This window comes from Phyllostomus discolor, chromosome 2, assembly GCF_004126475.2.
Source record: "Phyllostomus discolor isolate MPI-MPIP mPhyDis1 chromosome 2, mPhyDis1.pri.v3, whole genome shotgun sequence".
NCBI lineage: Eukaryota > Metazoa > Chordata > Mammalia > Chiroptera > Phyllostomidae > Phyllostomus > Phyllostomus discolor.
This window is the reverse complement of record NC_040904.2, coordinates 68,199,363-68,271,451: the sequence shown is the minus strand read 5'-3', so window position 1 is coordinate 68,271,451 and position 72,089 is coordinate 68,199,363. Positions and strand designations below refer to the sequence as shown.

The 72,089-nt window shown below is 35.6% G+C and overlaps 1 pseudogene; it reads left to right on the top strand.

The window, feature by feature from the left end:
• The first annotated feature begins 29,161 nt into the window (after positions 1-29,161).
• On the top strand, positions 29,162-51,266 carry LOC114488234 (annotated as a pseudogene).
• Positions 51,267-72,089: the final 20,823 nt, after the last annotated feature.

Here is a 72,089-nt window from a genome sequence, read left to right as displayed (position 1 = left end):
ATTGTTTACCATTTATTTTTATTGTTACTGAACAATATCTTTCAGTTTCTTTTGTTGTGTTTGTATATGAATGAGAAGAGTGAATGTGAAATGAATGTACATATTCAACTCAGGGCCTAATTTTTCTTTCAGAGTTCTTAATATCCATTCTGCCACTCACATAAGAAGTGGTAACCTGTGGGGGACACACTCATCATACTCTTTGGTTGTTTTAATGTAAGGAATATCTTTTTCTCTTTTTATCCTTGATGAAGTCATAAAGGTAATGTGGTATTATGTATCTAGCACATGGTAGTAACTTATTGTTACTACCAGATGAAAAGTTTGCTAGCTCTGTGACAAAAGTCACAGAGCTTGCTTGTGACAGAATCCACACATACAAGAAACTAAGCCCCTGGTTATCAAGGCATGCAAACTCTTTCTGTGAAGTCAGAAGGTGGAAAGACAAGTGTGGTATTAGTGAGCAAATGCCATACAAGTCATCCCAATATTTAGAAACTTGTAACGATAAGCATTTAGTAAGATCATGATTTTAGAGTTTGGCAATTTAGGTGAGGCTTAGCAAGGCAGTTCTGCTCTTGGCTGTGCTCTGTCACCCATCTGTGTTTTTCTCTGGTCTTGTAGCAGCTTTACTAATTTCAGCTGGGCTCCCTCATCTGTGGGCCTCAGCTTTGACAATTATGTTGACTTGGGACCATTATTCTGCCTACCACAGATGATTAGCAGTCTGACATTTCCTGTAAAATGTTGGCATTTTCCCACTCCCCATCCCTCACAATCAGGGCATGCTGCTTGTCTTGTTTAGCTTTGTGAGTGAAAAAAAAAAAGCTTTGAATGATAGGAACGATATAGGCAGAACAGACTGGAGGTGGAAGAGGTAACAAGCTGTAGGTGCATGCCATGTCCCCTTGGCTTACTCCAGACGTCACCTGCAAACAGAACAAGACCTAAAGTACATTTTGTGAGTGGGGCTTCAGGAGCAAGAAGCTTGGTTTAACATGTGTTTCTGGAGCATACCTCTGAAACAAGAGCTGGGAGGCATTTAGAGCAGTGCTCACAGAGGTGGTATAAGCAGACCCAGCAGGCACAAACTGATCTTAGAGTAGGTGTGTGTGTTGGAAAGCAGTCATGATAGGCATGAAGAGGCTTTAGTGTTTGTTGGAGTGATGGGGAAGAAGATTTTCAAGACTGACCGTTCAAGTGTGTGGGCATGGAAGGAACTGTTCTCCAGGTAAAAGGAGATCTAGGTAGGTTTAATCAATAAAACAAAAAGTTAACCATAGAACCTCCATTCATATGAATATGGAAGCACTATTTGGATCCCTCATTTATCCTCTATTAGGCTGAATTTGTTTTCCTGCAAGTTTTCAATGTCCGTCTGTGGTTGTAGTACAGCTGGAGATATAGAATGTTCTGGCACAGAGTTTCTTTCATTGTTACCCGTGGCTTAAAAATCATTTCAGTAGCACTGAAGTAAGTGCCTGTTTCTTCCTGGCAATTTATGACTGGGATGAATGGTTTGTTTTGGATAATTTCTTCACTGTTTAGTTGTAATTGCAGATTGGTCCCGGGCGGAGGTTAGTGTGGCTTTCACTCACTCCTCCGCCATCTTCCTTTATTCTGGAATGAATGGTTTGTAAGAAGCCTAAAATCCTTTGTTATACTAATAGATGTATTCCACCTCCTGTATATTTACCTGTGGAATACCTTTTAATTTTTCAAATTATGTGCATATTTCAATTATATGCTGTTTCTATACTGAGATCAAAACAGCACATAACTGCTGAGAGAAAGACAAGCTGAATTGAAACTGTTGTTTGAGAGCAAATGAAACCTTAAATATTGGAAAAGGAAAAACTTGGAATTTGATTAAAAAGTGGAGGGCTTTAAGTGACACTCTAGTGCCTTGGGCTGGGGTTTCAAAGAGTTGGCAGGGGAATTGAGTCTCCCAGTACTCAGGCTTAAGACGGCAAGAATAAAGCTATTTTTATCCTCTAGGCAACAGCTTTCCTCTGCCAAATTTCCCAAGACTCATACAATGAGAGCATCCATCCCAAAATGATTAATGCAAATTTAGTAATTGTTCACATGGATCATTTCTCTGTCACCCATTTTATCCATAAAACCTGCCTTTCTCTCCATGTATGAATTACTCATGTTTTGTGCCACTCACCTGTTGCTGGGGGCATGGAACAAATTACCTCTTTGTGTGAGGCTGCAGGAAGAAGAAATTATCACGTTGTGGCTGGCCCCCACTATTAAGCCTAGCATGTAATTATCTGACTCAGAATGATTATAGTCACAGAGTCAGAATTTCCCTGGATATCAGAAGGATAGCAGATGAGGTCAGATTCACAGCTGGACAGTCTTCTGAAGGGAAGGTAGGTGGGAGGATAGAAGCTTCTGTTAAAGAAGATAAATTTTTGGCAGCAAAGGCACATTTCAGTACAAGCCAATGAGGCCTCAGGGGTTCCGGCTTTTATAAAATTTTAAGTGAAATGAGTGCAAGGATTTGAGTTGAGAGCCTTGGGGAAGTTAATCAAAAAAAGAACTATTGTGTTGCCAGTCTCACAGTGTGGGCTCCCCAAAAGCACTTTATGTAAGACCCTCAAACTTAATCAACCAATACTGCTCAGTGGAGTAAATGAGATAGCCCTTCAGGCTTGTGTTATCTCTTTCAAGTTTCCAGGGAGCATGGATGCTTGCTTAATAGGCCCTTTCTGGAAACTACTAGATCCTATTCAGAGGGCACCAATCAACCCAAGGCTGTGTTCCATCAGGGCTTTAGTTGACAGTGTAAGTAATATAGCATAGCCATAGTAAGGGAAGGGCCTCCTCCAAGAAGCTGTTTGGTGGTTAAACATCCCACTGCTTTCTGACACTCCCATTTAGCAACCCCAGAGGCTCTGTGTTCCCTCTACACCCTACTGTCGTGCTACACGAATTTTTCTTACACACCACAGGCTGTCAAGCAGATTTCCTAAAGCACATGTGATCTTTTAGGTTCCAGTGAATGGTGGTAGGTTAAAACAAACACATTTTCTATATTGAGAATGGGAAGGAAATAGTATAAATAGCATATGGCTACTTAGAAGTGCCACCCCAAGGATGTTATCCACAGAGAATACAGTGACCTAATACTTCTCTTTCTCAAATGCTTGGAAACTACACTTTTTGAAAAACAGTTAATCTGAATCCTTGCTTTTAAGGAAGCTTGACTGTCTTCTCTTCTTACTTTAGGATAAATTGGAAAAATAAAAACAGTAACTACAACAAAACATAACATACAAAAATAGAAGGTTTCTATCGATAAGATTGTAGGGCAAAACTGTCAAAAGCATTCAAATGGACAAAGAACAATAGTTACTGAGTGTCCTGGGTGGCATACTTTTTCTGGTTTTCTGATTCTATTTGGTCCTGCTCTTTTCATCCTCTTTGAGGTATTTACTAATCCAATAATTCTTACCCGCAGATATTAAAGTAAACTTTGTCCAGTAGGATGCAACCAATTATTACCCTATGGACATTATTTAAATTCACATCTATTTGCCCATTTATTTCAGCATTCGTGATTGCCTTTGCATGTGTAAGTTGTTTGAATTACCCTTTGAACCAGTTGTAACATCTTACTGGCTCTCCTCATTAATAAATGAGTTAAATGAAGTGTTTGGCACATATTCATATTATATTTCTACATGAGTTAAGAGATTCACTTTAAAATATATCATTTATTAGCATCAATTAAGGAGGTTTTAAAAAAATATTATTTTAACTTTTTAAATTATAATTAACATACAATATCGTATTGAATTCAGGTATAAAACACTGTGATTAGACATTTTTATAACTTACAAAGTAATACCTTTTCTACTATCTATCTGTTAATATATAGCTATTATTGACTGTATTCTGACTATATATATTACTGACTATATTCCCTATGTTGCACTTTGCACCCTCATGACTCTTCTGTAACTACCAATTCATACTTCTAAATCCAGGGGATTGTTTTTTTGAAAAGTAGTACTGAGGGGATCAATGTGTAATGTTGTTCCCCCCCAAAAAAAACCCACAATAGTTGCCCAATCCAGAGAAGAAAATGGACAGCAAGAAACTTTAGAGACTGACTTGAAAATAACATGCCCATTAATACAATGAAACTACCAAGGTGCCTTAATAGAAAAAAAACATATTGCAGTTGTCAAATGAACTTTCAATAACTATAACCTTGGTTTTTCTCATGTTATTCATTGTTTTTATAGTGATTCAAATAGAAATCTGTGCTGAATCTCGTTCAAAGCCATTTTAGAATGAAGGCACAGGTGCTGAGGTGACGTTTAAAACCACTGGGTAGCAAATATATGGTATCAAGTTTTTTTTCTCCTTACTCCTTCAGGATGTAAGGAGTAGCTCAGTCAGGAATGTCCATGATTGCTCCTCTTCAAGTAGTTGTATGTTTTGATGCAACTTCACTGTTATGAATATAGTAATAGAAGAAAAAAGAAAAACAACTGAATTTAGGATCGTTGAATGGGCTCTAGAATGGCTGCGGTTTCTGGTAGTTTCCATATCCTCTGGTAGCTATTTTTGACTTAAGAGCCATAGGAAGACCAGATTCAGCTAATGCAAATTAGATCACATTTTTGAAGTGTATATTGTAACAAAATATTCACTTTAGTGAGGTTTACATGAGGGCTTTAATTCATAAATCAAAAGTGTTTGGGAACCTGGCTGCCCCCTAAGGCTTCTCTCCTTTTCTCTTGTTTTTTTTTTTCTTCCTTTTTATCCTTATCCATCTAATATAGTATCCCTTAATAAACTGTAATGTATCCTTCCTAAAACAAAAGTATAAGCCCTTCAATTTCTTTCTTTCTTCCTTCTTTCTTTAAATGTAATTAGTAATTTGGGAATAAGAAAGAAGAAGAGAAACTAACATTCTGATATGAAAAGTAATGTGATGACTTGAACTTCCATTGCAACACCTGATCCTAACTTCAAAACCTCATTTTCTGAGATGTTTGATAAAACTTGTGTTAAAGGTAATACATTTCCCCCCACATCATTGGCTTTATAAGGAAATACACCAGAATATAACATATTATTGGATACTTGACTTTGGTATTCTTTCTAGCTTTGTATTGATATGTAATGAGAAAGTGAGGGAAATAAAAGAAAGATCACTAGTTAGAGTTGTATCTCTACAAGAAGCTTATAATCAGTATTTGCCTGTTATCTATGCTATCGTCTCATTTTCAAAGATAAATTTTTCTTGTCCAAAGGTAAGGAAAGCTCTCTTTAATTTAACTGTAGCATTCAAGACTTCCTAAGTAACAGCCTAAAGTTAATTTACAAACTTCTGTACTTTCAAATCTTTATACATACTGTACTTCAAGGAAACTAGACTATATTTTGATCCCAGAACATGTAATCCTCTGCTTTGTGAAAACCTTAGAATGCTCTCTATGTTTATGTAGAAATATTATCTATTTTGTAATACAGTGCTTCTTAACCATTTTGTGGTGATGGGCTAGTTTTTTGTTTAAAAGTTCTTATTCATAGTCTCACACTATAATGTAAAAAAATAAATTGTTAGAAATATAAGATAAATATAAAGTGGCTTATAGAATCCAAGTCCTGATTCATTACTATTATTATATTCAACACATTTTTAAATGGCTATAAACATTCCTCAACCCCTTGAATGCCTGTCCTTACATCTTCCCAGGTCAGTGACAATCATTTTAGTGATTCAAGGCACTGCCATTTACCGACATCTGTTGGGTACATAGCAGAGCACCACAAATTCCTCTCAAATGCTGTCTGCTCTAATTATTGTTCTGTATATCTCTAAATAAAAGTGATCTAACTTTCATTTTAAAGAATAGTTTTAAATTATTACTTTTCCTACAATAATTGACTTAATTTCTATTGTATTCGAGTTCTTCCATAATTGTATTTCCTTTTGAGAAAAATTCCATCCCAAACACTAGCACTACATGTTCAAGTAAACATTTGTTGTAGGAATCTTTGAAATGCCTTCTACAAGAATGATTTCAAGTAAATCAAACATAAGAATTTGAACATGCACCATGACTGAACATCTACTATTACTGAACTTCTTTAACAGCCCTGCAGTGCCTCCACATTTACTTCAAGCTTAGGTAGACATGTCTTTAATTTATCAAATGTTTGTTTTACATTTGCCCCACCATCTAAGTTTGCCAAACACAAAGGTTCATAGCTTTTCTTGACCTCCCCCTAAGCTCATTGCCCATATTCAATAAGTTATCCATCAATATGGATTTAATTTCTGAGAATTTCTTACATTTGCCCCTTCCTTTTATCTTCATTGACCATATCGTGGTTCTGAGTATTATGTAGACTTAGAGGGGTACAATAGCTTTTATCTATTTTTTATCATTGTATAACATGTATGTATGTAAAGGTTTTGCTTTTATTTGAAGGACTTTTTGCCAAATTTTTTAAAAATCACTTTTGAATTTTGAAATAAACTCAAAAGTAATAACATCCAAAAGTCAAAATGAATTGTAGAGACTAGGTAGAATTATTCAAGCATAAAAAGATTCCACCTGCTTTACCAGCCCATTAATGGAAGGTTTCCTATTTCATTTTTTTAAGAAATGGAAAATTTCTCACAATTATGTAAGTTTATTGTTAAAATGACAAAATAAGAATAGAGATGTTCATATAAAGACTCTCTGGAAAAAATTTAGTTGTAGAAGCCTCTATAAGTAAACTCATTATAAATGTAAGCTTAATTGTAGTGATGATCTATCTAATAGTGAGTTTTAGAATCAGCAATTTCTGTTTCTAAAGTTTGCTGAAAACTCTGATATTACTGTACAAAAGAACTTTCAGGATAGAAAATAGTTCATCTTGCCATGACTGGTGTGGCTCATTGGGTTGGATGTCATCCCTCAGACTGAAAGGTCATGGGTTCTATTCCAGGTTGGGTCCCAGTTGGGGGCATGCGACAAGCAGTCAATCAATGTTTCTTTTCCTTTATTTCTCCTTCCCATCCCCTTTCTCTAAAATATATGAATAAATAAAATGAAAATTAAAAAAAATTCCATCTGACTGAGGTGTTCAACTTTTTTGCATTTCTGCACCACACTGGTGTTGTGTCTTGGTTCACACAAATATATTGCAACACATAATCACAAAAGTCTCATGATGTTTTAAGTAATTATATGATTTTGTGTTGGCATACATTGACAGCTATATTGGTCTTCATAAAGCCTGGGGGCTGCAAATTGGATACCCCTGTAAGAATTAGATAGAAGTAAATGACACCATACTAATTTTGATAGTGACACTAGTTAGAAAGACTTGTGTACTACCTGAATATTAAGTTGATACACAAGTCATGTAAGTTTCCTACAAATTAAGAATTTCACAGATGTGTAGACCATAGTTATTAGAAACTTTTAAAAATTATGAATACCTTCTTTGAATCCAGCTAGCCTGCTTACACTATGTTTTATGGAAATTGTTGGAGTAATACTGGAAGGTGCCAAAGGTTATGTTACTGACAGCTATCAGTAAGATATGTTAGTCTGAGGGTGATGTTTTTCTTTCAAGAATGTAGTAAAGCTAACCAGATACCAAAGTACATTATCTGATGAGAAGTAAACAAACGACAATATCATAGTTGTCAAAATAAAATATAGTCCTGTGAGAGGATTGTCTAGGAAAATGAAGAAAAATGAATATCAAAAAAAATCACTGAAATGAAATTTTCAAAAAAACCCAAGTATTTCCTTTAGACATGATAGTTTAGGTTTTTACATAGTTGTATGAAGAACAATTTGGGAGTTAAAGTATAGGAGTGTGAAAAAAATCAACTGGCAAGTTACTATGCCTTTCTAAAATGAAAGTGTCACATACTATAAAATATGCACACTGTATAAATACATAATGGGATCAACACTTTCATCATCTTGATTTATTATTTAATTGTTTCTTTGAACTTAAACTTTAAAAGTTTAAACTATGTTTAAAACACGATATGTTGTCTTTGTTGGGCCAATCTGCTGTAAAAAGATTTAAAAATGCAAGAGCTCACACAAAAAATAGTTATTTATTCCTCTTTCAGGAAACAGCTCCAATGGGTGAAGAAGATAAAAAGTAGAGAGCTCAGCTCTATAAAAAAGTAGATGCTCAGTTCAGCTTTATAATGTGCTGTCACCTAGATGTGTACTCATCTTAATGGCCAAACCTGGATAAAGTAGCTTTTTAGGAAAAAAAAAAAGATCAAGAGATACAAAACAAGCAATTTTGTTAAAAGGAAACACCCAGGCAATTTCATGCCTGATTTCACTTTTTTCTTTGCAAGATCTTAAGCACCACATATCCTACTTAGCTGCAAGAGATGCTGGGAAATGTAGTTGTTAGCTGGTCCTCTATGAACCTTTTTAGAACTGAGTAAAGAAGCAGGCAGAGGAGAAAGTAAATACCAGAAAACAATAATGAGTTTTTGCATCATTTGTAGATGATTAAAATTAAATATGAGTTTATTTTAAAGAATATATTCTCTACTCCCACTGCTACTGCTAATTTTTTTGCATGCTTTTCAGATACTTTTATCAGGAAGGGGTTTAGAACATACTACCCCACAATATACCTGATGGTCTATTGATTATTTTCAGCTGCAGGCATTTGAGAGCAGATCTCTCTGACCTCCTTTTTCTACATAAAAGCAAGCCATAAAATTTCCCAAAGTTTCCCTCTATGTCTCAGGAAGAGAAAAATATTCATATTGCCAGAGACTGGAAGTTGACACCAAGATAAATCTGTACACACAAACCTGTTAAAATAACACTTGTCTTTCATTAGTTTTCCCCATAAATTTTATAGTCATTGTCCCACAATTTATTCTCCCTAGTCCAAGCCCTTTTTTCCTTGTCACATCCCATAACTTATTGTTCTTTGTATCAAAAACTATTTAAGCTTTTGGTCTTGATGGCTTCTTCTGGTCTTCATTTTCCTTTTAAAGACTTCTATATGCACATAACAATATTAAATAATATCATTTTCTCCTATTAATCTGTTTTATGTCAATTTAATTCTAGACTTGACTAGGAAATCTAAAGAAGAAATTGTCTCCTCCCTACAATATTCCTGAAAGAAAAAGATGATAATATTTCTCCCATTTGTAGAATATACCTTACTATATGTATAGTTATGTGGTTTATTTTTTAATGCATCTTAGAAATATTTGTATATAGACACATACATATGTCTTTTTACTCTCCTTAATAGCTATACAGTGTCCAGTTGTATAAATAAATCATAACTTATTCAACTTCTTGCTGTTTGATATTTTGGTATCATAAAGGTATTTCCTTCTCTCTTACAACCAATGAACTTCCTTATAGATACATCTTTGCATAGGTATATAAATATAACTGTACACATTTATTTTATTAATATTTTATTAATATTTTAGTTAAATATGTTTAGACTTTTTCATATTTAAAATACTTAACAGGTTTCATAATTATTTTCCATTCATTACTATTATAAAAATGTCATGATTGAGATCTTTGTAAATGTAATACTTTAAAATTTCCAGATTATTATCTTAAAATTACTTTCTGATTCATGTTGATAGCAGTATCTGTTAAGCTTTATCTGATGTTAAAAGCATCAAATACCAAATATGATTGTTAGTGGCCTACAGAGGATCCAGGTCTTATAATAATATTGAAGTGCCCATCCCCAGTACATGTCTAAATTTACCAATAAAGTTTGAGGGAAGAAAAAACAGGTACCCACCCCTGTGCACATGTACAAAAGCCCATGCATATATCCATGCACCTAAAAAACCTTTATGATTAACTGAAAATTCGATTATTTTACTTATTTCTTTTTCTTTTAGAAAAAATAGTCAGACTATTTAAATCTACTCCTGGTTAACCATAGCTAACGGAACATGACATGAGTGAAACCTGAGACAAGCCCCTTGGGCGAGAAGCTACAGATATGTGGAACACCAAGAAGCTAAGTCACTTCTTGGTCAGGGGCAATTACAGTGACACCTAAGGAAAATAGCATTAGAGTTGCTTGACAGTTGGAATTGAGTAAAAGATTATCAAAAATGCTATATGTCAGGTTCATGCCTAAGGCGGATGACCTGGTTGACAAGCTTGCCCCAGCTAACTAGATTAATTCTTCAGATCAGTTTAAGAGGAACCAGCAGCAATTTTCCTTAACTAATCATCTTAAAGTTATTGACAGATTTCACATTTGCTCTCCTGCTGTGTAACTATTCATCATCAGTGGGGTGAAGAGAAAAGTTATATAGATTAACTTGAATATGTGCCTCCCCCTTTGGCACTAAGAATATGAGAGCTTTTCTTTCTTTCTTCCTTCTTTTCTTTCTTGTTTTCAAAGTTTCTGGTTGTTTCTCCAGCAAGTAAAATTATCTTCAAACAGCTATTTTTTTCTTTATTTACAGAAAAAAAAAACTGCATGATGTGCCTGTCAGTTCTGAATATTGTGTTATGCAAGTTGTAAGCTCCCTTTCTGGGTCACATACTTCTCTTAGGAAAGCGTATGATTCAAAATTTGAAGAGTCAAGTGCTATTTAATGTGCTCAAAATGAAAGTAAATTCTTAATCAATAATTAAGCCTTGAGGTTTAACATTGCAACTATTAATTAAGTTTATGTTTGACATCGATTAGGTACCTCTTTTTCTCTATGGCAATGTATTTCAATCGCATTTGTTCCTGAGAGTAATTGGATTTTTGAATAATCTCCAAACTGCCTCTCAAGCTGGTTTTCAAATCTCCAAACCATGTTTGTGTATGATTTTGCTATGTTCATGCCTGGCTTCATTTCCTCATTTTTTAGGGAAACAATAATTGTGTACTTTTGAATATAAAAATGATATTCTCATTGAGTCAACCGACATAGAAATAAAATTAGAAGTATCTTTGATGAAATCTGTTAGTATCTGCACCACATTTGTCTTTGAACAGGACTTAGATTGGCTTTTATGAAAACATCAAAGCTTGCTTAAGTCTAAACTTGATTGTCATTTTTTATCTATCTCAACATTGGAGATAACTTTATGTTTGAATAATTATCTCCTTCTCTTGTGAACAGGAAGTTACTCTATCCACTATGCAGTTGCTACTGCAAACTTTCTAGCTGGGTTCTGTAAATGCAAAATACAAGATGTAACTTGACTGTCCCTAAATACATGAAGAGTTACTGTTTTGCTATTTTTTTATTCACTAGGTGACATAATCCATGCAGCTTTTCAGTATCTGTTAAGGTGTAGGTGCCTGTGTATCATGCTTCATAATGTTTAATACTCTTAGTTATTTTTTAATAGACCATTATGTGCTAGTATGCTGGTAGAGTAATGGTTTCCAGGGGTTTGTTCATAACTGCTCGCTTTAGTGTTTACATTTTGAGTGCTGGAACTTGAATGGAAACATAATGATTGATCAAGAAAATACTAATTTTCTTTTCACTCTACAATTTAACAGTGATTTCAATGAGAAAAATAATAAGAAAAACACAACTGATATTGATTTTAAAATGTGTTATTTGAATGTGAATAATCTGCTTTGCCAAATTTGGTTGAAACATAAAGGCAAAAATGTCAAAAGACCAGTAAATGTTAACACAAGTTCAATCAGGGTTTGCTTGGGAATGGGATTTAAATCACTCAATTTCTTGCTCCCCATAAAGTTCATTCTTTAAGATCAATGCAATATGATTGCAATAAAACTTGTTACTCTTTAATATCACTTTTTATTTTTACTGTAGTTCAATAAGGTTATGATTTAAAGCCATTTTAAAAAGGTCAGATCTTGAAATAACTGGAAAACACTTATGTCTTTTTCCTAACTTATTACATAGAAGTTCACAAGTGAGAAATGTAAGAAAAAAAAAGGTAACAAATCATACCCCCAACATATTACAAAAAGTTTTCTATGTTATCTGGTAGTCTTTATATTCAACTCTCTTTTATTGATAGAATATGGCCAAGTTCAATTTTTCATGACTTTCATACTCCAGTCAAGTTTCTTCTGAGGTCAGTTCTGAATCAGCACATAACAGGGAAATATAAACCTTTTTTTAAGGGGTGGAGTCAATCTCATGTACACATTAACTTATTTATTTTCACAAGAAGATGCTCCAGGGTTAATATCCATGTAACCATGACATATTCATATGCTGATGCTCTCCTAGAAATGTTATTTTCTATTTCTACATCTCTTCTAAGCCTTCTATATTCTGTGACATGACCTTAATTATGAGGATAGTAGCACATTTTAATCAGACTTTACACTGTGGTTTCCAGTAGTTACTAACTGTTATGGTAATTATGAATAAAAATTATTTGCCCATTAAGCAGAATCCTAAATAATAATAATAGTAGTAGTAAATATTTATTAAAGGCTTAACTTAGTGTTGGGTCCAGTATAAATATCTGAGAATGTTATTTGTAGCAATGCCCTGAGGTATTGCTAAATACCCTGAGGTATTGCTAAATAATTGTTAAATACAATTATTATACTGTTTTTATTAATTCCCATAATTAATATGATGTATATCTTCACCCTGGAGTTATCCCCTGAGCTCCAAATTTCTGTATTCATCTTCATACTAGATGTTTTAGATGTTTAGTGAGCATCTTAAAACCTGGCCTGAGCACATACAAGAATTAACCAATGGATGCATAAATAAGTGGACAAGAAATCAATCTCTCTCTCTCTCTTTCTCTCTCTCTACCTTCCTCTTTCTCTCTAAAAATCAATCAATAAAAATAAATATTCAAAATAAAATTTATATATTCATACCAGAATCCTTACCTTTCCTGCAAAATCAGGTCTTCTCTTGATTTTCCATCTTAATTAATGCAACTCCATTTTTCTGTGGTCCAGGACAACAATATTGGGGTCATCCTTGATTCTGCTTTTTTTCTGACACCCCACATACAATCATCAATAAATCTCATAGACATTACCTTTAAAGCCTAACAGTTATTCATGTCTCATGATCATCTCTCATCCAACTCATTGGTTTTCTTGTCTTTTCCCTGTTAAGACATGTCAGGTATGTAAAATCTATCTGCTCAGAATTCTCCAATGGCTTCCCAATTTACTCATATTAAAAGTCAAAGTCCTTAAAATGGTCAAGGTTCTAAACCATCAGTTTCATTCTTCAAACCATATCCTTATCTTACTTCTTCCCCTAGTATGATTATCCTTAATTGCTCAGTCTAGTCATACTAACTTTCTTACTTTTCCTGAATCAAGCTAGGTACCAGTAATCCACTGCCCCCTAATGACTCCCAGGCACTGCTCTCTTACCTCCTGCAAAACTTTTACTCACCTAATATTCACAGAGAGTAATTCCTTGACTACCTCAAGTTTAAATTGAAACCTGATACCCATACCTCCATTGTTCTAATCATCCTTATCTACCCTCCTCAGTTATTTTATTTCAATGGTACATACTAGCATCTAATGAAATATGTCTCACCTGCTTACTTAACTTACTACCTATCCCTTCCCACTTGAATGTAAGGCATGAAAACTTATATTTTTGTATCTATTCATAAGTATGGGAGTAGTGCCCAGCACATTATAGGCTCTCAATAAATATTCAATGATTGAGTGAATAGATGAGTAATTTTATAATAGAGATGCTGAAGCTAAAATTATCCTGTTAATTTGTTTTCTTATAAATTATCTATTCTCTATTCCCATGAATGAAGCAATGTAAGAGCAGGATTGTTCTTGTACATTCTCTGTTACATACCCAGAATGTAAAGAACACCTGGCACATAGGAGCTGAATAAATGACACATAACACTTTTTCAATGAGGAGACGAAAAGATTGCAAAAATCATTTTCAAATATCTAAAATTATTTTTATATAACTAGAGTCTATTTTAAGAAAAAACATGTATTTGCTTGTGATTCTCTTGGAGATTAGAGTGTGTCAGAGGAGGGATTTAAGCATTTTATCCTATTGTTTCCAGAATGTCAAAAGCCTGCGGCAAGTTTGAAAACCAAAGAAACTTGAACATTTCTCAATCTTGCTTGCCTGTTATCCTACAAAGAAAAGATACATGCAGAGAAGACATACATCAATATCCAAATGCTGTTCTTTTATGGGAAATATTCTTAATCTTTACGCTGAGTGCCATAGGTGGTGGTGGTGAGAAATGAGAGTCATGCAGCCACAGAAATGGAAGAAATCAAGTAAATGAGGGTCAATGACTGGGAAGGGGGTCATCTAAGGTTATGAGACTTGCCACTGAGAAGCAGATGTAGTTTATGTAATTCACTCTTCACTTCTTGCTAGAAGCACTATTTAATGAACTTGACTTTCTTTCTTGATGTTAGTGAGATATTTACCTAGTGGTCAGAAAAAGAATATTGGTGTCATTTGCTGTTTTTGTTGTTGGTGGTAGTGAGGTAGCAGTGTATATATGCATATATTTTTTAAAAAGAAAACTTTAACATTGTGCTAATGTGTCTTTATTCTTTACAGTTTTCTTATTCTCCATTGATTAAAGCTCTATTTTTTCATTCATTTCCTGTATTTATTTGACATGCATTTATTTAATGGACATATCTGATAAGAAATATATACCTAGTATATTAAAAAAACAACTTGCTATAAAATGTTGATTTCCAAGTAACAGACATGAATTTGATGTAGTACCAAAGCTTAAACTAGAGAAATAAAGTTTTAATCTGTGGAGGAATTTAGGTAGTGATATATTTTTAGATATTTTAATATATGAATAATGAATTATAACAAAAATTTGCTTTAGAATTGTGCCTTCTTTAAGAGTACATTTCTGATAATCTGGACTTCCTGTTAGGATGGAGGCATAAGTACATACATTTCACCTCCTCGAGCAACAAAAGAGAGAATTACAACTATACCTAAAAACAAATAACAATGATAACTACCAGAAAATCAAGCTATATGAAAGTCTGACAACCAAGGATTTAAAGAAGCCACGTTCATCCAGATGGGACAGAAGGGCAGAGTCATAGAGATGGGCAGAGAGGCAGGAAGAAACTGTGTGGCCCAGAGAGGTGGTGGTGGTAGAATGGGTGGTCCTACACTCATGTGTGGTGGATAAAAATCAGGAGAGATACCTTGGGAGGGAGTAATCTGAACCCCAGGCCAGACTGCACAGACCAGGGTTCCAGTATCTGGACAATAACCTCTGGTTATAAAAACTAGTGGGGGTTGGGGCAGTGATAGAAACCATTGGATATTCAGGACAGTCTGTTTAAAGGGTCCACATGGACTTAGAATGTATGTACACGCCCACTCTGGAATTCACCACTACACCAACACCTAGAATGGTGCCTGTTGCATAAGGTAGATGGGTGAAGTGACTAGAAAAGGACCAGGAAAACCTCCAGAGGCTATGCAGTGGCATTGTCCCTTCTCTAAGCTCTCTCCCAACATGGAGCCACAAAGCAGTGAAGGGGCTAGCCCCACCCTGGTGATTACCTAAGTCTCTGCCCCACATAATTTGCAGGTGCCTTTTCCAAAGCAGAGAGTGAAGGAAGCTCTACCTATTACACAGAAACAAACACAGGGAGGCTGCCAAATTGAGGGTACAAAGAAATATAGCCCAAATGAAAGAACAGAACAAAAACCCAGAAAAAGAATGAAACTGAGTTAAACAACCTTTCAGATACACAGTTCAAAAACTGGTGATCAGGATGCTCAAAGAACTCCTTGAGTATAGCAATAAAATAATGAACATTCAGGAAGAAATAAAGGTTACACTAAGTGAAATAAAGACAAATATGCAGGAAATCAACAGTGGAGAGAATAAAGCTGGGATTCAAATCAGTGATTAAGAATATAAGGAAGACCAATAACGTATTTCACAAATATAGAACAAACATCTCAGAAATTTATATGGAACCATAAATGACCCCAAATAGCTGCAGCAATTTTGAGAAAGAAGGACAAAGCAGAAGGGATCACAATACCTGATATCAAACAGTATTACAAGGTCACTGTAATCAAAACAGCCTGGTACTGGCAGAAGAACAGACTCATAAACCAATGGAAAAGAATAGAGAGCCCAGAAATAAACCCAAGTCTCTATGGTCAATTAATATTTGACAAAGGAGAAAGAAGTATAAAATGAAGTGAAAATAGCCTCTTCAACATATGGTGTTGGAAGATCTGGACAGCTACATGCAAAAAAAAGTGAAACTCAATCACCAACTTGCACCACATACAAAAATAAATTCAAGGTGGATAAAAGACTTAAATATAAGTCGTAACACCATAAAAGTCCTAGAGGAAAACATCAGCAGGAAAATTTCAGACATTCCACGCAGCAAAATCTGCACTGATGTGTCCCTTCAAGCCAGGGACATAAAGGAAAGAATAAACAAATGGGACCTCACCAAATCAAAAAGCTTCTGCATGGGTAAAGAAAGCAGCATTAAAATGAAAAGAGAACCAACTGTATGTGAAAACATATTTGCCAATGATACCTCAGACAAGGGTTTGATCTCCAAAATATATAATGAACTCACATGACTCTACTTCAGGAAGGCAAAAAACCCAATTAAAAAATAAGGCCAAGGACCTGAACAGACACTTCTCCAAGGAGGACATACAGAGGTCGAGGAGAAATATGAAAACATGCTCAGCATCACTAGCCATCAGATAAATGTAAATTAAAAGCACTTTGGGATGCCACTTCACACCACTCAGAATGGCCATCATAAATCAACAAACAAATATTGGAGAGGATACAGAGAAAAGGGAATCCCAATGCACCGTTGGGAATGTGGACTGGTGCAGCCACTGTGATAAACAGTATGGAATTTCCTCAGAAAACTAAAAATGGAACTGCTGTTTGACCTGGCATTTCCACTGCTGGATTATTCCCTAAGATCCCTGAAACACCAGTTCCAAAGAACCTATGCACCCCAATGTTCATAACAGCACAATTTACAATACCCAAGTGTTGGAAGCAACTTAAGTGCCCATCAGTAAATGAATAGATCAAAAAACTATGGTACATTTACACAGTGGAATTCTACACAGCAGAAAGAAGGAGCTCCTACCCTTTGAAACAGCACTGATGGATCTGGAGAGCATTATGCGAAATGAAATAGCCAGATGGTGAGGGACAAATACCATATGATCTCACCTTTAACTGGAACATAATCAACAAAAGAAAAAAGCAAACCAAATATAACCAGAGACATTGAAATTAAGAACAATCTAACAATAACCAGAGGGGAGGGGGGAGGAGATGGTGGAGAGAAGTGTTTTCAGGAACTACTATAAAGGATGCATGGGCAAAACCAAGGGGGAAGGTGGAAGCAATGGAGGGAGGTGGGTTTGGCTGGAGTAGGGGAGAGTGGTTGGGGGAAAATGCAGACAACTGTAATTGAACAACAATGAAGTAATTTTAAAAAGAATATAAGGAAGATATAAGCATTCAATCAGAACAACAAGAAGAAAATATAATTTTAAAAAGATGAGGATAGTGTAAGGACCCTCTGGGATATCTCCACATATACTAACATCCAAATCACTGGAATGCAAGAAGGAGAAGAAGAAGAGCAAGAAATTGAAAATTTATTTGAAAAAATAATGAAAGAGAACATCCCTAAGTTAGTGAAGGAAATAGGCATAGAAGTCCAGGAAGCACTGAAACTCCCTAACAAGTTGGGCCCAAAGAGGGCCACACCAAGACACATCATAATTAAAATGCCAAAGGTAAATAGATAAAGAGAGAATCTTAAAAGCATCAAGAGAAAAGCAGAGTGTTACCTACAAAGGAGTTCTGATAAGACTGTCAGCTGATTTCTGACAAGAAACTTTGTAGGCTGGAAGGGCCTGGCAAGAAGTATTCAAAGTGATGAAAAGCAAAGGCCTACAACCTAGATTACTCTATCTAGCAAAACTATCATTTAGAATAGAAAGGCAGATAAATTGCTTCCCAGACAAGGTAAAGCTAAAGGAGTTCATCATAACCAAGTCAGTATTACATAAAATGTTAAAGGGACTTATTTATGAAAAAGATCAAAACTATGAACATTAAAAGGGCAACAAATTTACAACTTTTAACAACTGAATCTAAAAATCAAACTAAGCAAACAGAAAATGAACAGAATCCTAATTATGGATATTATTTGGTGGGTTATCAGCTGGGGGGGGGGTAGGAGGAGGATGGGGGAGAAGGTGCAGAGAATAAGAAGCATAAATGATAGGTACAAAATAGACAAGGGGATGCCAAGAACAGTATAGAAAATAAAAAAGCCAAAGAACTTATATGTACAACCCATGGACATGAACTAAGGGTGGGGTGAATGTGGGTGGGAGAATGGTGCAAGGCATAGGGAAATAAAGCGGGGGGAATGGGATTTCTGTAATAGCATATTCAATAAAATATATTTTTTAAAAAAGCCAATAGATAAACAATCAGAATTATATTTTAATAGATAATTTCTTTAAAAATTTGAATAGGAAGAAAAATAGTAATTCAGATTTTATATTTGAAGTGTTTTTAAAAATAATATAAGAACTAGTAATCCAACTACCTAAATCTCTAAGTTAACTGTTGAAATAAATTATACTAGGACATTCAAATGTACCTCATTTTTGTGAGAGAGTGTGAATTAAATTTTGAAAATAAAAGTTTTAAAAATTCAAGATAATATTGATACATATAAGTAATATCTTTTTAATAACCTAACCTTTGATAAAAGTGGACAGATTTTGAATGTTTTGTATTATAATAATTTCAAGAGTATTTTGATTATACTTTGCTTGTGGTCTTTGAGAGTTATTTTTCTCCCTGACTTTGCTTCAAGTGAAATGTAGTATTTATCAATACAATAAACCATTTTGAATGTAATTAATTTGAATTAATTCATTTACATTTCTGTAGCTACTAGAGAAATCTTATTTTAGCAGAATGTCAGCCAATTTACAATTTTTGTAATTTTCTTGGGACATGAGTTATAGTGTAAATGTAAGGTGTCTCATGATAGCTGGGCAGTATCTCCACTGGAACCCGTGTTTATTAAGTAAGCTGTTATTTGAAATAGCATTTTCTCGTTATCTCAGAATAACATTGTAAATTATGTGTATTATTTGGAATACCAAACAAATATTTTCAGAAGCTCATCAAGCACCTGACTTACAGCTCTGAAATCATCCCAGTGTTGCTCTAAGAACAAATCCTGTTTGCGTATATATTATGAAATTAGACTGCACTAAGCCCAGAAGGCAGATACAATCATTCTTTGAACTGTACAATAAATCCTGCTTCTCTGAAAAGGTTGAAAGCATATTTGCACTTTGCAGAGGTAATGAGATGCATCTTAATAGACTTAAATATGCAGCTTTAATAAGTATGAACCAAACATAACCATTTCCTGGTTGTGATATCATGGGCTTCCAACATTAAGGTGGGTTTCTTTTTTTTTTTTTTTTTTTAGCTAGCTCTTACTTGTTTTTCCTATTTGCACAACAGTAAATATGAAGCATTAGGCTTGTGAATTGATTAAACTTCAAAATTATTATCTGTGGAAGTAAACAGTAATCATTTGTTTAGTCAGCAAATATAAGCTTAATAAAAAAAAATATTATGCTAAGCTTTTTGGAAGATTTGCTGTTAGCTTGATAAGTAAAAATACTCCCTTTCCAAGTTTCTGTAATCGCACGAATAAAATGAAATAGAATCTGTGTTCTAAAGGGGTTTGCATGATTACCTATAATTATGAAAAGTTCCTTTTACCATAACAAGTCTATCTATGGGTAGACATCTGTGCTTGAAAAGTTTTTCTTTGAACAGAAGTTGACATTGAGAAATACGTTTTTTTTTTCTTTAGCTTCTCTAGACAGTTTTAGAACTTCAGATGAAACTACTACTTAGAAAATTCTCCCTTACTCCTCAGCAGACTAAGGGCAATTGAGAATTAGGATTCTGGCCTCACTCATCCAATTTTAAGGGGAAATCTTTATCTGAATTTAGGAGATCCTGTCTACACCCCAGAAATGAAGTTAGCAGAAGGTTTAACTTAGGAATTTTGTACGTCTATTTGTCCTAAATTTTGCTTGAATAACCTAAACACAATGGCATAAATAAAAATAAATGTCCTTCAGAATAACAAGAACATCATATTCATCACACCTGATTCTTTCTCATCACAGCTGATGTGTAGAGAAATGATTAGAAATCATATAGACACTGATGAGGAGTGAGAGGAAGTTATTTAAAATTCTGCTGCACCTTGTGCTCAAAATATCTCTGTCAGCTTATAGTCACTCTTATAAACAACTTAGGAAACCATGCTTTTTTGATCCTGAAAAAGCTTAATTTTATGAATATTTTAGTTATATTTAGACAGATTGAACTTTTTAAAAACTCAAGCACAATATATTCTTCCTATTTCATAACAGGTATAACTGAAAAAAAGTTAAAGAAAAATAAAAGATAACAAATGTTACCTAGAAAGTGTAGTTTTTTCCCTATGCAAAGACAAGTCTCCTGTTGGTCCATGGTTGTTGTAGAGCATTATATTAACTATTAGGACATAAGTAAAGTTTTTAATGATAATACAGCTAGATTATATCTATCCTATTCTGAATGTAAAACCAAAACTCAGGGCAAGAAAAACACCTGACAAATGCTTTTAAACCTATTCTTAATTGAGGATTGATCCACATCACCATCTATTTATTTGGTGGAAATACAAATTTCAAGTAGGTAGGAAAGTACAGACAGACTGTCTACTTGGTTAGCTCTCATCTTTTAGGCATACTTAAGGGAAGTTTTTACCTTAAAAATGATGAGTTCACTTCATCCAAATTCAAACATTTTCATTTTAATATCACCTAAATGTGAATTAAAATTTTGTTATTATTGGTCGATAAATAATAAATTATGAATGAATGAGAGAATAATATATTAGTTTATTAGCTAACTGGTACACATTTGCAAATAATTTACACCTACATTTAATAATAATCATTTGGCTCTTGTTTAATCACTAGTCCTTTTATAATGAACAGGTTCTTAAGAGAGAAAAATCTCTATTTCTATTTTCATAGTATTCTTCAGGTTGGCCATTTCTTTCTGCTGGTAGAAATGTGTCTGGTTATTATAATGTGTGCTATGAAACATTTTTGAGCACAAAGTTGGGATCTAGCACATTTTTTTCTGTTCTGTGAAGTCTCTCTTCTGTTTTTCTTAATCAAAAAGCCTAACTGGGATGCTGATGACACTACTATATGGCTCTTTTCACCATCTTATTCATGACTTTTCTATTAGTACAGATATACTTTCTGTGACATTGCTGAGTAAGAGTCACACTATTCTGTCTCCCCCGAATACTGTGGTTTGTCTTTTTGTCTATTGACCTCTGGTATTTTGAACACTGGAATAATGTGTTCTGGCTTTAGCTTCTCTGATATAGAACAACTTCTAAGTTACCCTATGACCACTGTTCCCATCCCACGAAGCATAGTTATCATGTATTTTTTTTCTTCAGATGTATGGTTGCAGGATTAATGGTTTCATTATTTTTCCAGTCTCAAAGACCATTTTATGTAGAATATTTCAGCAGCCCTACTGGTCAGTTTGACTCAGAAAGAAATTGCATTAAGTTGTCCTAAAGCTTTCCTTTCTCTCTAAAAAGTCCCTTCATGCACTTCTAAATAAAATAGCTCAGAATTTCTAAAAGTTTACTAATATATTAATTCCAGAATAGTCATATAACAATGTAGATCATATTGATATATATGATTGGGTAGTTGTTTCTGTCTGTGGTTAAGCAATTTTGCAAAATAATACATTAAACCGAGTTAATCAGGTATTTTTATCATAGGATTTCTCATTGTCTTCAAGGTTCTTATGTCCTTTGTGGAGTTCTAGAAACTTTTTTTATGAAAAGTGTCATGGATTTGTAAAACAGACTTTGATGAATGCTAATGTAAATTTTCTCCTGCTTTCCACTTCCCGGAATGACACAGAGAGGACTTAAATTTACTTTGTTTCATCCAGTTCTTCTATTCCTAGATTGAAGAGGATGTTCTAGCCATGAGACATGATGGAAAAGTAATCCCATTATATACAAACATTGTGTTCTATTTTGGAGCTTAATATCATGTTCTCCTTTCTCAGCCACCACACATTACTTCGTACCCCCTCCTCCTCTTGAGTCATGTTCTTATATTGCTTGTGTGGATATGTCCTTTCCAAATACATCATATGTACTTTGAGAAGTCCCTGTATCATAGCTCTTTTAGATTAACATCCTACAGCATTTGTCAAGGGCAAAATAAATGTTTAAGTTTAAAATGTAAATATCAAATACTACATGAAAAAATAATAATAAACAATATTATGACAAAATTATTGAGTTATACTGTTCTTGATGTAAAACTGTGTACCTGTGATTATCCAAATCCCTAATAAATTTCTGGGCAAGGAAACTAAGTAGTATCTGTTAAAATTTTTATAATGTGGGATTCTGAAAATGACAAAATAACAGGTTTAAAATTGGATAAAATACATAAAGCAACTTTTTTAGACAGTGGATAAAATTTCTCATAGAACTACGATCCTCAGGAGAAAGGGCACTCAGTAAATAAGCTCCAAATTTACTCTGCTTTCTGCCTGGAAGCACTCTTCAAACTTTGGTCTAGAAAGTAGAGCCCAAGGAGAGGTCAGCTGTCTCACTGGATGGAGCAAAGCCTAGATTATTTTTGGCATCTGGGGTACCTACAATTTTCAAGGCAGGTTATCACAGAGAATAGTAAAGGTACTAACATAAGGATACCTTGAATTTTTGAATGAATTCCAAACTGTTATATGCATCTCAAGGTTCTAAGAGACATGAAAGAAAACAACTACTGGGGGCTGATTGTTAGCTGGAGATTTTATACACGCACAAACACACACACACACATATAGGAGAAAATAATGGAAAAGATGAATGAAACTAAGAGCTGTATTAAATAAGTGAACTGAAATAGTTGTCTCTTATTTCCCTTACCCTTAAAATGGAAATGACAGTAATGAAAATAAGTATAAAGAACTGGTAAATAAGGCATATGCATTAGTAGGGAACTATACCTATTTTTAATTAGATTTTCATATGCTGAATATAGTAGTACTTCTGAGGGCATTTAATTAAAAGCTTTCTTTTTTCCTAGCTTAATGAAAAGATCAACATTGAGGCAAAGGTTGAAAGTTAGCTCAAATCATTTTCAGGATATCATATTCTTTACTCCTTCCAAATATGCCCAGAAGCCTGCAGAACCAAAGATGTAATTGATGTGTTTTCAGTGTTATTAGTTAACTTTTTAAATGAAATTATTCTTGGGTCTCCACTACCAAGGCAGCTTCATACTTTCTGGACTTTTATTTTGTATATAATCAAGTGTGGATCTTTCGTGATTATTCACTTTGAGATCCTCAAAATGCAAAACTGTGTCATAATGTTTTGATCTTTCTCTGTCTGAGCATAGTGATCCTTATAGACATTCTCACTGCTTAGAGAGCCTTTAACCATAGATATCTGAGTTAGTCTTTCCATGTAGATGAGTTTCAGGACTTCAGTTTCAGGTAAAGGAATTTCATCTGGTCAAACTTAGTGACTTATTTAGGAGACAGAATTGACTTTACATAAGGGAGAGTTAGACTTGACTTCTCTTACAGAGACAAGTTGATGTTATCTATAAGGAATTCTATTTTTTTGCTAGGTTATCTTTCCATAAAGTGTGAACTATCACACTCACCACATTCATTGCTCAGTACAAATAAAAGATATAAACACAATTATGTGTCAATGATTATGTGTTTCTACTAATTTTTCTCTGACACATCAGCAACATTTTGTGACTTCTCTAACAGATATTCAAACAAAAAATTGTCAGTTAAAATGTCCTAAGGAGACTCTGGTCAAGATGGAGGCATAGGTAGATACACTTTTCCCCCTCATGCAACCATAGAAAGAATTACAATAAGATCTCAAAATAAGTAACACCCATAACCATCAGAAAATCAAGCTATATGGAAGTATGATAACCAAGGACTTAAAGACGCCACATCCATTCAGACAGGTAGGAGGGGTGGAGTTGCAGAGACAGACAGACAGGTGTGGAGAAGGAGTGTAGCACAGAGAGGCAATGATGGCAGTGGATTGGATGATCCTACATTCATGTGTGGTGAATGAAAATTGGGAGGGGTACCTTGGGAGTGAGCGATCCCAGACCAGAACACACAGCCCAGGGTTCCAGTACCAGGATGATAAATCCCCATAACTTCTGTCTATAAAAATCAGTGAGGGTCTGGACAGTGGAAGAAGCTACCAGATTTTCAGGAGAATCCATTTAAAGGGCCTGGACTTAGAATATACACAAACCCTTCCATTCTGGGATACCACTGGGGCAACAGCTGGTAGGGCACCAGTCATATACAGGAGGTGGGTGAAGTGACTGGAAATGGGGAAAGTGCCAAGAAAACCTCCAGAAACTATGCAGGGGTATTGTACCCTCTTCAAGCCCTTTCCTCACACAGAGCCACAAAGCTGTAAGGTAGGTCGGCCTGCCCAGGCAATTTCCTAAAGCTCTGCCCCACACAATTTACAGGTGTCTTTTCTACAGTAAGCCATTCTACTAAGACAGGGAATCAAAGCAGCTCCACCAATATACAGATACAAATACAGGGAGGATGCTAAATTGAGGAGATAAAGAAATATGGCCAAAATGAAAGAACAGAACAAAAACTCAGAAAAAGAACTAAATGGAACTGGGTCAACCAACTTATTAGATATACAGTTCAAAAACTGGTGATCAGGACGCTCAAAGAACACATTGAGTATGGCAATAAAATAAAAAAGACCCAGGAAGAAATAAAGACAAATGTACAGGGAACCAAAAGTGGAGGGAATGAAGCTGGGATTCAAATCAACAATTTAGAATATAAGGAAGAAATAAACATTCAACCAGAACAGCAAGAAGAAAAAAGAAATGAGGATAGTATGAGGACCCTCTGGGACATCTCCAAATGTACTAACATCTGAATCATTGGAATCCCTGAAGGAGAAGAGGAAGAGCAAAAAAATTGAAAACTTACTTGAAAAAACAATGAAAGAAAACATCCCTAAATTGGTGAAGGGAATAGACAAGTCCAGGAAGCACAGAGAGTCCCAAACAAGTTGGACCCAAACAGGACCACACCAAGATATATCATAATTAAAATGCCAAAGTTTAAAGATAAGGAGAGAATCTTAAAAGCATCAAGAGAAAAGCAGAGAGTTACCAACATCCCATAAGACTATCAGCTGATTTCTCACAAGAAACTTTGTAGGCTGGAAGGGCCTGGTAAGAAGTATTCAAATTGATAAAAAGCAAGGACGTACAACCTAGATTACCCTATCCAGCAAAGCTATCATTTAGAATGGAAGGTGAAGCAAAAGGAGTTCATCAACACCAAGCCATTATTACATGAAATATTAAAGGGACTTATTTAAGAAAAAGAAGATCAAAACTATGAACATTAAAAGGGCAACAAGTTAACAACTATCAACAACTGAACCTAAAAACCAAACTAAGCAAACAACCAGAAAAGGAACAGATTCAAAGACATGGAGATCATCTGGAGGGTTATCAGCTGGGTGGGGATAGTGGGGGAAAAAGTGCTGGGATTAAGAAACACAATTGCTTGGTACAAAATAGACAAAGGCATGTCAAGAATAGTATAGGAAATGGAGAAACCAGAGAACTGTATGCATGATCCATGGACATGAACTAAGGGGGAGATTGCTGGAGGGAAGGGCGTAGAAGGTGAATGAGTGCAAAGGGGGAATAATTGGGATAACTGTAATAGTATAATCAATAAAATATATCTTAATAAGATGTCCTAAGGAGTTTAGAGATTGCCCCACTTTTTCTTAGCGGAAGGTACTATTAAATACATATGTGTGTATATCCATATACAGTGTAGTTGGAGTATTGAAAGTCAAATTTATAGAACTAGTTTCTTATCAAAACCCACTGTTTTATGGTATCAAATTTTAAAACAATCTTAGCAACTTTAAATAACCTTTACCTACCTTAGTTTTTACACAGAGGGGCTTAGAAAGGAAACATGAGTTTGTGAGGAATGGGTCATTTAACATTGTTTCCCTTGAAGCAGCAATTTTAATGCATGTGTGTACACATGTGCATATATATATTTGCCATGCTTTATTTCCAAAATTTACGTAAATATCATCATTTAATATCACTGATGCAGTTCATTTTACTAGTGGGAAAATATAGGCCAGTTTATGGAAGACTAGTTGATAGATCTAAGTCTTTGCTATCCTAACCCCCTGTGTTCTCAGCCATATATGTTGCCTGTTGTCTCTGATAGCATAAGGCCAACTTATATTTTTGTGATATTGGAATTATCATGGGGTGTTCTCTGTGATGGGCAGGCTGGTGCCTTTCTCTTGATAAAATGTTGAGTTATATTTACCAAAAAGAAGTTTAACCAAGAAGAAAAAGACAAGAATATGTTAAATCACCAGCTCCCACAATTGATATTCTCACAATGTAGGCCAAGAACATTGTCTCATATTTTTATATATATCAACTGTTAGTTGATGTACCTGCACTGCTCTGGACTGCACCCCAGTACTTGAGGTCTGCAGCCTGCATAATTTGTGATTTTGAATTATTAAGCTCAAGTTGGGCTTATCTTGCCACCTTTGATGTCATGTACAGATTCTAGTTTGATATAATTTGTAGAAACCTTATTGGTTTCTCCAATTTTAAATGAGAACTGTTTGGCATTTGTGAAATTTAAGTTTGTAGTTCAGATAAAAATGAAGTATCAGATAGCCTTTTGGTTAGTTAGGTTTTACCAAAGCAAAAGAGTTCTTACAGTCCTAGGATCCATACGTAGCATTCTCAGGGTCATGCTTGTGCTTGTCATGTTACCGAAGACAGTGTCTCAGCTTCACGGTCACCAGTGCAAAATTCTAGTTAAAAAGTTTATTTCCAGCTGTGTGGATTAAGGTTGATGTCATTCTGCACAGCTAGGAGCTGGCAGATCTTTTCAGTCAGTTCTCAGTTTACCCCCAGTAGGCACTAGTAGCACTGAGGAAAATTGCATTGTGTTATTAAGGGCATGGACTTAGAGGGCTGCCTTACTCACACACAGTGGAAAGATTGACTGTCCTAAGGACTGGTGCTAGTCTTCTCTCTTAATGAGGTACCATTTGTATTTATTCTCCCCATTCATTCATCTCCTGAAAGTTTCTAGAATATAAGTTTTTGTATCAACTAAATACTGAAATCCATGACTAATTTGATCAGGATATGTGTTTTTCATGTCCCTTACCATTGTTGGTTTTCTTTTCTTCTTTTGTTTTTATGATCATCTTCTAAAAGTCTTTGTGATCAGTTTGGATTTCTTTAAAAGGATTAGCTATGGCATCTGTACACAATGCTGCAAAAACCTATGCCATCTTTTTGTGTTTTGGAAGATGAACTTGTGTAGTTGTAAATCAAATAATGGCAAGGCTTTGTCTTATTCAGTGCAATTTAGGTAATCTGTTTTACTAGATAACAGGGATTATATAATCAAATGACCTCTTTTTGATCCTCAACCATCATCTTAGCCTGTTTATAAATGGAGATTTGAGACACTGTATCTTAAACAGTAAAATTATTCCTTTAGAACAAATCTAATGAACCTGTAAAATTAAACAAAACTTGAATTTCAAAAGTAGAACAGCTTAACTCTGTTTGCAAGGAGTGGTAGTAGGGAAGGAGTGACAATGTGCCTAAGGTTTTTATTCACGTGGTGAAAAGGGCATAGATATTTTAAATTTAGAAAATATTGGTTTGAATTCCAACCAGAATAATCTTTGGAAGTTGATTAACTTCTCAGAGCTTTTAGTTTCTCTTTAGTAAAATGCAGTGACAACCCTTATATATTAGTCTTGGTTTAAGTACTTACTAAGATATGTTGCCTAATGTCTTCAAAACATAAGTACCCAACAAATATTAGCTGCCTTTCTCTTCCTTTTCCTAAATCTTCTGCCTTTACATGGAATCTGCTTTTTCCCCCCAAGAAATAATGCTGCAGAATAATACTGCCTATGGAAGGAAGGTTTCATAGATGGCTGATTTAAACCTGTATCAAAACTAAAGAGATATTTGGAATACAAATACTTTCCTGTGAGAATAAAGGTGGTTTATTACAGATAGAGCAGCATTGCCCCATCAGCAGACTTGCATTTGGTTCCCATGTCATACTTTTGACTGGATTATAAGGGTCTAAATCCACATTCAGCCACTTTCTAACATACGATTTTAGATAACTAATTTATATTCTGTTTCAGTTTTCTGCAAATTTTCAAATAATTTTAGGGTTATTTCACAATAAGTTTATTATGAAGATAACCTGGGATAATCCATGTTAAATACTCAACAAAAATGCCCAGATCTTTGAAAGTATACATAAAAGATGACATATGTCTATTTTTTTAATAGTTGAGAATTTCCTCCTACTCTGGTTGTCTCTGTATTACCAGTTTCACTGAATGAATAGTGGAGTGAATGGCAGAGAGGTTGTTTAGGCCAATGCATAACCATTGCACTGAGATTTCATACTCCAAAAAATGTCACAACATGAGAGGGATTACTAGAACTGTGCTGGATGGGTATTTTTGAGAATTAATTATAAATAAACAAGGAAGTGTCTTATTCATGAAGTCTACACTCAGGTTTTGTTACTACAATTTCTATCATTTGCTAGTTTGATATAAGAGAGCTATTGATAGGAGCAATGGTTTAAATTATTTATGTTAGCATAAATCCAAGCTGCAGAAAGTGTGAGGAATCAATTGTGATTAAAAAGTAACTATTGGGGCCATCCCTGGGGTGTGGGACAGAGAGTGCATGCATATGTGTGTATGTGTGTCCATAAGAGAAGTATGGTGGCCAAGGGAAGAGAGTCTGAGTGAGTGGAGGGAGGGGAAGGAAAGGAGAAGAAAAAGGTGGTAGGAGAACCAGGTGTGAGGGTGGAGGCTCATTCAGGACCCAGCAGGGGCAGTGTGATCAGGTAAGTGATGCTGTTCCTTAAGAGAAACCCCCTGAATGGCAAGGGGTTTGCTCTCTGTGGCCAGCAGTAAACTCTGCATAAAAGCCACTAGTGTGTATAATAGGAGAGGTACACTGATTGATGATATTGCTTTGATCAGGGATGATGATGTGTTGTTTGTGTGTGAAAGAGAATCATTCATTGATCCTCAAAGTCTAAACTACTTGAAGGGTTGTCATGATCTCACACGGACTCACTCTAAATGTTGGAGGGTAGCACTATACAATCACACCAAGCACTTGGGTGAAGAAAAAGCCTGGCAGTGTTTAAAGCTGGCCCAAGTGTTTAAAGACAAAGGTGTCTGGGAAAATAAGCAAGATGATAGAGGAGCTTTCTTTTTCCATTTTTTTTTCTTTTTAAAATTTTCTCTCAGGGAACTTACTTCAAATGACAGGACAGATAAAATAAATAGATGAGTAAACACGTGTAGTTTACCCCATGCTTGGTAAGCACTGTGGAGAAGACTAACGCAGGAAGAGCAGAAGGTACACTGGGTTGGAGGGAGAAGAAGAGAGTATTACAGTTTAAATCAAATGTCAATCAAGGCCTCTTTGAACAGTGGTATCAGAGGAAAAAACTTGAAGCAGGTAAGGGAACAAGCTGTGTGTGTGTGTGTGTGTGTGTGTGTGTGTTGTAAGGAAACTGGTCCAAGGAAAAGAAATATGTTCAAAGGCACAAGCTGGGAATGTGCCTATGAGCTTTTCTTTAAAAAAATGTATTGCATTTTTTCCATTACCATTTATTTAGTCTCCTTACACCCTGACCCTCCACCCCCCAGCAATCAGCACACTGTTGTCCATCCATGTCCATGAGTCCTTTTTCCTTAAGGTTGTTGGGGTGCTTTCTTAACTGACCGAAGACCTGAGTACTTTGAACCTATTTTGAACTACTTGCATCACAGACAGCTCATTGTAAATGACTGCATGAATTTACTAGGTGTGTTAGAAGAAGCCAGACTATTTTGTATTGCCTCATTAATTGAACAGTTAGAAGCAGAAATAAAGAATTCTCAACCACCAACAGAACATTGACCAATATCTCCAAAAGAATTTGTCTGATCTCTGCTAGACACTCCAACCAAATCAGAATTGCATTGCCAGGTTTAAACTTCAGTGGTTCTAATCTTTCTCTTTTAGACTTTTGATACATTAATTTCAAAATGGCCCACTTAAACTGCTGTAGTATTACACATGCTAATCTCTGCTGTACAAATCTTCAATGAGCTGATTTCTCTGGATCAGTGCTTGGCATAAGAGTCATTTTTGGTTATAAGAGAAAAGTAGCCCTGGCTGGTGTGGCTCAGGGGATTGAATGCCAGCCTGTGAACCAAAGGATCACTGGTTCAATTCCCAGTCAAGGCACTTGCCTGGGTTGCAGGCCAGGTCTCCAGTGGGGGGTATACCACACATTGATGTTTCTTTCCCTCTCTTTTCCCTTCCTTTCCCCCTCTCTAAATATAAATAAATAAAATCTTTTAAAATGAAAAAATTAAATTTTTAGTCTATTGAGAATAAAATAACTATCTAGGGACAGGATGATATAAACTTTCCTAATGATTACATATAGCCTTCAATGGCCTTTCTATACTAACCATTAGTACACCAGAACATGTGACTGGTAGTAACTCAAAATAGAATTTTCTTAAAAAGTCAGACAATATCTACTATTCTGTACATTTCTAGTGTTAATACCTAATTGATTCAATGTTTTCCATTGTCTAAGTTTTTTTAAAAAAGGATTCTAACTTCTTGTAAGCAACCATAGGTTTATAAAGGTACTCTGTGACAGACAATAGTCATAAAAACTGAAATCTCATTTAGTGATTATGTACTTAAAATTAAGTATGTAAGTAAAGAAAAAATATCAATATGAAATTGTAAGTATATGGTCACATATACAGAGAGAGATATCTGGTATGTTTTTTACTGATAACAGGGTGAATTTTGGCAGATAATATTTCAGATGTTACTGATTGCAAATAATAAAACTGAAACTACTAAAGTTTAAGTGATTCCTAAAGTTTATACAACTTTTTAGTGGCAGGTCATGTTTAAATTCACTCATTGATTCCATTAAGTACTAGACCTTAGTCCATTAAGCCATGCTACTTCCATTTAAAACCTATTACCAGATTTTTTACATGTTTAGAATTCAGTGTTTGGAGTAAGTAAATCCAACACAACTGAAGAAGCATATTCCTAAATAGCTGCACACATATTTGCATATGAATTGCTGCTCTTTTATCTCTACATAAGTTTTAAGTTCATGAATTGGTAAGAATCCTACATAGCTCAGGATTTCTTTCTACATTGTTAAATTGCTCTTTCATGATTATTTTCAGAGTGACTGATGTTAGTTTTGCAGGTTCTGTAGGCTGAACTGATATCTCTTAAATCAGTGCTTGATAAAAGCAGGAGGTTAATAAGGCATGGATCATTACGATTGTAGACCCATCCTAGTTTATACTAATGATTAACAGGACTCATAGCTGTGAATTGGAAATTGAAGTGGCTTGATTAAAAACAATGACTTTTATGTGTTTTGGAACCAGAGAGAATAATAATCTTGATGCTATCAATTTCTGATTGAGACACCATCAATACAGAAAACAGAGAATTGCTTATGAATAGCTTATGTGAATGAGAGGATTTACAGACTCATAATAAATCAGGCCCTATTACAGTGAACTCTACAGAAGTGTGGCTGTGGTCCTTACACAACAATTTGGATAAAATATTTTCTGAGGAAAGGTAATTAGTTGGACTTCTTTGTTATATGGACAATTTTACTGAAATAGTTTTCATCATAGTAGGATTTGACTATGGATGAATTTCAGTTTAGTTACTTTCTTTGGAAATCAGCACATAATATTCTTGTTAGAATTTCTCTTATTTTAGAAATATCAAGAACCATGAGCTTAAAGAGAGCCTGAGGCTTTGAAGTGTTTCTTGAGAATGATCCTAGCAACTCAGGCACTAAAGAAAAGCAGAGCAGCTATTCTTCAGGACCATTCAGAGAGAACTGGGAAAAACCCATGTTTCTGTATCTAAAATCAAATGTATACTATTTTGAGTGTTCCCAACTCCAAGGAGACTTTTATATTAAGCACTGATGATAGCTTGTAATGGTGTGGGTATGTATGCATGCACATGCATACACAGGAGGTTGTGTGGGGACGTAGGCAACATACAAGGTGGCTTTCGAGAATTTAGTCTTTACTAACGTGAGCTTATCTGTTGACCAGGTAAGATATAACACGTTTAAAACATTTTATTTTAACACTGGTAAAGCCAAATAAGAGGGAAAAGAGTGGAGAGAAAAGACACTTTTAAGTGTGAAGTGATGAACCCATTTATTAGTGTCCTTACAGTACAAAATAAGGTTCTATGGTATTCCTGGGAAGTTTCTAATTACAGTATTTATTATCAGTCTTAGCTTACCACATAGATACCAAAGCCATGTTCCTTTGGTGTTAAACTGGAGTATCTAATACAATCTCTGGCAAGTATGTACAGGCTATTTAGGAAAGGAAAGGGCTGGGGTACTGCACTGGTGGTGTGGCAAGCTGTGAATTGTTTAACCCTAAAAACACCCATACTGCCATGGGTGGAAGAAGATGGCCCATGGTGGGAAAATTCAAAATTGTAAACAACCATATCTAGAAGTGAGTCCTTTGAAAGAAGTTGATTGAATTATTTTTCTAAAGAATTAGAGATGTGTTTTTGGAAGTGTAAAACACTATCAGTAACTGATGATGACTTGTGTCGGTGTGCATACAAATATAGAAGTAGATGCATGTAGAGAGAGGGATGGAGACCAGGGAGAGTGAACACACATAAAAAGTAACATATTTAATTGAAAATATTTCCTACACAGTCTCCTTATCTATAGATGATTCACACCAAAGCAACCAATCATCTAACCAACCAGCCAAATAAACACCTGCAAAGAATCAGATCGCATAACTTAGAAGTAGATACCCAAACTTTAGCAGTATGTGTAGGGATGAACCTTTGTAATCGCTATACCCAAATACTGTCTAGTGGTTAAAGTCTCTCAGGATATGATTTGGGATTTGGGTTGAGGCAAATTCTGTTTCAATAACCCCCCTTTAAAAAATCTTCTTTAATCAAAATATAAATATTGAGAAATAATTACTTGGGAATCATATCAATTGGTAGAGACCAAAACATCTGATACTATTCCTTTTATCTTCCAGAGATATCTCAACTAGAAAGTTGTAATTTGTCAGTTATTTATTAATTTAAAAAATTTACTGTATATGGTAAAAATTCAAAGAGCACAGTATATTAATAAAAGTAAGTATCCTTCCCACACTCCCTACAAATACTTTATAGGAATTCATTTTTAACAGTGTTTATTGTTTTCATGTATATATTTGGCTGCTTTTATATCTTAATTTTGTTATTTAGAAATATATGGTTGTTTTATTCAAGTATTTAAAAGACTTACAGTTGTTATAAAAATGAAGAGACATTCAATCTTATTTCAAACTCCCTCACCTCTACCTGCCTTATTCTTTAAGTGAATATTTTATATATTTGTAGTTTTTTCTATAGGATCATTATGCCTTTTAAAATAGCCATGGTTAGCTGCAGTAACTGGTTTATTAATCTTAAGAACTATCTAATGTAGGGAGAAAGATGGCAGCTTTACTCTAGGCAGCGTGATTCTCGGCTTCTATGAAGAGGAGGAAAACTTGTGGATCAGTGGAGGAACAGAGCAAGTGGCCTAGGTTACCGAAATATTTTTGAAAACAGGACATCAAAAATTATTGCGATCATTGAAAAACCAGATGGTAAGGAGACTGCTTCAGGACAAAAGGGACCCAGGGATTAGCTCAGGGACCAGGGGGGTTGCAGTCCCAGACCCGCTGCTTCACAGGTCTGCCTCAGGGCTCCCGGGAGAGGGGAGTTGCTGCTCCCTCCCTGGAACAGGGGGGTTGAGCAACACCAGGGGAGACCTTGTTGCTTGAATTCACAGAGAGGCCAGTTGGACTGGGGGAAAAAAATCACCCAGGGTCTGTGAACACCCACCCAGAGCCCTTGGAGAAGTGAGTGCCTCCAGCCGGCAGGACCAGGGGTGGCCTAGAAGAGTGCTCACATGCCTAGCCCGGTGGGAATGTGGATGGGTGGAAAACCTGAACATCGCAGCCATGATCCAGGAAAGGGCACGGGCGTTCTCAGGTTTCTGGAGCCTGCGGTGCTGAACTGTGGAAGCGTGAGCCCCATCGCGAATCCTGACTCTCACGCTGTGAACCCGGAAGGGATATGGTGCTTAGTGCATTCCTAGAGCCTGAAACTCAAAAATTTGGTGGATGGGCACACCCTTTTATGATCCGCAGAGATGGCACAGTGAATTCCAAAATGTCTCGGGTACTTCCTGAGATCATAGAGCTGGAACCCTGCGGGGGTCCTGGAGCCCGGGAGAACGCGGCAGTGAGCTCCGGAGAGTGAGCATGCTCAGGAGCGCCCAGGGTCCTGTAGGGAAAGTCAGATTGGCCCTGGAGATAGTACCTGAGAGACTTACTGAGATTTGGCTGGGAAGAGTGATAAGCATTTCAAACGTCCCTCAGCCAGCTGAAGCCAGCAAGATCAGAAAAACTGGTCTGGCCAGTTAGAAACTAATAAGAGGTTGTTTTGTTTTGTTTTGTTTTTTGTGGCCATTGTTGGTTGATTGATTTTATCTTGTGTTTTAAGTGACATTTTATTTTTCAATTCTTCTTATTTTTATATCTCTCAATCCCTTATGTTTCTCTTGCATTCATCCTAGTATTATTCCTTCCACTCCAAATTTATCTCTCCTGCACTCCATCTTCTGCTTTTTTCCATTTTTTTTTTGTTTTTTTTTTTGATCTTGCAAGTTACTGTAAATTTGTATTATCTTTTTCTCACTTTTCTGACATTTTTTTTTATTTTATTAGTATTTTGTTATTCTATTTCTTTATGTATAATCTTCTTTACTTAGCTGGTTATACTGTCATTTGATAAGTTCGCCCTTGTATCTCAGTCACAGTGTGTTGATAGTTTACTATCCTTCATCTGTGTTCCATTAATACACCTCTCAAGGTTCTATACTCCTTATCTAGACCTCATCAATTCTGCCACAAGACTGTCACTTTACTATTACTGTTAATAAGACCTAGTTCATACAATTGTAAATGCTACTCAACACCCTTACCTGATCTCAGCCCACTTTACAATTTCCTGAACTATACTATTGGGGGGTTGTCTCTATTCTTCTACACACTACTACTAGTTACTAATCTTTATTCCAACCCCACCTTAGAATCTGACCTCCCACAGCCTCACAGCTTTCTAGATCCAACTAACAATCCTCTCGTCCCCAATAAGAGTCTTACCTTCTTTCCATCCTTTCTAAAACGTGGATAGTGGGGTGGAGGATCACGGTTAGCACTATAAGGAGCCAAAGGATAACCCTTCTCTTTTCTACTGGCTGCTAATGTAAATATAGTATACTGTCTTGCTGTCTTAAACCATTTTGCCTTACTCCTCCAACTAATCACAAAAAAGAGTAGGGGGAAGTTGTGAACACCAGGATACATGAAGGAGACTGCACCACTGAATCTCACAGGAACTCTACCACAGAAATTCACACCATAATTACAGGGAACCAGAATAGATCAATTTAAGAACCAGGGGCTAACAAGAAGAAACCCACGAACAATGAGAAAACAAAGAAACAATCCCCAATTGAAGGGAAATGAGAAAGCCTCAGGAAAAATGCTAAATGAAATAGAGGCAACTCAACTATCAGATAGTGAGTTCAAAACAATGATTATCTGGAAGTTCAATAAACTCACAATGAGCTATCAGAAACTGGAGGGAAGCTACAACAATCTCACTGCAAACTATATAAACATGAAAAAGGAAATAAAAACTCTCAACAAGGGCCAAGAGGAAATGAAGAATGCCATTTCTGAACTGAAGAACACAGTAGAAGGAATGAAAAGCAGGATTGATGAAGCAGAACATCGGATTAGCGAGCTAGGGGACAAAGTAGAAGAAAACACCCAGAAAGAGCAAGAAAAGGAAAAGAGGCTCAGAAAGAATGAAGAGGGATTAAGAGAAATGCAAGAGAATATGAAACGTAATAATATCTGTATAATAGGGATACCAGAAGGAGAAGAAGAAGAGCAATGGATCGAAAACCTAGTTGAAAATGTAATGAAAGAAAACTTCCCTAATTTGATGAGAGAAAAAGCCACACAAATCCAGGAAACACGGAGAGTTCCAATCAAGAGGAACCCAAAGAGGCCCACCTCAAGACACATCATAATTAAAATGGCAAAACTTCAAGACAAAGAGAGGATCTTAAAGGCAGCAAGGGAGAAATAGGAAGTAACATACAAGGGAGCCCCAACAAGGCTAACGGCTGACTTCTCAATGGAAACACTCGAAGCCAGAAGATAATGGCAAGAAATACTCCAAGTAATGAGAACCAGAGGTCTGTAACCAAGGCTACTTTATCTAGCAAGGCCCTCAATCAAGATAGGAGGCCAAATAAGAAGCTTCCCAGAAAAAAAGAAGACTAAAAGAATACACCTCTACCAAACCAGCTCTGCAAGAGATTCTAAAGTGACTGCTTTAAGGAAAGGGAGGAAAAGAGAAAGAGAGAGGAACACTCATACATAAAAGACAATGAATAAGTACCTATCAATAATAACCTTAAATGTAAATGGATTAAATGCTCCAATCAAAAGACAGAATAGCTAAATGGATAAGAAAAATGACCCACATATATGCTGCCTACAAGAGACCCACCTCAGGATAAAAGACCTGCACAGTCTGAAAGTGAAGGGCTGGAAACAAATCTTCCAAGCAAATGGACAGGAAAAAAAAGCCGAGGTAGCAATACTCATATCAGGCAAAATAGACTTCCAAAAAAGGTCCATAAAGAGAGACCCAAAAGGTCACTTCATAATACTCAAGGGAAGAATCCACCAAGAAGACATAAATATTGTAAATATATATGCACCCAACATAGAAGCACCCAAATACATAAAGAAAATCTTAGAGGACTTTAGGAAAGATATGGACAGCAACACAATTATAGTGAGGGATTTTAACACCCCACTATCAAAAATGGACAGATCTTCCAAACAAAATATCAACAAAGATATTGTGGCATTAAATAATACCCTTGATGAAATGGACTTTACTGATATATACAGAGCCCTCCATCCAAAAGAAGCTAAATACACATTCTTTTCAAATGTACATGGAATATTTTCAAAGATGGACCACAGGATAGGACACAAAACAAGCCTCAACAATTTCAAGAAAGTTGAAATCATGCCAGGCATTTTCTCCGACCACAAGGGACTGAAGCTAGAAACCAATCCAAAAGAAAAAAACCCAAAACACTCAAAATCATGGAGATTAAATAGCATGCTATTAAACAATGAATGGGTCAAGAGTGATATTAGGGAATAAATCAAAAGGTTTCTGGAAACAAATGAAAACGAACTCACAACAACCCAAAACTTATGGGACACAGCCAAGGCAGTCCTGAGAAGGAAGTTCATAGTGATACAAGCCCACCTAAAAAATTTAGAAACATTCCAAACAAACAACCTAACCCTAAGTCTACAAGAACTCGAGGAACAACAACAAAGACAGCCCAGAGCAAGCAGAAGGAAGTAAATAACCAAGATCAGAGCAGAATTAAATGACATTGAGACTAAAAGCACAATTCTAAGGATCAATGAATCCAACAGCTGGTTCTTTGAAAAAATAAACAAAATCAACAAGCCTTTAAGAAGACTCATCAGGAAAAAAAGAGAGAAGACCCAAATAAACACAATCAGAAATGAAAGAGGAGAGATTACAACAGATACCACAGAAATACAAAGGATTGTAAGAAATTACTATGAAGAACTGTACGCCAAGAAATTTGAAATACTAGGGGAAATGGACAACTTTCTAGAAAAATATAATCTTCCAAAGCTCAATGAAAAAGAAGCAGAAAGCCTGAACAGACCAATAACAACAAAAGAAATTGAAGCAGTAATCAAAAAACTCCCAACACACAAAACCCTGGAACCGATGGTTTCACAGGAGAATTCTACAAAGCATTTAAGGAAGAGCTAACCCCTATCCTTCACAGACTATTCCAAAAAATCCAAAAATATGGAATACTCCCGAATTCCTTTTATGAGGCCAACATCATCCTAATCCCAAAATCAGATAAAGACACAACAAAGAAAGAAAAATTCAGGCCAATATTGCTGATGAACATTGACGCTAAAATCCTTAACAAAATACTGGAAAACCACATCCAACAGTACATTAAAAAGATCATACACCATGACCAAGTGGGATTCATTCCAGGGATGCAAGGATGGTACAATAAATCAGTAAATGTAATACATCACATAAACAAAAGCAAAGACAAAAAACACATGATCATATCAATAGATGCAAAAAAGCGTTTGATAAGGTACAGCACCCATTTATGATAAAAACACTTGGCAAAGTGGGAATAGAGGGAGCATTCCTCAACATAATAAAGGCCATATATGAGAGAACTACAGCCAACATCATTCTCAATGGGCAAAAATTAAAATCTTTTCCACTAAGATCAGGAATAAGACAAGGATGTCCACTTTCACCACTTCTATTCAATATAGTACTGGAAGTTTTAGCCACAGTGATCAGACAAGAAAAAGAAATAAAAGGCATCCAAATGGGAAAGGAGGAAACAAAACTGTCACTGTTTGCAGATGACATGATAGTGTACATAGAAAATCCTATAGACTCCACCAAAAAACTGCTTGACCTAATAAATGAATTTGCAAAACAGCGGGATACAAAGTCAATATCCAGAAATCAAAGGCATTTCTGTACACCAACAATGAAACAGCAGAAGTAGAGATCAAGGAAAAAATCCCATTTGAAATAGCAAAAAGAAAAATAAAATATCTAGGAATAAACCTAACCAAAGAGGTAAAAGACCTGTATTTAGAAAACTATATAACACTGAAGAAATAAATCAAGGAAGACACAAACAACATGGAAACATACACCGTGTTCATGGACTGAAAGAATTAATATCATCAAAATGTCCATACTACCCAAATCAATTTACACATTCAATGCAATTCCTATTAAAGTACCAATGGCATATTTCACAGACATAGAACAAACTCTTCGAAAACTTATATGGAATCATAAACGACTCCAAATAGCTGCTGCAATTTTGAGAAAGAAGAGTAAAGTAGGAGGGATCATAATATCTGACACTAAACTATACTACAAGGCCACTGTAATCAAAACAGCCTGGTACTGGCATAAAAACAGGCACATAGACTAATGGAGCAGAACAGAGAGACCAGAAATAAACCCAAGCCTCTATGGACAATTAATATTTGACGAAGGAGGCAGCAACATAAAATGGAGTAAAAACAGCCTCTTCAACAAATGGTGTTGGGAGAACTAGACAGCCACCTGCAAAAAAATGAAACTTGAGCACCAACTTACACCATATAGAAAAATAAATTCAAAGTGGATAAAAGACTTAAATATAAAATGTGACACCATTAAAGTCCTAGAGGAGAACGTAGGTAGGAAAATCTCAGATATTTCACGAAGAAACTTTTTACTGACATGTCCCCTAGAGCAAGGGACATAAAGGAAAGAATAAATGGGACCTCATCAAAATTAAAAGCTTCTGCACAGCTAAAGAAAACAGTATCAAAATTAAAAGAGAACCAACTGTATGGGAAAACATATTTGCCAATGACACCTCAGACAAGGGTTTAATCTCCAAAATATAAGGAACTTACATGACTACACTCTAAGAAGACAAGGAATCCAATTAAAAAACGGGCAGAACACTTGAACAGACACCTCTCCAAGGAGGACATACAGAAGATCCAAAGACACATGAAACAATATTCAATAGCTCTAGCTATCAGAGAGATGCAAATTAAAACCACAATGAGATACCACTTCACACCAGTCAGAATGGCCATCATAAACAAAGCAACAAACAACAAGTGTTGGAGAGGTTGTGGAGAAAAGGGGACCCTAGTGCACTGTTGGTGGGACTGCAGACTGGTACAACCACTATGGAAAGCCATATGGAACTTCCTCAGAAAACTAAAAGTGCATCTGCCTTTTGACCCTGCAATTCCACTGCTGGGACTCTATCCTAAGAACACTAAAACACCAATCCAAAAGAACCTATGCATCCCAATGTTCATAGCAGCACAATTTACAATAGCTAGATGCTGGAAGCAACCTAGATGCCCATCAGTAAATGAATGGATCAAAAAACTATGGTACATTTACACAGCGGAATTCTATGCAGCAGAAAGAAAGAAGGAGCTCCTATCCTTTGCAGCAGCTTGGATGCAGCTGGAAAACATTATGCTAAGCAAAACAAGCCAGGCAGTGAAAGACAAATACCATATGATCTCACCTTTAACAGGAACCTAAACAACAAAACGAATAAACAAGCAAAATATAACCAAAGACACTGAAATAGAGGGCAGGCTGACAGTGACCACAGGGGAGAGAAGAGGGAATTTCAGGGGACAATGGGAAGGGTTCATGGGAACAAATTTAAAGGACACATGGACAAAAACTAGGGGGAGGGTGGTAATGGGAGGGAAGTGGGGAGGGTTGGGAGAGTGGGCTGGATTGGGAGTAAAAGGGAGAAAACTGTACTTGAACAATGATTAAAATAAAATAAAAAAAAAAACTAATGTATGTGTTGTCTTCAATCTATCTTTCTCCTGACTGTTCCTGGTTATATTATCATTTTCATATTGTCTTTGTTTATAGCATATATGTGTGTATGTGTGTATTTATGTATATTTCTTTTTCACCACCATTCCCATAATTGTTTATCTGTGTTTCTGTGTTTTAGAGGTTTTAATGCTTATCATCAATTTTTTTTGTTAAAGATTTTACTTATTTATTTTTAGAGAGGGGAAAGGAGGGAGAAAGAGAGAGAGAAACATAAATGTGTGGTTGCCTCCCATATGGCCCTCACTAGGACTTGGCCTGCAACCCAGGCATGTGCCCTGACTGGGAATTGAACCTGAGATGCTTTGGTTCTCAGCCCACGCTCAATCCACTGAGTTATGCCAGCCAGGGCTCTTATCGTCATTTTTTTTATAAAGGTGTTTCTATTCATGCTTTAACTGGCTGGGTTTTATTCTAGAGTTACTTTTTTTCCAGAAGAGGCGGTAGCCTCTAAGTCCTGAATTCTTGCAGGCATGAAAGTATACGTCCGTGGTTTTTATAGTTGAGTAACCTCACTGTGCATAACAATCTGGGATCATATTTTAAAAGTGAATTTTATTTTTAATATTTGACAAATACAAAACATGTAAAATGCATTCAAATTACTTGGCATGATAATAAACCAAACACCAGTGACCATACCAGCCAACTTTATATCCAGTGCATTACCATCACCTTTGCTTTATCTGCCCCTTGTGGCTTGCTCCAAAATGTTTGCTTTCCTGCAGAGGCTGCTGGCAGCTCATGACTTTCAGTAACTTCATGATGGCCAGGGACATGCCTTCAGGTGGACAATTTTGACTTGAAATGATGGAATAATTTTGTACCCAACTCCTTCCCTGACAGCTGAGGGAGGAGGGGAGGAGCTAAGATAATTCTTGATGCTTCAAAGGGTTAAAGTGATCCATTGCACTACAGATCCCAATACAACCCCTCCTCCCCTCCACCATCCCACTGCTGCCTTTCCTGAATGTCATATATACATAACTGCCTCAGCTACAATAAGGGAGTCTCTGTTAGGTCATGCAGTCTGTTTTTAAAATCAGTTTTTTGAGGTAGACACATCACCTATTAACTCATTTGGAGCTTGTACTCAAGTCTCTATGCCTTCCTCTACTGCCCCTAGCCTCAGCAAAGAGCTATAAGACCTAAGCCAAAGCAGTCTCCTTCTCAGGACCTCATTCCTGGTGCGTAAAATGAAAAGGTTGAACCAGAGGAATTCTGAATTTCTTCCAATTTTAACTTATTTAAGTTCCTAAGAGATTTGCTTTGTACTTTTTATGTAGAATCTCTCATCCATAGAAATATGGGAATGTAAGTCTGCCTAGAGACATTGCATTGATTAAACAACATAAACTGCAATTTTTCTCAGTGGTATAAAGCTAATATTTGCAGATGTCTGGATACTGAGTGATTGGTGTGTGGTCATATATAACCAGTTGACTATGCTGGGCTGTAATGGTCCAGGAGGTAGAGAATAAGTTTGAGACAAAGAAAGTACTGAAGTGAGTGAGAGGAATGTGGATTTCTATGCAAAAGTGTCCATCTCTCTTTTTTTAATTATTAAAAGAATGCCTACGTACTATCAATCCCTCATTTAATTTTATACACAAGGAAGAAAAAGAGAAACATTTTAAGAATAATAAGATGAAAGGCTAAGTAGAACATGGAGGGAGAGTCTAAGAAGTGTGGTAACAGTAAAAAGACTCTGACTTTTATATCTTCCATGGCTGTGTATAAACACATCCCTCAATTTTGAAACACTTATTCTCCTCCTGCCCTTACCCTGCAATCTCAGTTTTCATCTAGTACTGGATTTATATGGATAAGATCAAAAGATGGTTATAAATGATGGAAAGGTCCTAAACAACAGAGGCTGACTTCATGTAATACTTGAGGAGGGAGAGAATAGGTAAGAATGAGAAGTGACAAAGACTGTCTCATTGACCATGAGTTGGATGTCCACATGAGATGCCTCCAGAACCTAAAATAACTGCACCTGTGATTTTCAAGAAAAATGAGTAAGAATAGAGGAACTTTTGCTGTACTATTTTACCTCTGGTTCTTTATTGTGTAGAATATTGACTTACATGCTATGTAAAGGACTAGTTAATATGTATTTTTATGAAACATATGCCAGAATTACCAAGAGACAATTTATTTTGTTGTAGACTGCACTGGGCATCCATTCCCCATCTGAGGATATACTGTAAATGCTTATAGGCAAAAAATACCAGAAATCTTTAAAAACAGAAAATTTGTACAGATACTAAGGACAGTATAATAGCTAACATTAAAAGTATTCTGATATTGTTCATTTGACATCATGTAAAACAAAAGTAAAACATTTTACATAAATTTTCAGTTATATTATTCCTATAAAAATTGCATTGAAAAATGTCACACTCCTGAGAAAATAACATTCTGGGAGATTTTTATAAAATTACAGTTCTTGAAAGTAAAAGAATTTAACTGAAATTATCAAGGTGACTTTCACTATTACTGTTATTTTTGTCTCCAGTAACTAATGACAACCTTTTCCCATAGAGCTGAACATAAATTAAATGAAAGCAGTGCCACCTACTTCCAGTAATAAATAGAAAGGAGACAGTAATGGGGACTCCCTACTATTTTTCTTTGCTAGTGTATCCTAGGAATAAAAAGAAAAATATCTAGTTCATCACTTATATTTTTAGTAAATGTGCCTATTTTCACACTACTGCAATGGTAAAGCATTAGTGCATTTAAAAAATGAGCTATTTTCACCTATAATGTGACAATTCACAACATAAAACTGAAGGGAAATACCTGCATTTTCACATGACTTTGATTTTGCTGAAACTTCAGCTGCATAACTTCAAGGAATGAAAGATGTCTTTCTAAAATAATCATCAATTTCACCTACATTTAAATTTTGAAGGGTAATTCCTCAGTTCAGTTTAAAATACTTGAAAGTGATGCAATCAATGTATTACTTTAGTTAGCTGGTGAAGTTGACAGACTTTGCTGCGGAGTCAGAGGCCATTGTTTTGATTCCATTTAAGAGCTGTGTGCCCTTGGAGAAATCAGAGTTTCAGTTCCTTGAAATACAAGATGGGAATGATAAGGCAAACCTCCCTGGTTTGTTGCAAGGTTGTGTTGGAGACTGTAGTTCACCCATCCATCCATGATAGGACCCCAGTCACTTTGTGTGTGTGCCCCTAATGCCCTGTCCCTCTGCCTGAACTGGGGTGAGCGTAGCACCCAAGCTGAGTCAATGAAACTTTTATTACTGAAATTTGGAATTGTAGGAGAGACAGTGATTGATTGTTTCACTGTTTCCAAAAGCTTATACTTGGACCTATAATAATCTTCCCTCAAATGCATCATATGGACCAGGAAAAAAGAGGAAATAATTTAGGAGAGAAAAAAATGAGTCAGATCTAGGGAGATGAGGTACAAGCAAGAATTCAGAGAGCTTTCCATAATTTCCTCTTGCTTATCCACCCTTCTGTCTTCTTCCTGCCAATACCAGCTGAAACTACATTCTTTGATTTGCAACCCCAGAAGCCTTAGTGTAAGAGTTAAGTGAGAATGTTCATGGAAAGAAAATTTTAAAAACTATAAAGCAGTTTTGGAAGTTGTCACACAATTCTAAAAAATACAGGAAAACAGTTAAAATGTATTGGTGTTTGTATTAGTCTTCTAGGGCTGCCATAAGAAAATACTACAGACTAAGTGGCTTAAACAGAAATTTATGTTCTCACAGTTCTCGAGGCTAGAAGTACAAGATCAAGGTGCTTTCAGGGTTGGTTTCAGGTAAGAGCTCTGTTCTTGGCTTATAGATGCCCACTTTTTTTTTAAAGTTCTTCATGGTTTTTTTATGTGCCTCTGTAAGGAGAGAAAGATCTCTGGTGTCTCTCATTCTTTTTTAAAGGATTCCATTCCCATTGGATCAGGGACTCACCCTTATGATCTCATTTAACCTTAATTGCCTCTCTGGAGGTGTTATAATTATATATAGTCACACTGGGGTTTGAAGCTTGAACACATGAATTTGGGGGCTGGGTACAATGTAGTCCATAACAGTAAGTAAATGATGTAGTTTACTGAACACAGATAGTTATACAAGCAGAATCCACAGCAGTAATTTCATTTGGAGCTTCCTGGACTTCATCCTGTGATTGTGCCCTGCTACCAGGGAAATCATCTATTGAGGTGAGAATTCTAGAAGTTTCTTTAAAAAGTTTCATTAGCTTTCAAAACAATTAAATTTTTCTATTATTATTTGAAATTCTCCCAGTTTTCTTGTTAGAGCTCAGGCTATTCGCCTGCTGGCTCAACAGGTAAGAGTAACTGGTGACAACTCTAGTGTGTTAGTTTTTGAGTGAAACTATGTCCCCAGGGTCGACTTCCTAGAAATGCCATCTCTTCAGCAATCTCAGGGTTTAACCTATTTCTATCCATTCCTGTACCTATACAAAGGTAATATATTATCATTATTATTATTATTATCATTGTCATTATCATTTCCACTCAGTTATAGTGATTTAGAGCCTCTCATTGGAGTCAACATTATTTTTCTTCCTTCAGCAAATCTGGTAGGCTTGATATAAAATATAATACCTATGTTAATAGCATTAGCAGAAAACTTGGAAGCATGTCAATCTAACACTTCTATAGCCCTACCTTGGATAATGTTCTTTAGAAAAATTGTAAGAAATATATTATAGGCAACTATTAAAACAAGCAAAATCCTACCATACAACCCAGTTACCTCTATGCATCAGAAGAAATCTCAGTATCACCCCTGCTTTAGGACTTAGCTGGGAATCCCAGATAAACCTGGATGAACATGTTTTCTTTCCAGATTGATATTTGACATTGCCAGCTTAGGCAAAGGCGAACTATACTCTATTTGGAAACCACCAAGACAAAATCTCACTTTATTCTTGTTTCTGTCAGGCACCACTGCAAACACAAGATTCAGGCCATCCTTATTCTGCCAACATACATCTTCACATAGTTCTGTCCATCTTTTTTTTTATTACCTGTCAACCACCTTCCCTAAGTCCCGAAAAGTTCTTTACTGTGTAGTCTAACACTCACAGATGGTAATCAGCAAAATCCCCTATGTTCCCCTCCTTCACATTTCTGAGTGTTTCCTTCATCTGCTTGATTTAATAAAATCTGGCTTTTTCCCTGAGTAGATATGTCTCCAGAAACTCTATGAATTAGTGGCTCTGGACCTTTCTGAATTCTCTACCACAACCTTTATATAATTGATATCCCTAGATCTTCACCGTCCAATGTGGTCTCCACTAACTATATGTACCTCTTAAGCTCTAGAAATGTATCTTGTCTAAGTTGAGATGTGGCCTATGTGAAAAACGCACAGTGGATTTTGAAAACAGTACCAAAGAAAGAATGTGATGTATTTTATTAACAAGTCTTGATTGTATGTCAAAATGACATTATTTAGATATATGGGGTGAAATAAAGTATAGTATTAAACTTAATTTTACTTGTTTCTTTTCTCCTTTTTTATTGAGGTTCCTGCCAAATTAAAAAATGATATATTCCATGTTATTTTTCCAATGGGCTGTTTGCTCTTGCTCTTTCACAAAATCCTCAGTATTTAATTTCATATTATCATACACCTGCTATCTGCCTCTCCCCATTGTCTTTAGTCAACTTCTAATCCCAAAAGTGTTTCCTCTCTCTCTCCCTCTCTCTCTCTGTGTCTCCCTCAAGATTTTAGTTCCTGGCTTACTGTCATTCTGATATTTTATTGTAAAGTGTTTGTGATTTCAATACCCACCTAAATAATGTTTCAATAACTGTGGCCTCTCACTTCTTTGACTTCATTTTGGCCAATGGTTTTCCCCCCTCTACTTTCTCTTAAGCACTCATTATCATGGGCACATGATAGAACTTATCATTACAAAACTTCTAATCCCTGTATAATTTCAATATTCAAGCAGTCTACTACCTTTTATTTTTCTATCACCCAACTTCAACAGTCTTTCCATCCCATGTAATGATTTCAATACTTATGTACACTCTCTTAAAGCCTCTCACATCCTCAATCTTCCTTACCCAATTTAAGTGTCATTATCCCTTATTATAATCACTTCCTCACATACCTTCTCCACCTCCTTGCCCTTCTTTCACTTTGTCTTATCAGGCAAAAACTCAATTACGTTTAATTGTAATTCCCTACCTCCTCCATTCCCAGATTCTTGAAGCTGAACAGATCTAAGTGAAACTCTCAGTTATCTACCTGTCCTATTTTGGATCCATGACCATGAAATTTAATTGTGTCCCTAGTGCTGTTGAACAATTATGTACTCTCCCATGTGACTATTTTATTCCCTCTCTTTTTAAACCTCAACACCATTCTCCATGACTACTTTAATCATATTAAAGGACATTGCTTCCTAGTTCACTGGGATAAGAAGAATAATTAAAAGAGTATTGTCACAAACCTTTAACATCCCATCTACATACTGAATCTGAATTTATACACATATATTCTACTTAACCCCAAGGTCTAGAAGAAGAGGAGGAGGTGGAACCTATAAGTTGGATAAAGCATAAAAACTCCCAAGTCCCAATAGTGGGCACTTTCAGCTTTGTGCTCAATAAACTTGCTCTCCCATTTCCACTACAATTATTGTCTCTCACCTGGATTTTTCTCTTGTGAACAAGGCAACAACCCAGGAGGGGGAGACCCTAACTCAGGTCCTCCTGGTAATACCTGCATGCTGCTCTTGCAAAGTGTCCTCTGCCCATTTTTCATATCATTCTGCCCATTTCATATCATTTGGCATTGGATTGCCAAAGAGCTCAGACATGAACTTCCTTTCCGTAAATTGTATTCAATCCCTTGGTAATACCATTCAATTTCACAGCATTAAATATAGTTTTGTTTTTATATCTCTAGCTTATACATCCCTTTGAAATTCAGAGTCAAAAATCTAACAGCTTATCAATATTTCCACTTAAATATCTAATGAGCATATTGTCTAATGGAGAACTCAGCTATAAAATGTCCAATAACTGATAATCCTCCCAAACTCGGTCCTCATACTCTGTACCCTGTAATCAAATAGTAAACAACAACTGAATGTTTCTAGTTGCTCAAACTAAACAACATAGAGTCATCTTTACTTCTTTCTCCCCCAAACACCACATCTAATCTGTTAGTAAATTCTGCTCCTGTACCTCAAAAATATGTCTAAAAATATGACCACTTCTAATTAACCCACATGTTCCTACTATGGCCAGTCCATCACCATTGCTCTTCTAGATCTGCAGTGATCTCCTAATTGTTTTTCCCTTTCCAATCTCGTGTATCTCAGTGACCCTTTCCCTTTTATTTGCTACACAAAAGCTAGAGTGATCTTGTCTCGCCTTCTCAGGCCAAGTCACTCCCTAGTCCAGTTCTCTAGTGGCTTTCATCATATTCGAACTAAAGTCATACCTTACATGGCCTTCAAGGCCACACACTTTGTTAGTTCTCTGACATAGTTCCCATGCCATTTTTCTTCATCCACTCAGCTTCCTGTTATTGGTCCCCTTGCTATTACTAAAATATGATAGACACAACCCTCCTTAGGGATTTTTAGTAGGCAAGGGCAGGCGATAAAGCTAGAATGTCCACCAATAATTTAGACTTTATCCTTTAAGCACTAGAGAATAATTATAGGTTAAGGGATAAGTCAGTTTGAATTTTGGAAGATAAACTATATGTTAAAATTATGTAGGGTGGATTAAGGAAGGGAGAGAATCAATGTAGTTTAGTAAAATTTAATGATATTTTTGAGGTCCCTAACTAGGTTTTGGAAGAGAGGTAAAATGGATATGAACAACATTTCAAAAATAGAGTTGAAAGGCTCTCTCACTTAATATACTGAATTCAGAAATAGAGAAGAGTAAAAAATGGCTGAGGCATTCAGCTTACTCTGAGTACTTCTCTGAGCAGAATGGATAGACAAGGTGTCTGTCTTCATCACTTTGGTCTTCTATAAGCATAGAACAGGTAATTCCTAAACAACAGAAATTTATTGCTCACGGTCTTGAGCTGAGATCAGGTTACCAACACAGTTGGGTTTTAGTGAGAGCCTGCTTTGGAACTGCAGACTTCCAGTTGCATCCTTAAATAGCAAGATAAGAACAAGCTAAGATTCTCGGCTACTCTTATAAAGGCACTAATCTCATTCATGAGGGCTCCACCCTTATCCCAAAGGTGCTGCATCCTATTACAGTGGTGGTTAAGATTTCAATTTATAAATTTTGCAAGGATACATTGAATTCACAACAGTGTCTCATATCTACGGTACTCTTAATATTAGACCATGTCATCAAATGTCCATAGAATGATGTTTGGTTCTAGTCTGTACTCAAGTCCTGACCTAAGTTTTGTATATCAAGACCCTGTAAAGACCATTTGAGGGGAAATTTTATCTGTATCAGAGACATGGAGACCACTCCAGAGCACTGCTTCTCTGTGCATGTGCCCACTAATACTTATAAAAAGGCAACTTAATCCTCCAATAAATCATATTTTTAAAGTGTCATTTAAACAAGGTAAAATTATGACCCAGCCAACCATTTTGGACTATAAAGCATTTAATTGGAAACATGAAACATTTCCTAAGTATAAGGTTTGTGTTCTTTTTAAAAAATATTAAAGAAGTTACCGAAACCTTATCTTTTGGATCACCTTCTCAGTGCCATGCTCCTTGACAATTTTCACTGGCTGTGATGTTTCTGAGTCCCAACCTTGTGTATTGTTGGAAGGGCCTGGTTTCACCCTGTCTCATACTGTCTATGGCTGAGTCATCTTTTTAGCACAGGACTATGATCTTGGATCCCAGCTGCCAAATCTATACCTTCTCAGGAGAACTCTAGCAAGAGGTTCATTTATACATTGCTTGAAAGAACCACTTTACAAAAAAGCCTGCTATGAGTGTTAAATATTCCCTGACTTCCTAAGAGGACAAGAATGTTTAGATCAGGACTGAGGTCAATTCATGTATAGAAGCTGCCATTTCTGAAGCAAATACTTTTGAAAGTTTGAATGCCAATACTTAGAACTACTGCTCTTGGTCCCTAAGGACCTGAAAATCAATGATGTTACCTGGATAGTTTATTTAAAGACAGTTTTATTGTTGCTGTGCAACCTGAGTGCTGTATTGCATGACAGGTAGTTCTTTTGTAGTGGAAAATTGTTTTTATTTTTCATAGCACTTTGCATGAGCTCTGTCTTGCTTTTTGCATTGCTGTGCATATGAACACATTGAAGTGGAATCTTTTATGAAGCAATTTAACATTTCACAAAAATTTATCAGCTACTATGGAAATGTAACAAGGGACAAATAGAACTTCATTATTTAGATTCAGTGCCTTCACTATTGATACACTGTAGGGTTATTATGATTATATTACTGGGTAATAACTTTTACTTATTCATCTCTTTGTTATAATTCATGGCTAATGCAGATATTGTAGAAAATACAGAAAGTAAAATCATCAGGATTCCAAAGAAATAAAAATAATCACTGCTGTGCTTACATATACCTATATGCATAAATGTTTTTGAAATAGAATACTACATTGTTTTGTAACCTGATCTAAGAATGTTCTAACTGAATTCATTACTAAATCTAGAGATAAACATTTTCTGCCAGAGAGTCAAATGATAGAAATTATAATTTTTGACAAAAAGAAGAACTGAATATGTGGGATTGTGACATTGGGTAGCAGGAGAAAAGGCTTGCACATCTGTGTCTATAAAGACACCGTATATTAATAATTTAAATGTTAAAGGGTTCTAGCTAAGTCTTGATGTGATATATTGACCATATTTAAGTCTACACTAATCTTTGTATAATTCTACATGAGTAGAGTTACTATAATGTTTCTAGTTAAAACTCTGCTGTAGTTAGCATAACTTTTGGCTTATTTTATGGAATGAATGTTTGTGTCCCTCCAAAATTCATATGTTAAAATTTTAATCCCCATTGTGAGAGAGTAGGATTTGTAGGCTTTGAGAGGTAATTAGGTCATGAAGATGAAGGCTTCATGAATGATATTAGTGTCTTTACAAAAGAAACCACAGAATGCTATCTAGTGCATTTCATCATGTGAGGATATAAGGAATTGGCAATCTTCAGCCTAAAAGAGGTCTCTCACCAGAACTGGACTGTGCTGGCACCCTAATCTAGGACTTTCAGCCCTCAAAACTGTGAGCATTAATTTTCTGTTTTTTTTTATAGGTTATCCAGGCTATGGTACTTTGTTACAGCTTCACAAAGACTGACATATAATGCATAAATTTCTAATTTATCTTGACTTTAAAATTAGTTCATGTACATACTTACAAATTATATATTGATGGTGAACAATGCTAAGATTTTTAGGGAGCATTTGCTTTGGCAATTTAGGCTTAAAATTGCAATAATTATTATGACTATCAGTACGAAAAGTTTGATAAACACACAATGTTGTTAATTTTGTGGAATTTCCTATGATATAGCAGAAGCTAGTCAGTCCCAGAAGAGAGAGGACAGATTAGTTTTGTATCTACCTGCATGGTTATGAATTGAGCATCTTTTTCTGTACTGTTGTTACAGAAACCACAAAGATATTTTTTCCTTGAGTCCACCTGCCTGTGTGCACTGGCCCAAAGAAATGCATGAGCAGGAATTTACAGTATAGGTAGAAAAAAATAGTTTAATATTGGATTAAACAATAAGGAGAAGGGGAGCTTATACTCTAAAAAGATTGAACTCTCTGAAACTGTGTGTAGGTTACACATTGTATAGGGCAAAATCACAAGACACTGTAGATTAAGGTGTATGGAGTTGTGTTGAGAGCTGATTTGTCAGAGGTGAGGTAAGGGTAACACATCATTTCTTTAGGTCTTCAAGATAATCCTAAGATTTTTTCCAGCATCCCTGTGTCTGATCTTATGGGTGAGTAGCCAGAGGGATGGTCCTTAGAGTTCAGAAACTGAAACATAACTTAAGTCAAGATGTCATCTTCAGCTGCGAGAGATCCAGACCTCATGATTACTAGTCATGTCTGGGCTACTGTCTTCTGCTGCCTTGGGGGTTGCTGGTTATGCCAGGGAAAACCTAGGTTTTTGGGGATATATACATGGGGGGAGGAAGAGAAGTAGAGAGAGTGAGATGATTTCTAGAGCTAGACTGTTAAGCTAAGTGTAATCAAAGTCTAGGGACCCTCCATTTCACTGACCATGCATATAAGCCTGACTATACATTTTGCTAACCTTTTGCTTTTAACTGCCAGCTCATATGGATTACATTATCAACATTACTTAAAATGATTAGAAGGAATTGTTTTGCTTAAGCTATTTATTTTCAAATGTAATCATTACAAAAATTGTATCTCAAAATAATTTATGCATTAAGAATATAACTTGCCTCCAAATGCAACACAAAGAGGACTGTTTAGTAATTTATAATACTTTGAAACATAAGGTCTTTATATACAATTTAGCACTTCAAAAATGAAAATACTGCTGAAAATTTCCTCATAGTGCTGAAATATATGGAACTATAAGGCAGCTGGATATTACAAATAGCAATGCATAAATTATATAAACTTGAATAGAGCAGATTTGAAATGAGTAGAAAGAGCAACTATCATTAGCATTTTAAAGTAAGTGTTGCTGTTTGACAAAACATGATATACTCTAGGAAAACATATGTTAAATTGAAAAATTGGATCTGTTCTTCATAGGTCACATTTCCATAGGAGAATCAGAGAGTTATCCACTGAAATGTCAAAGACATGTCAGCATCTAGGCCCAGATTTGAGTTAATAGATAAATAAACCAACCAATGCTGATTGAAGCTTCTGATAATGAACAGTAGAGTGAAACACACAATTCAAGGAATAAACTATCCTTGAATTTCAAGTTTAAAAGTTATCCTTAGATATTGGTAAGTAGAATAGTATTAAATAAAATTAAGTTTAAGCTTTCCTAACTTTGAAATATTTATTATATGAGTTCAACCACAAATATTATCTTAATGCTTTCTTTTTCTTTAGAGTATTTGCTCCATATTTATTAAAAGTGAGTACGAGTTAAAATATGTAATATGTTTTTCATAACTTTTAAAATATTTTACTTATTTAGTTTTAGACAGAGGGGAAGGGAAGGAGGGAGGGAGAGAAACATCAATGTGTAGTTGTTTCTTACACTCCCCTACTAGGGACCTGGCCCACAACCCAGATGTACCCTGACTGGGAATAGAACTGGCAACCCTTTGGTTCTCAGGCTGGCACTCAATCCACTAAGCTACACCAGCCAGGGTGTTTTAGATAACTTTAAAGTGAGAAATATTGTTTTCTATGCTTAAATTTCTTAAGATATGGATATTTTAATGGGTATATTAGTGGTTTTTAAACATTTTGATAGCTTGTGAAGAATCCTCCATCATCAGCCATTCTTAACAGACTGTGACAATCATAGGTATAAAAACTATCCATGTGACATAATTTAAACTAAATTAAAATTTCCAGGTTTTTAAAAAAATATTACTCTTTGATTTAAAGTTAGTTTTGCATTTTCCTAAAAAGTGGAACTTTATTTCTGCTATTTATTGTGATTCACAAATCTCTGCACAGAAAAGAAAAATAAGTGAGAGTATTTGGCCTTTTGTTCCCTTTTCCCCATAAGTTCATCTCACTTATTTCACTTATTTTATTGATTTGATACACATATTTTAAATATTCTTCTGAGGTTATTTACTCAAATTAAGACACAAGGAGATAAGATCAAACTGAAGCAGACTACCTGCATTTCACAATGATAACTGTGGAAACTACTGTAAGTCCAAAATGTCTAATTGAATAAAATCAGATAGGAGCTAGCTGAATCATGCAAAAAAGACTAAGAATTTTCAATTTGACTGTAAGATCAAAATGAATGAAGTGTGCTCTGCCTGCCTTTAATAGCTAATGCCTTTGATGGCTCTATTAGCTTTGAAATGTGACTAAAGTTGGATGGAGGTGGGCGTGGGCAGTGGGGGGAAACCATGTACTGAGAACAGTAGAAAGAAACTAAGAGTATTTCGCTTCTAAGAGAGAAAACTCTAGGGGCGGGATGAGAGCTGTCTTAAAATAGTTGATGGACTTCAGTGTAGAAAGAAAATTAAACTGTAGCAAATGGTTTAGGTTATTTTACGTCTGAAGAACTTTCAGTTCTGAGATTATATAATTCTGTGAACAATACTAACCTCTTTAGGAAACAATGATTGTAATCACTATTAAATTGCAATTAACTTAATATTTAATGACCAACTGTTCAAGGATTCCCTCATGGGTGACCTCAGTGTTATCTGTGTTCACCAGAAGTGGTGAAAACATCTGAAAATCAAGACTGAAGCACAGAAATATAATTGGGCCTTGGGGATTTGGAAAGCTCATTGGCGTTAGTCCTTCTGAGAAAAGCATAAGCTTAGAGTCCCCCAAATCTTGGCATATATTCTCTTCAAGGCTGTACCCAAGACCTAATGGATGATATCTTGGGCTTATATCATTCAGTTGAAGGCTCGGAAGGATGGATGACAGGCCAATTTTTAAGCCTATTCAGTGAAAATTATGGCGCTGCTGACTACAGAATTGAAAAAATTTTCGTAATTGCCACAGTGATTTAGGATCATTCCTAAATGTAACATTGTCAAACTCATTGCTCTTGAAACCAGCAATAAAGTGCATATAAACAGAGAACATAGTATTTACACACTTATACTTTTCTATTTATAATTTATTAATTGAATCATTGTTCGGAACCCCCAGATCATGCCTATTATAAATATTTACAATGGCCTTGTGATTTTCTTACCCTTGGTGTATGGAGATGTGTTTTCTTGGTGATAATGATGTTATTTAAAGCTCTTTACTGATGATGTATAATATAACATTCAATTGTTAAGGTCAAATTCCAATTAACTTTCCATTAATTTAGAAGAATAGGATTGATAAAGCTTAAATATATAAAGTAAAATGATCATTTCAATGGAAAAAATCCCTGACAGCACTAAGATCACATAGAAAGAACAAAATTGTCTTTAAATGAACTACCTAGGAAACATCATTGATTCTTCAGTTTAAAAAAAAAAACATCATCCTTGGGGACTTGGAGCAGTAGATATAAATGCTGGTTTTTAGAACATCAAAACTGTTTTCTTCAAAGAGGACAGCTTAAGGAGATGAAACAATTCTGAGACCCTGTCAAAAGACCTTTTGGCCTCTTAAAAAGTCGATGGAATTTGACATGCATTGCAGGATTTGTAAGGTAGCTCCCCTGAGCCATATCCAACAAGAGTATTTGACTGATGGTAGTTGTTCTAAGCCATCCATTTCCTTAAATCTTTAAGAATGTTTTTATTTATTTAAAAAGCAGAAAGAAAGAGAAAAAAAGACAGGAAAGGCAAGGAATGCCCTGGTAAAAGTATATCTGCATGATAACAGGCAGCACTGATGGTCCTGTTTTCTAGCAGCAAATCAAATAAACATGTACAAGAAACTCAAGAATGCTATTATGTTGCCCTAACAGCTAATTTTTCAGGGTCTTCAGGGGTGAACGACATATGCTTTGGAAAGAATGTGTTAATAATAAAAAGAAATGATAATTGAAGGTCATCCTATGTTTACATTCCATTTCTAACATTCCCACCAATTTTCTTCCTGTTGTTATAAAGGAAAGCATACATTTACCAATTAGATGGTCATCTGGAAAGTAAAGTCAATACTAATTTCAACTATTTTTTCTATTTAAAAAGCGAATGAACCTTACCAAATTTTCTCTCTCTGCAAAGGTAAATGACTTATCGTGAACAGGGGATATGGTTTTCATGACACATCATAAAAACAGTGGAGGAAGTTAACTGCTTAGTGGCGACTGCATTGTGTCATCCTACCCTCTGGGTTGAACAGCACTAACAGTTGTATTATGTGGGAGTTGATCCTTTATTAGACAACTGCATGTATATAGGGACCCTCCCCTGAAAGGTGTAGTCAACTTTAAGGAGGGAATAGGTTTCTCTCACTTCCTAGTAGGAAGATCCAACTAGAGCAGTTTTATGCAGAAATTTCTAAGCTGTGTTCCTTCCTGCCCCTAGCATTTGTTAAAGCAAATAAATATTTATTGCAGCAATGGATTTTACTTTTGTGCCTTTTCTGTAAAAATTCATGTGCTAGAATCTGGGAAATAAAAGGAAACAGAAGTCATTGCTTCTATTTCAAAGCCACAACAGTCAAATGTCATATCCTCCCCACTCCTGTGACATTTTAAGTAGGAGCTGTTGAAGACACAGTACTCTGGGTATGTCTCAGTGATCTGATTACATAATGCTTTTAGGGTAGCCTGTAGCCACATATGGTTACCTACTTAAATTTGAATTAACTAAGATCAGACATAATTAATGATTCAGTTTTTAATTCAGTCACCCCAACCACATTTCAAGCACTCTGTAACCATATGTGACCTGTGAATTTTAAATGGATAGAGCTAAGAGTGAATATTAGTTACCACACGAAGTTCTATTGGGCAGTACTGTATGATAGCCTTATTACCGTTTTTTTTAAAAAGCAGTGGGCTGAGTGTTGAGACCCTGGTTTGAGTAAAGTTTCACACTATTATGTGTGACCTGGAACCAGTTACTCTCCCTTTTTTGAGTTCAGTTTCCTTCTTTTTCAAGCGAGGAGGTTGTCTGAAAAATCACAAGGTCTGTTCGGCAATGATGTGCAAATACTACATGGTTCTGTTGCAAAACAGAGTTAAGAGTCACTACTTAAACTGAAATTTGACTTTGGTTTCTTGACAGAGTCAGGCCCATTTGGCTTCTTGTAAGCAAATAAGCAAAACTCTAGAGTGTCACTGCTTATGAGAATACTGTTCAATACATAAAAATACAGGGTTAAAAGATTTTTCAGCATCTGTATTATCCATCAACCTCTAGTGTCATTTGAAATGATATTAAGCTTGTTTTGGTAGCCATAGCTGACATGAAGGTTTAAAAGAATACCACAGTTACATTTGTGATTTTATTGAGAACTGTTTTCACTAGGGAACTCTCAGGCTGTCTGATTAAAATGGTAAAGAGACCTTTTACTGCAAGAGCTCTGACAGTTATCCCCTCAGCAAAGTTTGCTTTTGTGATAATTACACCTACTCTTGTTTACCAAATGAATCACTTTTCAGTGCTGCTTTTAACCTTGACTGGTTTCCCTTTGATGATTATTTTTTTGCTATGATGAGATGTTTAGAAACAGTGCACATTTTCTGCTGCTCTTTTTCAAGTGATGTTTACTCTTGGTTTTCTTTAAAACAGATTTTAAGGTTCATTTTAGGGGGCAGTTTAACTTGGGGAGAATATCAGCAATATCAATATCTCTTTCATCTTCAAGAGGATAAATGTGTGGTGGTTAGTCAGGGTAATCATACCTAATTTCCCTGTGTTCCTTAGGCCCACAGACTCCACCCAGTACACTAGGTATCAATGCAGGAAGAGTTCAGAGGATTTAGAAATCAAGTGATGAGGGTGAGACAAATGGTTCTCCTAAACTGGCATGGGTTTGGCAGGGTACTTTTCTCCATAGGTCAACAAAAATTACCCTAAGCTAGAAGAATGTGGAGATGCTGAAATTATCTTTAAAAATTTAGGGTCATGGTTTTATGCACCAGTTATTTTAAATATAACACTTGCAACTCTTAAGCAAATGGCAAATGTTTCAAGTACCAAAGTAGAAGGTCCAATAACAAACTGGGGACCTATCTTCATTTTAGGAGCCACTAAGAGTTTGTTTGTTTGTTTTTAATGATAGTCATGGTAGCAGTAGAGAAGGCAGAAAAGAAATCTAAAAAAGTATCAAGAATTTTTAAAAGTTTCATAAGAATGAACATCCGTGGGACAAGAGACAACCCAGGAGATAGGCTTAGGAGGGGCAGCCCTTGGGCAAAACCAAGTAGTATTGGTAAGGACAAAACTGGTTCCTGAGGCCAGTTTTGTTGAGATCTGGAACCCCAATTAGAAGTAAAAGGAACTTGGAAGAGGAGAATTGACATCCCAATAATTTATTAATGCTCTTCCACAAAGACATATTGTGAAGAAGCAAAGCAAGCATAGACGTATAGAAACACAAACCTATTGTGTCTGTGAAACCGTCCCTATATTCCATGGTCCCCTTGTACTGTTGCCTTATCTACCTCCCTTTCACAGTCAAATTTACAAGTCACCTCTCAACTTTGGTGTGAGTTTCAGCTTTCTACTCAATCCTTAGCCACTATATGTGGCTCCTCCCGCACCACCCTCTTGAAACTGATCTCATAAAAACCACCAATGCATAAGTAGACAATGAAACTACCCACAATGGATTCTGAAAATTCCTAGATTTCTTGACCACATGACCAATTTTCACTTTTGAAACACACACTTCCCATAGCTTTCACAGTGCCATACTCTTATGCTTTCCCCACTTTTCCATCTTCCTTGCAGACTCATTTTACCTAGAGTTGCATCCTAATTTTTGGAACCTCAGTTTAGGGTTTCTTCTTTTCTCACTCTATATATTCTCTTTGGGAAATTTCATCTACTCTCAAGATTCAACTGCCATCACAATACTAGTGAGACCCACATTATTATAATACTTACAAGCCAAATTTCCCTTTAACCTTCTACCAGAACATACTTTGATTTGAGTTCACCTTTTTGACATCTATTTATTTATATCCCATTATTCTCTATTTCATTAAATTGCTTCATGCCCCCAATTACTCAGAAAAAGATACCAAAGTATAGTTAATTTCATCTTGACCTTAAATCATAACCTCCTAATGATAATCTATTACTTTTGCCAGGGTCTGTTATTTTATCACCTAACAGCCTATTGATTCTACCATCAAAAGTCCACCTTTTTTCTATGCCTTTTTCTCCTATCCTTGATTAGGCTTTTGCTTTAAAATTTTTAAATAGTTTTCTGTTTCACATACTATAGTATTTTGTATCTATGATTCACCTACTGTAAAACCAAAATACTTTTTTGAAGCACAAATCTGATTCAGATAATCCCTTTTTGAGACCCCTCAGTAATTCCTCATTGTCACTAGGATAATGCTCCAACTCCTCATGGTGACTCATAAGACTGTGCAGGACCTTTGTCCTGCATCATCCCTGGGAATAGTCTCCCTCAAATTCAATGTGTCAAACATTGATTTCTTTTATTTCTCTATTTTTTTCCTTTTTTCTTATCTTATATCCTTAACACATGTTGCTTATCTCACACCACCTCCCCTTCTGACAACCTTCTTACCCTTCAGATCGTTCTTCAGTAGACTCTTCCCAACCTTTAGACCAGATTGGGCTCACTCAGCAGAAGCTTTCCAAGAAAATTTGAATTTCCACTAGCATACAAACAAGATCATATTTGCTTTTAATTGTCTGTCTTTCCTACAAACTATGAGCTCTATGAAAGCATGAACATTGTGAATTTTATTCAACATTGTTTCTCATAAACAAAAACTATTGAAATTAGTATATAAGTTATAAATATACATGGACATATATACTACACACAATACATGTTGAGGGGGTCCCCCCCAAAAAAAAAATGGAATTGTCTTCTGGAGGGCAGGTACATTCTAGTACAGAACTCCCTCACTAGGTGAGTGTTCTAGGAACCCATCTGTATTGGTGGACCAGCTGGGGTGTTTGTGAGTGGCTGCATTTGGCTTCAGTGGATTTTTTTTGAAGACCTTTTCGATGCATTTGCCCATTTCATGTTGGGTGATTTAGGAGCACATCTGCATACACTGCTCTGTGTGTTCAGCAGTTTTTGCCCAAAAAGGGCATGACCCCCAATCTCTCCATGAATGACTTTGTTTAAGTTCCCCAGGGAAAAAAGTTCTCAAAGGGAAATATTTTGATATCTGCATGTCTTTTTTCACTCAAGCCTGGGCACAAATGTTACCTCTCCAGGGAATAAATTAAAATAGAGTGTCCATATTTTCTTTATTTTATTTTATATTTCTTTTAAAAATTAATATTGTTTTTAACTTTTTTATTTTAGTGTCTTCCTTCTCCATGCGTGTGAAACTCCCTGAGGGAAGAGTTGTGTTCTGTTTGTTTATTGTTGTATCTCTTATCCTGGAGTTGAGAAAGAATGGCTCGTGTGGCCTTGGTCATGAGTAGTGTGGGAATGTCAGTAACTTTATAATGAAGTCAGGAAGCACTGCAGTTAGAGGCATTGACCTGTCACTATCTGATGAGTACATTTTACCCTTTCCAATGGGATACATTTTTGATGTTGGCACATTATAGTTCAACTTTAATGGAGTTCCAAGATCTAGTAATCCTCTATACCTGTAATTTGCAGGGTTAGAGCAGTTGGGAAATGACAAAATGGCATGGAGTGATTGCATGAAAAGCTAGAATTATTCAGTAATCATTCTATACTTAGATTTTGCGCATGAACAAATTAGTACAACTCCTGCAGATATGAAGGGAAGACTTAACATTTCTGTGTGTCCACATGGCTAGACTACAGAATTTGGCTAGGGGGTAAGGGATTCAAATTCTACTAATGTACTGAATGGAAGTTAGGGAGCAGTTAGTGGCAGAATAAGGACATGGGACACAGTGGAAGAAGACATACTGCAAGAGAAACTGGAGGGTCTCAAAGAAACCTCAAAATTTTTGTTTGTAGTTAAACCTGAAAATAACATGAAATCATTATCTATGTTCCCTGTCAGAGCCTAAGGCTTGGGAAGGATTGGGATCCTCTGAACATAAGATTGCCCTGGACATTGAAAGCCAAATGGACAAAAAAAAATGTCTTGGCTGAAATGCTAAAAAAGACCTATCAGAATGACAGCTATAGTGCCCCGAGTTAATGTGATTTAGGATGCCAAGGTGATTTCTATGAACATTGATTTTTTAATTGCTGGAGTTTTGGCAGTGTTCCTTCATGTTGGCAAGTGTATGGTGTTTTGGGTGCTTGTGTGTATTTGGGTCAAAGCTTCAATGTTTTAAGACCCAAGACAATCCTGTAACCCCTCACTTTACAATGAATGCAGCTGTTTTACAGACCAGGCCATTTAGACTGCTATGTATGGTTCAGAAAACACAGCCTCATGCTACAGAAGTGGGTATCTGTACTATGATTCAATTACCAGATTCATCTCAAAGAATTGCCTGTGTATACATCTACGAATGTGTTTGTGTGTTTGTAAGTGATGTGAATCTCAGAGAAGTCCAGGTTATGAAGAATGTTCCATTTGTTCTGATATTCTTTGAATCTCCTGTTATGCTGAGGGTGCTCCATGTCACCTAGGTCATTTTGAGGCATCAGGGAGGAAAAAATTTTCCTATTCTCTAGGTTTTTTTGCTTGTCTAACAATCAAATCAACATAAGACAGATTAACAAGGAAAAAGGACCAAATTTAGTTATATATGTAGGTACAGAAACCCCACATGCATGGGAGGTTCAGAAAGCAAAGCAAAATGAAATAAATGTGACAACCTAAACATAGAATGAGGTATGGTGCCTGAGGCTTCAGAGGGGAGGAAGGTCTTCACAGGACAATAGGAACAGATCCTTAATAATTAGATGTTTGGCAATTTAAATATATCATAAAATAATATTTCTGGTAATAACCCATTATGTAAAAAGACTCAATTTAAAGTCTTTTTTAGATTTTTTAATTAAATATTTTTTAATTTTATTGTTGTTCAAGTACAGTTTTCTGTGTTTTCCCCCTACCCCCAGCCATCCCCACCTCCTTCCCCTGTTTCCACCCCCCCTTTGTTTTTGACCATACGTCCTTTGTAGTTATTCTTGTACACCCTCTACTCTTTTCCCCCAGTATCTCTTCCCCTTTCCCCTCTGGTTACTGTCAGTTTATTCTTAATTTTAATGTTTTTGGTTATATTTTGCTTGCTTATTTGTTTTGTTGATTAGGTTCCTGTTAAAGGTGAAATCATCTGGTATTTGTCTTTCACTGCCTGGCTTATTTTACTTATCATAATGCTCTCCAGTTCCATCCATGCTGTGGCAAAGAGTAGGAGCTCCTTCTTTCTTTCTGCTGAGTAGAATTCCATTGTGTAAATGTACCATATTTTTTGATCCATTCATTTACTGATAAGCACTTAGGTTGCTTCTAGCACTTGGCTATTGTAAATTGTGCTGCTATAAACGTTAGGATGCATAGATTCTGGCTGGTGTGGCTCAGTGGATTGAGTGCTGGCCTGCAAACCAAAGGGTTGCTGGTTCCATTCCCAGTTGGGGCACGTGCCTGGGTTGCAGGCCAGGTCCTCAGTGGGGGATGTGCAAGAGGCAACCACACATTGATATTTCTCTCCCTCTCTTTCTCCTTCCATTCCCCTCTCTCTAAAAATTATAAATAAATAAAATCTTTAAAAAAATTCTTTAAGAGAGAGATGAAAGTTTCTCTTGGTCCTGGCTGGTGTGGCTCAGTTGCTTGGGTGTCGTGCCACAAACGGAAAGGTCACCAGTTCAATCCCCAGTCAGGGCACATGCCTGGGTTGCAGGTTTGGTCATCAGTCAGGGTGGGTACGGAAGGCATTCAACTGATGTTTCTCTCCCTCTCTTTCTTCCACCCTTCCCCTCTCTCTAAAATAAAAAAATAAAAATAAAATAAAGTTTCTCTTGGGCTGGCAAAATCTCTATTGCCTTCAGCTCAAATAGTCCACATACTAGCATAGAACATCTTGGGGAGGTCTGTTCTGAACACCTGCTAAGGTTATTCTGATCAGCTGCAATAGCATTAGTGGGTCATTTGTAAATGTCAGGACCAGGGTTCCAGGAATTATAATAAGCAAAGTTTCTGGACTAGATAGCTCTGCTGGTATGTTCATTAGTTTTTTAGTGAATGGGTAATTTTTTTCTTATCGAAATGTATATCAGTGCTGTTTTCTTGTTTAATTATAGAGACAAGAAATAGGCAGACACACTGGTGTAGCATTCAACTTGGGGGGCAGGGTGGAAGTAGAGGAATTACTACAGATGTCTGGATGGTGTCCTTAACTCCCCTCTTAGCTATTGAATCTCAGCTGTCTGCAATCAAGTTCTAAGTCACAAAATGGTTTGCATTGTGTTGCTATTTCAGCTTGACAGACGGTCTTTCAGTATGGAAATTGTGAACAATTCACCAAGTTTTTAAATTTCTATAAGAAAAACATTTGAATGCTGCTAGAACTCTAACTATAATAGCACTAAGTATAATTCTACAAAAATATTGTAATAATTCTGTGAATATTCAGTAAAGCCTCATTAAATTGAAAAGTAAGGTGCACACTGCACTACCAAAAGCAGATTTTAAATTAACTGTATTCAGATAAACCAATAATTTTATCAAAGAAAAGTAAGGCAATTATTTTGCATAATATAAAATTTGGAGGAAGAGATACCCAGTTAATTAGGTATTTCTGAAAATAGCATATATTTTGAACTACTTTTTCTGCTGAAAAAGTTTTAGTAAGTTTTCATTCTCCTAGCTGATAGAAACACTCAAATCCGTAAATGTTTCTCTTTATCAGCAAGCGTGTATGCATATAGTTTTTTGTACTTATTTGTATATTTCTCTCATCTGCATATACAGGTATGCCTATGTAAGATGCAATACACTTTGAGCATATGGGAATATTTATCTGATTGAATAGTCTCTTTCAGATTTTAGAATGGTGCTGCCTTTCCTAGTGCATGAGCTATTTTGGGGAAATGTACAAAGGGGACCCCAAGAACTTCAGGAATGCAGCAGGTTCTTTATTATTATGTCATTTAGATACAACACTGTGCTTATAAAAGCTTTTTTCAAAGATTATGAACGCTATTTAAAAGGATACAAAAAGGGCATACTGATTCCTCAGGAAGGTGCTATCGTCTTTATGCTGCCTGATCAGAGACCACAGATTGAGTAATTTAACATCATTTTAATCTGTCCCTAATGGAATTTGCAGTGATTTTCTTCCTATTTCTTCTTATTGTTTTTCAAACTAATCACTAACGTGAGTGTGAAATGGAGTCTCTTAATTGTTTTTCACTTTTTTTAAATTCCAGACACACAGTTTGAAAATTGTACATCTTGTGTTTGAAGTTTTTCTTTATCTTGCTCTCTTCCTGCCCACTGTTTTTTTTTTTTTTTCTAAAATTTTGGTTTATGGACTCTTTAATTTACCCAAGGGCACTTAAAAATTACATAAAAAGTTGTGTCACTTGAGGATTATTTAAAGTAAATAAATAAATAAACAAGATTAATAATTAGGCAACTCATTGACTAGGCTGTTGAATCATTTAGGGTGGGAAAGAAATTATTCGAGTTCTAAACCTTTGCAAATTAGCCAAAAATCAATTGTATTTTAAGTGTTGCATCACCTTGATTGATTTTAAAATAGATAATACTTTGCTGTTCACATTAATGGTGATCTGTGAAGGACTTGGCAATGGGCATCTTTTCTCCAGTGGTCTGCATTAAACTTTTTAAATAGTGTCTACTTCTTAATGTTGAACAAACTTTATTGCAGAACACAGTTGGGTTTTTTCCTGGAGGTTAAAATCTATTCTTCAGATTTTATTTTTTTACAGATAGTATTCTTATATTTCCTTAGAAGTACTAACAGCTTCTAATTAATTTCTTTAAGCCAGATATTTTTTAAGTCTCTGATATTTTTAAGTGTTTAGGGTAAAAGCGGACATTCATATGATGAAAAATTATATCAGGAAATAAGTTAAAATTTCAAATGTATTTGATTTTATGGGGTAAAATGGATTAAATAATAGGATAAAAGCCCCCTTTTCAGGCGCTCTTTGCCAGAGCCAGCTGGACCCCATAAAGCATGACTGACTCTTGTTTTATGAGCCTCTGTTCTCAGGACTAGAAAATTACTGGAAGCACCTGGAAGGCACAGAGGCTCCGGGACCAACAGGACATAGCAGACCACAAAGACTGGACCCTGCACCCAAAGATAATATTGAAACAAGCTGCAAGCCTAACTGAAAAACATCCTGCTCTACAACCAGCCCATTACCCAGTAAGAGCTCAAAACCCTAACACCTCAGGGCTGATGGAACTCTCCACACCACACCTCCCTCCCCTGTTGGAGAGTGAATAAAAAACTTTACTCTCCACACTTCCTTCTCTTTGTGAATTCTTTCACAGCCTGTGTCACTGACCACCTTTAGAGAGAGTATATAACTCTGGCTTTGAAATTAAAAAATGAAGATTTTGAACTTGCCTGGAGAGCATCTTTGTGAACTTGGACAGACCCATCCTTCCTTCCCAGCTTTGCTGTTTTTCCTCCCACTGTTTCTTGTTTTAAAGATCGAAATAGAAAATGTGAACTAGTTTAACAGTACTAAACACAAAATGGCAATCAATAAATTCTGGTTTTCTTTCTCTTAATCCTAGCCTGAGAATGTTTGTTGACTTCAGGGAAAGAGAAAGGGATGGAATGGGAGAGAGAGAGAGAGAAAGAGAGAGAGAGAGAAACATTGATCTGAGAGAGAAATATAGATCGTTTGCCACCCTTATACGCCCCAACCCGAGATTGAAACCTTTAGGTGTACCAGAAAATGCTACAATGAACTGAGCCACCTGGCCAGGCCGGTTTATTTTCTTCTTCTTCCTCTTCTTCTTTTTTTTTTTTTTTTAGATTTTATTTATTTATTTTTAGATAGAGGGGAAGGGAGGGAGAAAGAGGGAGAGAAACATCAATGTGTGGTTGCCTCTCACATGCCCCCTACTGGGGACCTGGCCCACAACCAAAACATGTGCCCTGACTGGGAATCGGACCAGTGACCCTTTGGTTCTTAGTCCAGCACTCAATCCACTAAACTACACCAGCTGGGCTGTGTTACTTTCTTAATGCAAACAAAGACACATAATACTACATTAAATGAATAATTAATTATATGTGTACTGTTTCCTACATTTTTCTTTTTCTTTACCTTTTCTTACTTCTGTAAACTCCATTTCACCAGAGAGTATGGAATTATCTCCAACTATACTGCCATGGGATTTATCTTCAACTATACTGCCAAGCACATGTATTGAAAACAGAAAGCTGGGACATATATATTATGTGGGTGGTAATAAGTGGTAATTACTATGGAAACAATTATGGAAATGTCAAGATGTAGACTAAAATAGAAGAACTCATATTTTATGTTTTTGGCACACATAAAACATCAATTTATTGAGCTAGAAATGTTTGTAGAGTTAAGAACATTTGTGATTATTTTGCTAGAATGTCTTGTGAAGAATGTACACTTCGTATAATGGGAGAAAAGTTAGATGGGGCCCAGCTCAAGTATGTATTATCATTTCTAATGATTAATCACTTATAAATATTGATCATACAGCTTATTTTAAAAGATACTCTCTTGGCTGAGCTGGAGTTTTAATTTGCAAAAATTGGCTAGAAACAAACATTGGAAATTCGTTTCTAGTTTGCATAAGCCTTGCTTTGCAAATATTTGCTCTTCTAAAGAGTTGGCAATGGGTGTTTGCATATGTACAAGGATTTGTGGGCAGTAACAGTGAAACTCATTATGGCTTTGGTAACTGCCATCATGCATTTTACATGGGCTTTGCATTAGATAAGACCCACCTGCTCCTACTCATCTTCTAGGAATCCAAATTTGACATTTTGAGGAGCCAGTTAATTTTCTCTAAGATGTGCTCTCACCTGATCATCAATGCTCCTGAGGAGCTTTTTGTTGTTGTTTTTCTCGTTCCCCTCATATCCTGTAAAAGAAAAAGAGTGAGAGCTGCTTTGGACTCTTAAATAAGAGGCTCCCCATCCCCAAACATTCAACTACTTTATTTATCAATAAAAATCACATTAATTGGAAGTGGTTTCTGCTTTAAAGGCAGAGGTAAAACATTCTGAAGTCCAAGGGTGAGGCATCAATAAGCACTGAAAAACAAGCACTTCTGGTGTTTCCTACACATCAGGTGATCTCACTTTGACACATACTAGAGCAAGATCGTCCAAAGTGAGGTATGTTTACCCCAGAGAAACTTGCACCAGAAAAATAGATTAGAATTTCCATCATTGTATAGCTTTATTTATCTTACATATTTTAAAACATTTTTATCATTGTTCATTATACTCTTTAATTAGTTTTATACCAATAAAGTTGCCCATCGAATGTGAATTTTTTCAATAAATACTGTAAATATGATGTCTCATGATTTTCTCAATAACATTTTCTTTTGTCTAGCTTACTTTATTGAAAGACTATAATATGTAATACATAGAACATATAAAGTATGTGTTAATTGACTATGTTACTGGTTTGGCTTCTAGTCAACAGTAGGCTATTATTAGTAGTTAAATTTTTGAGGAGTCAAAAGTTATATTCAGATTTTTGACTGTGTTGTGAGGTGGTGCCCCTACATCCCACACTCCTTAAGGGTCAACTGTGTAATACAGTCTGTTAGTGTTGCATTTATGTAATATATACAAAAGTTAATGGATATTTGAGAATCTGATCATTTTTTAACATAAGTATACAATATCAGACAGTTTCGGCATTCCTTAATTTCAACAGTCTTTTTTGCTTGCTGTAGCATATACTAGATTCTCCATCCACAGAAGACTAGCGAACACCACACAGTAGACTCTGTGCTGTATTTCTGTGCATTAGATCAGGAGAGCACTTTTTTTTATATCCCAGATCCATTAAAAAGCTCACCATGGATTCAGGGACTTTTCTTCTCCCCTACCCACCCATCCTTTTTCCCTCTTCAATAGATGTCTGGTGTAAAAATAGTGCAAAAGCAAAGGTAGTGTGGGGTGAAATAGTTATTGCCAGTAGAATTTGTGTCTGAACACTGCATGTACATCCGTGCCTTTCTGTTGTGCTTAGTTGTGTTTCCTCGAATCATTCAAGATTATATTTTTGTCTCACTGGCAACTATGTGTCCTAGATATCGGGATTCACAATGTCAGAGAACATGATGGGCAGGATAATACTCAAGTTTTTGACCGTTGACATTTCTTTGTCATATTTTGGCTCATTTTGTTCTATGAAGAGAATAGAGCTTCTACTATCTGAGCACATACCGCTTCCTCAGCCTGGAATGCCCCTAGTTGGCTCGGCTAAAATAGGTTTCTGTGAACCCACAAAAATGGGTTCATGACACCTTTATCTAGTCACATAACACTCTAAACTTACCTCCATATTACATAATTCTTCATTTTAAATTTTCTTCCTTAGTTTGTATGTAGTATTCATATTAAGATTACTTTAAGTTTTCAAAAACAAAGTAATCTTTTTAAAACAAAGACAAACACATTACTGTGTTTTAAAATTTTTTCTTTAGTTTTATATTTAGTATTCATATTCCTGACACATTTGGAATTTGTTTTTTAACAGCTTTATTGAGGCAAACACAATAAAATGCAGACATTTGAAAACCATAATTAGTTGTTTTAACATATATACATACCCATGAGACCATCACCTCAGTCAGGGTAACAAACCTATCCATCACTCCCTGTGGTCTCTGTCCCTGTGGAATCCCTCTCTCCTGCACCCTCTCTCCTGCACAACAATTGATATACTTTCAATCACTTTAGGGTAGTTTTCATTTTACAGAATTTTATAGTAATGGGATCATATAGTATATATTTATTTTTCTGGCTTCTTTTACTCAGCTTAATTATCTTGAGATTCATCAATTGTTATATAAATTATAGTTTATTTCTTTGTTTTACAGTTGTATTCTATTGTATGAAATACCACAGTTTGCACAGCCAGTCACTTGATGGTTCTTTCCAAATATTGGTTATCAAAAATAAAGCAGCTAGGAAATATGCATTATTTTTTACAATATTATGCTGTGGTGAGAACACTGTACATGAGATCTACCCTCTTAAATTTTTAGGTGTCCAATTTAGTATTGTTAACTATAGAAACAATATTACAAAGCAGACCTATATATCTTAATCATCTTGCATAATTGAGACTTTATGCCATGTTTTCATTTAATTTGGATGAGTACCTGAGATTTGAATAAGTGAAAGATAAGGTGGTCTATGTTTAACTTCATCTATTTATTTGTTTGATTCTTTCATTGAACATATTGCAGTGACATTGTTTAATAAAATTATATATTTAGGTGTACAATTCTATAATACATCATCTGTATATTTTATTGTGTGTTCACCACCCTAAGTCAAGTCTACTTCCTTCACCATTTATCTTCTCTTTACTCTTTTCTACCTCTCCTACCCTCCTTTTCTTTTGGTAGTCACTATATTGTTGTTTATGTCTACTAGGTTTTTCCCTACTTAATTGCTTCAGCTTTTTCACCCAGCACCCCCAGTCCTCCTCCACTCTGAGAGGTGTCAGTCTGTTCTCTGTGTCTGAGTCTATTTTGTTAGTTTTTTAATTAGATTCCACATATAAGTGAAATCATATGGTATTTGTCTTCCTATGACTATACTAGTTATTTTTAGCATAATACTTTCCAGGTCCATCCATCCTATTCCAAAAGGTAAGATTTTCTTTTTTCTCATGGCTGAATAGTGTTTCATTGTGTAAATGTACCATACCTTTTTTATTCATCCATCTGCTGGTGGTCACTTGGGCTGCTTCCAAATCTTGGCTATTGTAAAACTGCAATGAACATAGAGGTGCTTATATTCCTTCAAATTAGTGTTTCAGATTTCTTCAGATAAATTCCTACAACTGGAATCACTGGGTTATAAGTCAGTTCCATTTTCAATTTTGTGGGATAACTCTATACTGCTTTCTATTGTGGTTGCACCAGTCTGCATTCCCACCAACAGTGCAAGAGGGTTCCTTTTTCTCTGTAGACTCATTAGCACTTGTTGCTTCTTGATTTATTGGTGATAGCTATCCTGGCAGGTGTGAAGTGATAGCTCATTGTGGTTTTAATTTGCATCTCTTTGATGTTTAGTGACACTGAGCATCTTCTCATATCTATTGGCATATGTATGTCCTCTTTGGAGAAGTATCTATTCAGGTCCTTTACCCATTTTTTCATTGGATTATTTGATTTTTTTTGGTGTTGAATTTTATAAGTTCTTTATAAATTTTAGATATTAACCCCTTTTCAAATGTATCCTTGTTGACTATATTTTTTCCATTCAGTAGGTTGTCTTTTTGTTGATGGTTTCCTTTTCTGTCTAAAACTTTTTAGTTTGATATATTTTCACTTGTTTATTTCTCTCTTTTGTTTCCCTTGCTATGTTTAACTTCTAAAAGAAATTGCCAAACTGTTTTTGAAAATGGTTTTACCATTTTTTATTCCTATCAATGGTGTCGAAAGTCTCAGTTGCTCTACATTTTCACCTTCAGTAATTACGGCCAGTCTTCCTAATTTCAGAAATTTAAATAGGTGTGTAATGGTATCTTGTTAAATTTTAATTTGTATCAAATGACTAAACAAGAGGAGCTATTTTTATATCTGCTTACTTGCTATTTCTGTATCTTTTTTAATGGAGTGTCTACTAAAACATTTTGCCAAAGTTTTAGTTTGCTTTTTTGTTTTGCATTATTGATTTTTGAGGGCTCTATATATAATTAGAAACATTTTCTTAATCAGATATATGATTCACAAATATTTTCCAATGCTGCAAGTTACATTTTGTTCTTAACAGTTTTTGAGAAGTAGTTCTTTATTTTGTTAAACTTCAATTAATCATTTTTAATGAAAAGTTATTTTAGTGTTATGTTTCAAAACTGTCTGCCTAACTGAAAATACAAACTTCTTCCCCTTTTCTATTCCCTAGAAGTTTTATTATTTCAGATTTTATGTTTAAATCTATGACAATCATGAGTTAATTGTTTTGTTTTTTTTCAAAATTCAGGATTTTTTTTCCAGTGGCTTTTGTTGTTGTTGTTGTTTAAGCCTAGATATTCAATCATTCTAGCACCTTTTTTTTTTCCCAGAAAACAACCTTTCTCCACTAAATTTTCTTTGTAATTTTCTCAAAAACCTTTCTCAACCTTTCTCAAAAATACATGTGTGGAACTTTTTCTCAATTCTCTATTTTAATCTATTAATCTGTTTGTCTATATTTATACCACATCATACTTTTTCATTGTTATAGCTTTTAATAAGTTTTATATATGTTTTAATTCCATAATACATTGTCATTTTTAAGCATTCAATAACATTTTGTAGTTTCAAATAGTAAGAAAAAGTGTATTGTATTTTCTCACTAATTACAATTTTCATTTCAATTCTTTGAGTAGATCCAAATTTCTATCTCGTTTCCTTTTCATTCTGAGTATAGGACTTTCTTTGCCAATTATTTCAATGCAGGTCTGAGGACAATTAATTCTTTTTATTAATGTATGTCTTAAAAAAGCAAAAGTCTTTACTTCACCTTTTTTTAAGAAAAATATTTTTGTTGGAATGGAGTTCTGTGAGGGTTTTTGTTTGTTTTGGTTGATTATTTTTTTTAGTACTTTAAAGATTACTCTCTTTTTGCTTGAATTGTTTCCAACATAAAATCTGCTGTCATTTTTTAAGTATATTTTATTGATCATGATATTACAGTACCAATTCCCCCCCTCCATCCGGTAACCCCCCTTTCTTACAGTAGTCCTCCCTTTAGGTCATGTCCATGGGTCATGCTTGTAAGTTCTTTGGCTTCTCCATTTCCTATGCTCTTCTTAACTTTCCCTTATTTTATTGCTATCAGTTATGCTTCTTAATCCTTGCATCCCTACCCTAATCTCCCCCTTCCTTCTACCAGATGATAACCCTCCAAATGAGTTCCATATCTATGATTCTGGGTCTATTCTGCTTGTTTGCTTAGTAGTGCTGTTTTTTTTTTTAAAATTTAGCTATTGATAGTTGTGAATTTGCTGCCTTTTTAATGTTCATGGTTTTGATCTTATTCTTTTTCTTAAATAAACTCCTTTAACATTTCCTGTGATAATGGCTTGGTGTTGATGAACTCCTTCAGATTCACCTTGTCTGGGAAGCACTTTATCTGCCCTTCTATTCTAAATGATAGCTTTGCTAGATAGGGTAATCTAGGTTGTAGGTCTTTGATTTTCATCACTTTGAATACTTCTTGCCAGTACCTTCTTGACTGCAAAGTTTCTT